Genomic DNA, 72089 nt, shown 5'->3' with positions numbered 1-72089 from the left:
AACTATTATTTTCCTTTATCTTTAGTCCCTATTACTTTGTCTTTAGTCCCTGTTCATTTGTCTTTAGTCCCCCCTTTTTTTCTTTAGTCCCTTTTTTCTTTTTTTAGTCCCTGTTCATTTGTCTTTAGTCCCCCCTTTTTTTAGTCCCTTTTTTTCTTTTTCTTTAGTCCCTGTTCAGGCACCATTCTGTGGGGCATTTACCCAACCACCCCCACAGTTCCCCAGAGTTTTCTTGAGTGCGAGCAGCAGGAAATATTAGATAGAAGGATTTATTGTGGAGAATATCACGGAGATAAACAGATAGAAAATAAAGGATAGCCTCGAGAGGGCCTGGAACCTATTCCAATGGGCCCCGACTGTCTCTGCCCCAGGGTTTTTATAGAGATGCCAAGGGGTGGAGCAAAAGACCTCCTCCCCCAGCGCAGCCAAGTGCAGACCATCTCAGACACCTGCACTCAGGCCTGTGGTCCTAATCATCCTCTATGTGGACCTGCTGGGTAAAGTCATGAGGAACCCGAGAATGGGCTCCCACAGGGAGTTGAAGATTAGTTAGTTATAGTTGAAGGTTAGTTAGTTATAGTTAAAGATTAATTAGGATAGAAAGTGAATTAGATACATTTTGGACTTAACAAAATAGGATAGATAATGAAATTATTTTCTCTGAATTTGTCAAATACAAATGGACTAGACATTGTTTAGATATTTATTACATATAGTCATTGTACTTTTGTATATAGTTTTTCTTTTGTTAGTTATAACCTTTTTCTTTTTTTCCTTTTTATTAAAATAGAAAAGGGGTTCTGTGGTGGTATTTTACTTGTACTGAAGTGCGATTTTAATTGTATGTTAATAAATAAAGTTGTCTGGGGGTCAGAGCTATTAGAGCCATAGCAAGTGCGTGGCGGCGGTGGCGCACGCCTTTAAGGACCTGGAGGGCGGTACATTCAGGCAGTGAAGAGGCTGTCACATGTTTGGGTTCACAACCAATGAGAAGGCAGAACAGGAAGACTTTAAAGACATACACACAGGAAGTAGGTCCCTTTCGGAGAGCTCTCTTGGCTGAAGAGGATCCCTGAATCAGGAAGGGTGAGGCTCTTAGCTCTGACCTCTTGGCTTTCTTCTCTGAATCGGCTCTGTGTTTCTTATTTAATAAGACGGTTGGGTACATCTACAGTCATGTCATCTTTAAATCCAAACTTTCCATTTTAATATTAATAATGTTCAAGTTTTCCACAGTAAAATAATTAAGTCTTCTCCAACAGCAATCTCTGAAGTCTCCAGAAAAAAAAGATGGGGCCCCACAACAATGAGAACTCTATCCAGTCCAAAATAATGCCATGACACTCACAAGCATTACTCAGTGATCAGCCTTGGACTAAAAACTCTTCAAGACAGTTCTAAGATGAGATGGTCCATCATATTACACTTCGAGCCAGAATCTCAAACAATCTTATCCATTTTGAGACTAGCGGCAGACTCTATGGCTAGCCCTATTGAGACCTAACAATCTGAGCTTTCTTACAAAACCCCACAGAGTATTGCCCCCTAAACAGCAGGAAATAATTATAAGAAAACGACAACCCCTCCCAAATGTTTCATTTTTCTCAGGGTTATGAATGGATGGTTGTACAGTTGGGGGTGAAACAACAAAATTTGTACTCAGTATTCTTTTTTTGAAAAGAAAAATGGGAATGGATAGGTATAGGATATTAAGGTAGATTATAGTATTTACTAGCAAACTAATTCAATAGAATATCAGGCATAGATAATTTGCACTGATATGGATTCTTATATATTGATACAAATGTAAACTATTTTTGTATTCCTATTTAAGATAATTTGTATATTGATATAGATATAAAACTATATTTGTTGTATTGTATACATATTCCTACTCCTGTTTGAAGTATTTTGTATATTGATACAAATGTAAAATTATACTTGCCATACTATATGTATGTTCTAGCTTTGCTTAGGATATTTTGTATATTGATATATATTTAGGATTATTGTCATATTGTATATTGCAATTGTGTATTTCCCGAATGCTAGGATTAAAGGCATGTGCCACCACCACCTGGTGCTTGTCATTTCTGTAGTTATGTATGGTGATATTTTATTTGTATTAAAATGTTATTTTTATGTTAATAAATAAAGTTTCCTGGGGGTCAGAGCTATTAGCAAGTCATAGGAAAGCAGGGCAGTGGTGGCGTATGCTTGTAATCCCAGTACTTGGTAGGCAGAGCTGGGTAAGTCTCTGTGTGTTCAGGGATACAGCCATTATTGGATACACATGCCTTTAATCTCAATACCAGTCATGGAAAACCTGGAGGCCTATACAGACAGGCCGTGACGAGGCGGTCATGTGGTTGGGTTTACAACCAATGAGAAGGCAGAACAGGAACTCTATATAAAGACTTTAACACAGGGGTAGCTCTGGTTTGGAGAGGTAGGACCACTGCAGGAGGAAGGGTAAGGTTTTAGCTCTGACCTCTTGGCTTTCTTCTTTGCATTGGTTCTGTGTTTCTTATTTAATAAGAAGGTTGGTTACATCTACATTTGGTGCCCAATGTGGGGCAAGAGTTTCCACCTAAAAACTGAGAAAAAAGATTCTAAAATGGAGCTAAAAACAGCTTCCTAATTGTCTCTCTCAAATGAGCGGCAGCTGCGGGTTTGAGCTACTGGTGGGTACCTAGCGTGTGCGCTCGACCTGCAGTATGGCGGGAATGAGGCCTCTGCAAGTGGCACATTAAGCTGCATGGTGGATTTAGCCTTTGCTAGTACAAAACAAAAAAAGAGGTTTCTGGGCTACACGCTGCTTGGATAAAAGCATAGACACACAATAGTTCCCAGAGCTGGCGGTGAATGTACCACCACCATGTTGGGAATCTGAGGTGGGTGGAGCCAGCAGCCACAAGTGCTGCAGTTTAAAGCAATAGATTCACAATAAGACAGATTCAGATGTAATAGTTTACAATGTGTGTAAAATATACGTAGGCTTGAAAGAGACCAAAAAGGTGATATATACAGTTATATAAACAAATACATAGTTTTAAAAAATAAAATCTTTAAAGAGACAGTAAAATTAATATAAAAAATAAGCCACGTGAAGATGAATATTACACAGAGAATCTGGATTGTGTTGTCTTTGGGATTTTTAACTGCAGAAAAACATTTGATCATAAAAGACGTTGAGTTAAACCAATATGTATATTTTAAAGATACCTTGATTTCAAAATTTGAATCTAATGATATGCTACTTTGGAAAGGAGACTCTGCTTTTGTTCCCACAGAAAGCCAAAGGCTATGGATTTGTTCCAGATTAAAATACATCAGGTTTGACCAGCCAAGACACCCTGAAAGTTCTCCGATGACACCATGGCCCAGATGATCCAACATCCAGAATGTTTTGAAGTTAACTGGCTCAGACAATACAGCCTCATGAACTATTCCATAATCCTAAAATTTTCTTTGTGTCCCCATGAGATATAGCGCTCCCCTCCAGCAAGAAGTAGTAAGAGAAGCTATGCCCAAATTCCCAAATTATATGTAATTTTACTTTGTTAAGGTTAAAACCTTCCTTTTTGGAAAAAAAAAGGGGGGGAAGTGCTGTGGGATGTTCTCTGTATGTCAAGTGTGTTGCTGATTGGTCAATAAATCACTGATTGGCCATTGGCTATTCAGGAAGTATAGGCGGGACAAGGAGGAGAATAAAGCTGGGAAGTGGAAGGCTGAGGAAGAGAGACACTGCCAGCCGCCATGATGACAAACAGCATGTGAAGATGCCGGTAAGCCATGAGCTACATGGCAAGGTATAGATTAATGGAAATGGATTAATTTAAGATATAAGAACAGTTAGCAAGAAGCCTGCCATGGCCATACAGTTTGTAACCAATATAAGTCTCTGTGTTTACTTGTTTGGGTCTGAGCGGCTATGGGACTGGCAGGTGAGAGAGATTTGTCCTAACTGTGGGCCAGGCAGGAAAACTCTAGCAACAGTTATGTTAGGTTCTTCAGACCGACAAAAACATATGTCAGATGGATAGGTAATCTTCAAACACTTCATAGACCTAGAGAATATGGCATTTAAATGTTTTGCTAACTTAGAATTCCATTGACGTGAGACATGGTTGCTTCTGGAAGCACCGATCTGATCCGGAGAGAATGTTGGGCTTCTGCAACATTTCCGTTTGATAGTTTGTCTTCCTCTTGGTACAAAATGGCCTACTGGGCTAAGAACTGCCCTTGCTTTGACTGCTGACAGTATGAATACTGTCCCTTCTGAAAGAGCAGGACACAAGGAAAAGTGACTATTTGAACTCTGCCAAGACAGGGTAAAATAGTCTTTCAAAAAACCTGCTTCTGAAAATGGTCTGACAGATACTCTAGGCCTGTAGCCAATTTGAATGCACCAATGGTACTTAAAAACTCAAGGTCTCCAGTCTTCCAGCTGTCTCTGTCTACTCTTGCAAGATTCCTGACAGTTGCTTGTGACCTCCCATTTCTCAGGTGTTATTATATTCCTTCTTAGGTCTTTAATGGGATTGACTAGCAGTTATAATTACAATCTTTTTGTATCTTAGCTAAAATTAGATTCAGGTTCTTCAGGATAGAACACCTTTTAGAATGAGCTCTGTAGCATGCTATTTACCTGTGCTCCAGACTCCTCTGGATTTTAGTATGTGTTTCTTGTTTGGTGTTGTTCTTGTTGGTTGTAGTTCTGTCTTGTCTAGGTAATTACCTCTTATTCCTCCTGGACAATATTTGATAATTGTTCCTATTGTATATAGTTTTATATTAGGTTAGAACTTTCTTACTTATACAAAAAGGGAGAAATGTAGTGGGTAGCTGTTCCAGCTTTGACCTCGAAGCACTGCCCCTAGTGTGGCAGCAAGTAACTGCCACACCTGCCTATGACCTGGCCCTAGGGTGTAGCCAAGAGGGACCACTTAAGACCCAAGATACATATGTGTTCGCTCTCTTAGCTCCTCATGGTCCTGGAGGTTGAATTTTCAAACCAAGTCAGAGTTCCCCAGAGAACTATGGTGGACTGTACCTCATCTCTTCTGGATCCTGTAATTCACCCCTTATTGGTTGTAAGTTTCCCCTGAAATAAACCTCTTTTAATTACCAGATAAACTATGTGGTATTGCCTCGTTAAATTTAGCAATAGTGAATGTCAATGTGTGGCTAGCTAATGGCTTAGATTTCTCTTCCAGACTTAAAGGAAACAAGCTTAGGTTGATTTCATTTCTTGGCTATTTTGAATGGTTCGGCAATAGACTTTGGAATGCAGTTATTGTTTCTGTATTTAGACTGCATTTCCTTCTGCTATATACCCAAAACCATCATTGATGTATCATGTGACAATTTTGTTTTTGGATCTTGGGGAACTTCCAAATTGTTTTGTAGTTGCCCTACTCACCCATCAACAGTTTGTAATGGCTCCCTTTACTCTGTCTTGGCCAACACTCATTTTGTCGTGTGTGTGTATGTGTGTGTGTGTGTGTGTGTGTGTGTGTGTGTGTGTGTGTGTGTGTGTGTGCTACATGTGCATATTACAGATGTGAGCACCTCAGTATGCATGCAGAGGCCAGAGAAAGACAGCAATGTCTCGTTCTATCACTCCTCACCTTGAGAAGGGGTCTTGCACTGAAACTACAACTAGGCTGTTGGCCAACAAGCCCCAGTGATCTTTCTGTCTCCAGTTCCCATAGCACTGGGAGTCACAGTATGTGCACAGACATGCCTGGATTTTTCACAAGTGTTTGAGTTTTGAACTAAACACTTAATGCTTGTGAACATGCTTCATGCTTCCTTATGGATACTGGAAGCTGAATCTAGATCCTCTGTAAGAGTAGCAAGTGCTCTTAATCACTGAACCATCTCTCCAGCCCCCACAAAATACTGTTTATAAAGCTCAATATAAATACATTTGTTTTATGAATAAGAAAAGGAAGATCAGGTATGATGTGCACACATTTAATCTCAGCACTCAGGAAGCAGAGATAGGCAGATCTCTGTGAGGTAGAGTGGCCACCCTAGTCTTCATAGTGAATTCCAGGATAGCCAGATAGCCAGGGTTACATAGAGACTCTATTTCAAGAGAAAGAAAGAAAGAGAGAAAGAAAGAAAGAAAAAGGAAGGAAGGAAGGAGAGAGAGAGAGAGAGAGAGAGAGAGAGAGAGAGAGAGAGAGAGAGGGAAATATTCAGACTCAGGCCTGGTACTGTAAACCTGATCAAAAGCCTGCATGTTTAGATCATAGGCCTGAGGGAGGAACCTACTACCTAAATGATATTCTGTCAAACTGGCTTCTATATATTTATTGTTTATACATATAGATTTGTGCTGTTCGCAACCTTGGTAAGAGATGTTTCTTTTTCCATTGAGTAGTAGTTGATTTAGAGACTCATTATTGATCAAATTCCTGAGAATAAGCAAACTTGAGTGTTCAGCTATACATGGGAAATCTATATCAACCCTCCCCTGACACAAGGTTCTGGCAATATTGTGGAAGAGGAGTGTGCTGGCTAGTTTTATGTTAACTTGACATAATCTAGAGTAACTAGATTTAAGAGAGCCTCAATTGAGAATAAGATTGGAATGTAGGCCTTCAGAGCATTTTCTGAATTAGTGATTGATGTGGGAGGGCCCAGCTCATTGTGGAAGTGGCCACCTCTCTGCTCCAAGGCAGGTAGTCCTGGGTTATATAAGAGATCAGGCAGATTAAGCCATGAGGAGCAAGCCAGTAAGCAGCACTATTTCATGACTTCTGCATCAGTTCCTGCCTCAGCTCCTGCCTTCAGGTTCCTGCCCTGTGTTGAGTTCCTGTCCTAACTTCCTTCAATGATGGATTATGATGTGGAAGCATAAGCCAAATAAATACTTTCCTTCCCAACTTGTTTTGGTCATGGTGTTTTATCCCAGCAATAGTGACCCTAACTAGGACAAGGAGAGAGAAAGAACATAGGAATCAGAGAATGGTTAACAGTGCTGTGAAATGCTGCTTTCAGGACACAGCATAGCCATTGTGCATATAAGCTCATAGCAGTTGTGGCTGCCTGTACAAGACCAAGCCAATAAATATTTTGGTATGAATGGAGGAAGGACTCTCAAGGCCCCCCCTACCAGCTGAGGACCCACTCTAGCTGTTGGCAATTGATGGCTGCTGCAGGAGTGAGAGTCACATTTCTTTGGGGTGCTGCCACTGGTAGGTTCTTCATCCTCCAGTGGATGACCCCCATACTCATGCATGCACAGGCAGTATCAGTTGGACTCAGTTGATTTTAAAATATAAATTAATTTAAAAAGGACATGAAGTTGGAAGGGAGATGTAATGGGGAACCTGGGGAAAGTTTGATGGGGAGTGAGAGGTGGATAAGATACATAGTATACATGTATGAAATTGTTGAAGAAGAAAATTATTTTTTTCAGTTTTTAAAATTTAAAGGTTTTCTGAATTTTTAAAAAAATCAAAATATAACTACATTATTTCCCCTTCCTTTTCCTCCCTCTCATGCCCCATGTACCACCCCCCACTTGATCCCTCTCAAATTCATGGTCTCTATGGTAGTTTGAATAGGAATGGCCCCCATAGGCTCATATATTTGAATGCTTAGTCACCAGGGAGTAGAACTCTTTGATAGAATTAGAGAAGGATTAGGAGGTGTGGCCTTGTTGGAGGAAATATGTCACCAGGGGTGGGCTTTGAGGTTTTGAAAGCCCATGCCAGGCTCAGTTCTCTCTCTGCTTGTCAATCAGGATGTAGCTCTCAGCCACTTTTCCAGCACCATGCCTGCCTACCACCATGTTCCCTGACATGATGATGGACTAGTTCTTTGAAACTGTAAGCAAGCCTCTAGTTAAATGCTTTCTTTTATAAGAGTTGCCTTGGTGAAGGTATTTCTTCATGGCAATGGAAGTGACTAAGTCTCCTTTTGTTTGAGACAGTCTCTTTTTCTTTAACAGTTATTATTACATATATGCACAAATGCATACATCTATAAATGCAGCCTCCAGAGTCCATTAATTGTTGCTTGTGTGTATATATTTTTAGGATTGACTACTTGGTATTCGATAACCAATTAGGGACTCATGCCTGACTGGTTCTCCCTCTCTCAGGAGTGGTTAGTTGCTCATAGTTCTTTGCCAGGAGGTAAGCTCCATGAGATTTCCCCCTTTCATGATGGCAAGTCTATTAGTGTTGTCATTGTTCAAGTCCTGTTTAGGCAGCCATATTGTTGAGGTAGCATGGGTGTAGCTTCCCCATCATTTCAAGGAGATACAGTTTCATAGGTTTCCTGGTCCTATGGCTCTTACAGTCTTTCCACTCTTCTGTGATGTTCCTTGAGCCTTGGGCATAGTAAATACAGAAGGAGAGGGGTGAGGGAACAAAAACTAATACTAAGGATGCTTGAAGAAGTCACATTATTTTTAGTTACCTAAATTACATGTAACACTGTGTGTGTGTGTGTGTGTGTGTGTGTGTGTGTGTGTGTGTATCCCCATCCAGTCCACCTATATGTGGCTTAAATGACATTGTACCATTTTGCTGCTGATGTTATCCCCACAAGCCATAGACTATGTAACAAAAACCCTAGTACTAAGCACAAAAACACTCCTCTCAAGTTGTTGATCAGGGAAGTCCAAGAGACTTCCCCAAACAATATAGGCTATTGCTGCTACTCTTTGTTACCACTCAGAAGTTGAAGGTTAAGTCCCTATTGTTGAAGACACCAAGCATGTTGGACATAGGATCAAGTTGGATCTGACCTGGAAGCCTCCTCCCTGAAGACTAGCTGTCATAGTACCAGAAGGTACTATACAAGCTGTCAAGGGAGGGGAGCAACCAATAGTCCCACCCAGCTGTGATGCCTATGAACCACAATGTCCTGCAAGGTGGTATATTCCTAAAGGTGCAATAGTGGCACTCATATCTTGGCAGGAATCAAGAACAGTCTAATGGAACTGGTAACCAACTCAATCAGGGGTTGTGCTCCTGAATGCCTGAAGCATCCAATTCAGAAAGAGCTGCACTCATATTTTGCTGTGGGCCTCAGGAATATATCATAAGAACTCAGCTGGTAATGGCAAAATGTAGATGAACAGTCTTATTAAATAAGAAACACAGAGCCAATTGCAGAGTTAAAAGCCCAAGAGGTCAGAGCCGAAGGTGAGAGCTGAGACTTAAAACCACCTTTCTTACCCTTAGCTATCACTGTGATACTTCCCCTCAGAAAGAGACCTACTTCCTGTGTGTCTGTCCTTATTATTGACTTTCTGTTCTGCCTTCTCATTGGTTGTAAACCCAACCACATGACCTCCTCGTCACTGCCTGTCTATACAGACCTCCAGGTCTTCTATGGTTGGTATTGAGATTAAAGGTGTGTGTCTCTATGCTGGATGTATCCTTGAACACACAGAGATCCACCTAGCTCTGCCTCCCAAGTGCTGAGATTAAAGGCATGCGCCACCACCGCCCAGCTTCTGCTATGTCTTGCTATTAGCTCTGACCCCCAGGCAACTTTATTTATTAACATACAAATAAAATCACATTTCAGTACAAAAAATATCACCATATTTCCCCTTTTCTATTTTAATAAAAAGAAAAAAGGAGAAAAGTTATAACTAATATAAGAAAAACTATATACAAAAGTACAATAACTATATACCATATATACAAGCAATAAATACCTAAACAATAGCTAGTTCATTTGCATTTGACAAATTCAGAGAAAATATTTCCATTATCTATCCTATTCTTGTAAGTCTAAAATGTACCTGATTTACTTTCTATCCTAACTTATATTACTAACAGAACTCTTATAACGTCTTTCAAATTTTTCAATCTTTCAAGGGTGCAGATCTTGCCTTTAACAGCCTGATTATTCTCTTGCATGCTGTATTCACATTCTCAAAAGCCAAAGATTTGATTATTATCTGGCTAGCTTCTGAATTCGGGACCATTCTCTTTACTGCTGAAGTCAGTCTTTGTAAGAAATCTGTGAAAGATTCTTTTGGGCCCTGTATAACCTTTGTATATGACTCAGTTTTCTTTCCTGTTTCCTCAACTCTGTACCATGCATTCAAGGCTGCCATTCGACATAGAACTAGGGTTTGGATATCATATAAACATTGTGTTTGTATTGCAGCATATTGGCCTTCTCCAATAAGCTGATCCTGGAAGACTTGTATTCCTTTACCCCTCCATTGTTTTTCTATGTTTTTAGCCTCATCCCTGAACCACATTTGTCACTGAAGCCTTTGACTGGGTTCAAGACCAGCCTGTGCCAGCTCCTGCTAGTCCTGTGGTATAATCCTACTATAAGTTGACCAGGAGTATAACATTTGATTTACATATGGGGAATGCATGCCATAAGATACTATTGCCCCCTTGTGTGAAAACAGGCTTTCTTTCTGTAACCTTATAATCCAATCCTGAAACAATTTCACTGTTAATTTCTTCTGTCTGAATCTGAATTTCTGTATAATTCATTTTAACAGGTTTAACAGGTTTTTCTACAGCTTTTATCCTGGCACTTAAATTGACTATCTTTTTAAATAGTAAAATAAATATAAGAAAAGTAATAATGTCCATAATCCCATCAACATTAATCTTCTCATATAGTTGTTCCATTTTCAGACTGCCTAAAATGTTATCAAAGACCAATTTTCTTCCAATGTACAAATAAAACCCATTTTTTTAAATGTGGAAAAAATTTTCTCTTTTAAATAGTGTTTTCCTTTAAAATATCTGATATCTTAATTGATATACCAAGTCTGCATAGATCAGTAGAAATCTGACAGAATTTCAAAACAGCTACCTAGTGTCCAAGGTGTGAATCCAGCGAGAGCAAGAGCGAGAGAGCGAGAGCAAGAGCGCGAGAGAGCAAGAGAGTGAGTGAGAGAGCAAGAGCAAGAGAGAAAGCAAGAGAGCGAGCAAGAAAGCGAGAGAGAGAGAGCCTGGGCTCTGGCTTCCTTAAGCTCTGACCACGTGCATTGTCATTTTAGCCAAAAGCAGCCTATCTGCAGTTGTGTGTAGCTACTGCAATTAGTGGTATCTCTGGCAGGCCTGAGTTATTTGTAGCATCAGCTTTAAGCAAGTAGCTCCAGCTGTGGGTAACCGCTTGTAGCTACGGTCAGTTGGGCCTTGGGCCTATGCCGAGCTAGGCCTGAGCTAGGAAGCCGGGCCTGCTGCCATGGGAAACCAGGCCCGCTGCCAAGCCAAGCAGTTTTTAATGAATTCTTGCCCTGTGGGTGCCAAATGTAGATGAACAGTCTTATTAAATAAGAAACACAGAGCCAATTGCAGAGTTAAAAATCCAAGAATGTCAGAGACGAAACATGGACCATGGAAAAGTACTAGCTAGGCCAGAGAACAAGCCCCTGCCCTAAACCAGATGCCCCCAAAGATAAAGAACAGGTCAGGTAGGTCAGGTAGCATAGCAACAGAACAATGGGCCCTGACCAGTGACCTTATCACCTAGCACAACATCCTGCAACCTCACAAATTGCACATCCTCCTTCACCTGCATGTCTCCCCTCAACTGCACCCCTTCCCTCCTTCCTGCCCCCTCCCCCTCCCATGCTATATAAGCCTTGCTGAGGAGAATAAAATTTGCAGCTTGATCAGAGCACTGTCTTGCTGTCTTCTTTCGTGTCTCCCAGTCCCTTTCATTCTCTCCCTCAGGTGGGTTGCCCCTGTTGAGACCCCACTGGCTGGGGCAACTGGCACCCATGGGGGCTTGACTCTTGCCTCATCGGGAGTTGAACTCCTTCTCCAGGAAAGTCCAGACGTCTGGTGGAGATATTTTTGCTGATTGTCCATTAAGACTGCCCGACTCGACGCCCTTTCTTGACGATCTGGAGGAGAGCGAGAAGGACAAGGTTAGTCTAAACTTAGACTTAACCATGGGACAGGGAAGTTCTTCCCATGATCTTTTCATTAAGGGCATTAAAGAGGCCCTCAAGACTCGAGGGATAAGGGTTTGTAAAAAAGACCTCAACAAATTCTTTAGTCACTTAGAGGACTGTTGTCCCTGGTTTCCCCAAGAAGGGACAATTGATAAAAAACGCTGGAAAAGGGTGGGCAACTGCCTTACTGACTACTACCGTGTCTTTGGCCCAGACAAAGTCCCTGTTGTAGCCTTTTCCTATTGGAACCTTGTTAATGATATCCTCAGGATCCAAAGGACCTCCCCCTCCCCTGACATCAAGCTGGTTATTTCTCAGGAACAAAAAGTCATGAAAGAACAGTCTCATCCCCCCTCTCACGCTGATTCACATCCTCCCCACTCCCTCCAACCCCCTTCGTGAGCACCCTCTATACAGGAGATTAAAAATATGGAAGAAGGAGCCCAATCACCCTCACCTCAGTCTATCTACCCCTCCCTCCAGGATCTTGACCCGGTCCCCCTTAACCCTGGTGATGAGGCCGGTCAAAAACAAAGAGGCCACCAAATATCATAATTCTGATTGGCCACCTCATGCATCCTTAGCCCCCTTAAGCCCCCTCTCACAAAAGCCACTCCCAACAAAGACACCATACAATCTTACTCAGCCCTCTCCTTATGATGCCCCTCCCATTGCCCCCTTTTGTGCCCCAGTCATTGAGGACCCTGCGGGTTCACTGCCAGCACTCCCAATGCCGACCCCCGATGATCCAGAAATCCCCCCTAATCTTGTAACAGAATTACAGCACCTACAGGACACACTTCAGGCCCACAGACAACACCTGGCCCTTCTAAAGGAACTATGCTCCCTTGATCAGGAGCTCTCTGATCTCGACCTGGGCAAAACCTCGGCCCTCCCCCACATTTCCCTCACTCAAAAAACCTTGGCCACAGCCAGTTTTGGCTTTTCCCATTACCCAAAGCCAGGCAAGTGGATCGGATCTGCCAAGTCTTCCTGAGATGGAGGAATTGCCTCCCCTTGAAGAGGAGGAGGGAGAGACCCTCCACGAGGAGGAGCCCCTGGTTACGGGCTCTGGGGCCGATCAGGGCCCCCCACCCGGTCAGTCTTACCAAAAACTTAGCTTTCGCTTTCTTGAGTGCCTTAAATCAGCCTGTGCTCAGTATGGCCCCACCACTCCCTTTACCCTTGCGTTGCTTGAAAACCAGAGCGAGGCCTGGCTTATGCCAAATGATTGGTATTTTTTGACTCGTGCTGCCCTGTCTGGGGGCGATTTTGTCCTGTGGAAAACTGATTTTTAAAAAAAACTGCTGTGAGATGGCCCAGCACAATACTGATGACCCTTCCTCAAAACATTGGACCATTAATAAACTACTTGGAAAAACTCCTTATGACAAAAACGAGGTCCAGGCCACCTTTCCACCCGGCTTATTGGCCCAGATTCAGGTCGCTGGCCTTCCAGCCTAGAAACGGCTTCCCCAAAAAGGTGCTGCTACCACCTCATTGGCCAAGGTGCATCAGGGACCAGAGGAGCCCTATAGCAATTTTATATCCCATCTCAATGATGCTGCTGAGCGCCTCCTGGGCTCAGAGGAAAGCGAAAGCACATTTGTTAAACACCTCGCCTTTGAAAATGCAAACCCAGCCTGTCAGGAGGTCCTCCGCCCCCACAGAGATAGAGCCCCCCTTTCTGAGTACATCTGCCTTTGTGCTGGAGTTGGCTCCACTCACGCCATAGGTTTGGCTGTCAGTGCAGCCCTAAAATCGGTGGGTGCCCAAGATTTGAGATCCCAACAAAGTTGCCTTTGCTTCTCCTGTAAACAACTGGGACATTTTGCGTGGGAATGCCTCAAGAGGACCCCTGCCCCCTCGGGGGGCATGACAGTGATGCCCCATCCTGGGGTCACCACTCCGCCACTACTAACCATCCCATGTCCTAGATGTGGCCGTGGCCTTCATTGGGCAAGGGAATGCAAATCTAAAACCAATGCTCATGGTTGCCCGCTCCCTCCCTGCCTGTCGGGAAACTTTCTTCGGGCCCTCCACTCTGGGGAATGCCCCATGGGACCTTGCAGGCCACTCCCCAACTGTCTGCTCCCTCCAATGGGCAACCCCAGGTAGCTTTCCTCTGATAACCCCGTTCAGTCCGCCCAGCCCCAAGGAGCTTCTCAGATTGGCTCATCGAAGGCTTATTGGATTCAGCCTATTTCCCACTCTCGACCCACACTTACCCTTAAGGTAGATGACAAAAAATTCCAGGGAATTCTGGATACTGGTGCTGACGCCACTGTGATCTCCCAAGACCACTGACCCGTCTCCTGGCCCCTCATCCCCTCCCTCACCGACCTCAAGGGCATAGGTCAATCCAACAATATCCTCCAATCCTCTAAAGTTCTGACCTGGTCAGATGAGGAGGGTAACCAGGGTACTGTCACCCCCTTTGTGGTCCCTGGGCTCCCTGTCAACCTTTGGGGCTGAGATATTCTCTCCCAAATGAAAGTCATCCTCTGTAGTCCAAATGAGGGGGTTACCCAACAAATGTTATGCATGGGCTTCATCCCAGGAAAAGGTCTCAGTAAACTTCAACAGGGCCAAACCTAGCCTGTCGCTCCTGCTAATAAGACAGACAGGCTTGGTCTTGGCTTTGAGGGTTTTTAATTGAAGCCACTGCTCCCCCTGTACACCATGCAGACAAAATCACTTGGCTTACCCATAAACCTGTGTGGGTAGACTAGTGGCCTCTGCCACAAGAGAAACTACAGGTGGCAGAGAATTTGGTACAGAAACAGCTTGCTGCCGCCAGTCATATTGAACCATCTAATTCCCCCTGGAATATGCCCATCTTTGTCATAAAGAAAAAAATCTGGGAAATGGAGACTCCTCCAAGACCTGCGAGCTGTTAATAAGGTTATGCAGCCCATGGGCGCCCTCCAACCAGGCATGCCCTCACCCATCGCCATCCCCCAGGCCTATCACAAAATGGTTATCAATTTAAAAGATTGCTTCTTTACCATCCCCCTACACCCCGATGATCGAGCTTACTTTGCCTTTACCCTCCCTCGGGTTAATTTTCAGGGTCCCATGCTCCGCTTTCATTGGCACATCTTACCCCAGGGAATGGCAAATAGCCCGACTCTCTGTCCCAGGCGGTCGATCCCATACGCCAAAAATGGCCTTCTGCTTCTATCTTACATTACATGGATGACCTTCTTTGGGCCACCCCTAGCTCCTCCATCCTAGAAGCAACCTTCCAAGATCTGTCACAGGCCCTTTGTGCTGCTGGCTTACAGCTCGCCCCTGATAAGATCCAGCGCTCTGTGCCCTTTAGTTATCTGGGCCTTGAATTGCATTCCAATAGAGTCTTAGTCCCGCGCATCCAGCTGTGCACAGATAACCTTACCACCCTTAATGATTTTCAAAACTTCTCGGGGACATTCAATGACTTCAACCATGCTTAAAACTCCCTACCGCTGATCTTCTACCCCTCTATGACATTCTTTGGGGCCCCAGTGAACCCACCTCCCCCAGTCAATTGACCCCGGCAACTGCCCATAAGGCCCTGTCACTAATCACCAGGGCCATTTCCTCCCAAGCCTCTTTTCAGATTGATTATTCTCTCCTGCTGGTTTTTCTTGTCTTATCTACTTCCCATGTACCCACTGGGGTCCTTTGGCAGAGTTTCCCTTCCACATTAAGGGCCCAAGATAAACTTACGGGTCCCTCTTATGGATTCATATGCCTGCCAGTCATACTAAGGTCATTCCCACCTATCCCCAACTTGTTTCTTCCCTAATCATTCATGGTTGCCAGACCTCGCACCAGTTCTTTGGTAAGGACCCCAATTCCATCCTAACCCCCTACACCCACGAACAAACTCAATTTTTGTTCCAGACACTGGATTGTTGGGGTGTTGCCTTCTCGGGGTTCCTGGGCCTTCTTGACAATCACCTCCCTGATGACCCAGTCCTTCATTTTGCATGCACTCATCCCTTTATCTTCCCAAAAGTCATTTCCCCCAGTCCCTTGCCTGAGGCCCCAACCGTCTTTACCAATGGGTCAGCCAATGGCACTGCAGCTTATGCTTTTCAAGGTCACTCGTTTCCTTTTCCTTCCACCTTTCATTCAGCTCAGCTGGTTGAACTCTTTGCTGTTCTGCAGGTTTTGCAGGATTTCCACTATTCCCCCCTTAACATTTACACTGATAGTGCGTACATCGCTCATTCAATTCCCCTTCTTGATACAGCCCCCTTCATTAAGCCCACCATCAATGCCACTCCCCTTTTTGCTCAAATTCAACAAAAACTTAGAGAACGCCCCCATCCTGTTTTCATTGGCCACATTCGTGCTCATGGGGAGCTTCCTGGCCCCCTCACAGAGGGAAACGCCCTGGCTGATACAGCCATTCGACAGGTTTTTCCAGTCCTACAAGAGCCCATCCTGTCGGCTTCTCGCGCCCACCGCCTCCACCATCTTAATGCCAAAACCCTTTGGTTAAAGTTCAAAATCACAAAAAAAGCTAGAGAGATAGTTAAACAAAGGCCTTCTTGTATAGTCTCCCATCCCGTCCCCCATGTTGGAGTTAACCCCTGTGGACTCCTGCCTAATATGATTTGGCAAATGGATGTCACACATGTTCCTGACTTCGGTAGACAAAAATATCTTCATGTTTCTGTTGACACATTCAGCGGATTTATTTTTGCCTCCCCTCATACTGGTGAGGCTGTCAAGGACGTTATTGTTCACCTCCTGGTCTGCTTCTCTACCTTGGGTATCCCAAAACACATAAAAACAGACAATGGCCCAGCATATACCAGTGGAGGACTTAAACGGTTCCTCCAACAATTTGAAATCTCTCACACTACTGGTATCCCTTACAACCCTCAAGGTCAGGGCATTGTAGAATGGGCCCACCAGACCTTAAAAACATGGCTCTCTCGATTAAAGATGTTGGAGCTTTCCTTCGTCTCCCCCTGAGACCACCTGAGCCATGCCCTTTGTTCTTAACTTCCTCACCCTGGATGGTGAAGGTCGATCAGCGGCTGACTACCATTGGCACCCCTCAGCAGATGCCAGCTGCCCTTTGGCCATGTGGCGAGACCCCCTTACAGGCTTTGGAATGGTCCAGATCCTGTACTTATCTGGGGCCATGGCTCCACTTGCATCCTTGACCAGGCACATGACGCCCCGCGCTGGCTCCCTGAGCACCTGGCCGGATCTGTAAATTTACCTAACATACCCAGGGAGTTGACTAGCCCCCTGAGGACCCTCCTTCTTCTCTTCCAGATGCTAAAGCTACCATCAAAGACCGAGACCCAAAAGAGATGGAGACCACCCACAAAGATGCCCAGCGTGAGTCAGCTGGCTGTCTGGGGTCTCATACTCCTCCTTCTGAGCCTCAGCTTCTCTAGCCTACCCCAAAACACCAATCACCACCAGCCCTTAAACCATACATGGCAGGTGCTGACGGGGCGACAAGATATTATCTGGCAAATTTCTCTAGACACCCATGCCCCCTGGTGGCCTGACCTTTATCCTGACCTTTGTAAAATGGCCTTTTTAACATCCCCCAATTGGCATGTTGATGATCAAGCCCTTACCAAAACAGCTCCCGAGCTTTTTGATTCTTATCACGACCCCAGTCCTCGACCCCCGGTGTGCAAATCAGGCCCAGAGAAAAAGACTTGCCACCCTCAGTTTTTATGTTTGCCCTGGTCATCATCGGCCTCGCAATCTTCTCCACAAATGTGGGGGAGCCAGAGATCTTTTTTGCAAGTCCTGGGGAGGTGAAACTACGGGCAATGCCTATTGGCACCCCTCTTCTTCTTGGGATTTTATTACTGTTACGAGTAATTATTCCATTGGGCATATTAATACTTATCATGGCACCCCTGATTGTTCCTCCTGGTGCCACCCCCTAAAAGTTACCTTCACCGAGGCCGGGAAGGCTCATTCGACCTGGGAAGCAGGCCTGACTTGGGGCCTTCACCTATTTCAAGAGGGAAGAGATACAGGCGTCACCTTTATCATCAAGCTTTTAAAGCAGCCTGTTAATTCCCCTAACCCTGTTGCCATTGGTCCCAACTCTCTTCTCAGCAACAATGATTTACATACAACCAATATATCTCAGACATCCATGGGTTTTTCTCCCACGTTCCCACCTCTCCCACCAACTACCAAAGATATAATTACCACCCTTATCACAAAAAACCTACCAGGTACTTAATACCTCCAAGCCTGATTTGGTTGACTCCTGCTGGCTTTGCTATCATTCTGCCTCTGTAGATGTATCCAACCTTCTTATTAAATAATAAACACAGAACCAATGCAAAGAAGAAAGCCAAGAGGTCAGAGCTAAGAGCTAAAACCTTACCCTTTCTCCTGCGGTGGTCCTACCTCTCCGAACCAGAGCTACCCCTGTGTTAAAGTCTTTATATAGCGTTCCTGTCCTGCCTTCTCATTGGTTGTAAACCCAACCACATGACCGCCTCCTCACAGCCTGTCTGTATAGGCCTCCAGGTTTTCCATGATTGGTATTAAGATTAAAAGCATGTGTATCCAATAATGGCTGTATCCCTGAACACACAGAGACTTACCCAGCTCTGCCTACCAAGTGCTGGAATTACAAGCGTAGGCTACCACTGCCCTGCTTTCCTATGGCGTGCTAATAGCTCTGACCCCCGGGCAACTTTATTTATTAACATACAAATAATATTTTAATACAAATAAAATATCACCATATGCCTCCCCATTTTATGAAGGAGTAGCTGTTGATTTAGATTTTTCCCTAACCACTGACCCACACAACTGTCGCTGGCAACAGCCACCCACATCTCGCCTTACACTCTCCCAAGTTATGGGCTCAGGCTATTGCCTTGTCACCCAAGGCACTACCATTCCCCCTGTTTATCAACCCCTTTGTAATATCACAGATAACCTAAATATCTCCCTTAAGTCTAGATATCTTCTCCCTGCCAATGATACTTGGTGGGCCTGTACTGATGGCCTAACACCATCCATTTCTCTTCATTTAAATAATCCCTCTGCCCCCTTATTCTGTATATTGGTTCAACTTATCCCTAGGCTAACCTATTATTCCCCAGATCAATTCTCGGGAAGATGGGAAGAGAAGACTCTGGCAGAGACAACTGCCCTCGCGCCCCCCCCCCCCCATCGCTTGAAAAGGGAACCCGTGACTGCGGTCACTCTGGCTGTCCTCCTGGGGGTTGGGGCTGCAGGGGCCGGTACAGGCATAGCTTCCCTGGTTTTATCTAATCAACATTATTCAGAGCTTAGAATTTCCACAGATGAGGATATAGCACAGCTTGAGCGAGGCATTTCCGCCCTTGAATCCTCCCTCGCCTCCCTTTCAGAGGTGGTCCTCCAAAACCGCCAAAGGCTCAACCTCCTCTTTTTACAGCAAGGAGGTCTCTGTGCCGCTCTTAAGGAAGAGTGCTACTTTTATACTGATCACACAGGAGTAGCAAGGGAGAGCATGGCCAAGGTCCGCGAAGGCTTAGAGAAGCGCAAAAAAGAAAGAGATCAAGAGCTAGGCTGGTTCCAAAATTGGTTCTCTGCATCTCCCTGGCTAACCACCCTCCTGCCGTCCCTTCTGGGACCCTTGGTTGGCCTCATTCTTGTCTTGACATTCGGCCCTTGGGACTTGTCTCGACTAACTCGATTTGTGCACAGTTAGCTGGCCGAACTTCAGGCAAAACAAATTCAGGTTCATTACCATCGCCTCGATCTCCATGATCATGGTCTCGATGAACCAGATAAAGACTCCATATCAGCACAGGCTCCTCTGCTCAGGGGAGGATGCACTGCTCCACCATCCTGGGTGCCTTGGATGACATGCTCTATTGCACGGCAGTTATGCAGACCCTATACTCTTTCCTCCCGAATTCAAACCCGTCCCCTGTAAAAAACTGCATCGTTCCAGCTTCCTTTGGGGCATGTGGGGACACCTACATGGACCGACAGTCAACAATGTAACTTATCAGGGATAAAGTCTCTGCCACCCCTCCCCCGTCACAGCAAAAACATTTGGGCCTCCTTTCTTTGTTTTGCTATATGTATAGAAGGGGGAGATGTCAGGAACCAAACATGGACCATGGAAAAGTACTAGCTAGGCCAGAGAACAAGCCCCTGCCCTAAACCAGATGCCCCCAAAGATAAAGAACAGGTCAGGTAGGTCAGGTAGCATAGCAACAGAACAATGGGCCCTGACCTTATCACTTAGCACAACATCCTGCAACATCATGCAACCTCACAAATTGCACATCCTCCTTCACTTGCACGTCTCCCCTCAACTGCACCCCTTCCCTCCTTCCTGCCCCCTCCCCCTCCCATGCTATATAAGCCTTGCTGAGAATAGAATTTGTAGCTTGATCAGAACACTGTCTTGCTGTCTTCTTTCATGTCTTCCCATCCCTTTCATTCTCTCCCACAGGTGGGTCACCCCCATTGAAACCCTGCTGGCCAGGGCACAAGAGGTCAGAGCCATAGCTGAGAGCTGAGACTTAAAACCACCTTTCTTACCCTTAGCTGTCACTGTCGTCCTTCCCCTCAGAAAGAGACCTACTTCCTGTGTGTCTGTCATTGTTATTGACTTTCTGTTCTGCCTTCTCATTGGTTGTAAACCCAACCACATGACCTCCTCTTCACTGCCTGTCTATACAGACCTCCAGGTCTTCTATGGTTGGTATTGAGATTAAAGGCGTGTGTCTCCATGCTGGCTGTATCCTTGAACACATAGAGATCTGCCTAGCTCTGCCTCCCAAGTTCTGGGATTAAAGGCATGCGCCACCAATGCCCAGCTTCTGCTATGTCTTGCTATTAGCTCTTACCCCCAGGCAACTTTATTTATTAACATACAAATAAATTCACATTTCAGTACAAATAAAAATATCACCATAGCAAAGTCACTACCTGGAGGGATCAAGGAATTCCTCCAGAGGAAGCAAAATTCCAAGCAGCTTTTGGTGTTATTTGGCTTGTTATATATCAGCTGTATTCTGTTATGAAAATCATGTGTGCCTTCATAGTTTTCCCAATTGAGTTTTCCCTAAGAAGGGTTAATAGTGTGGACTGATCACTCTTTGGACATACACATTCAAGGTATTTGGAGAACAGCCTCAGGAAAAGCTTTCTCTGGAATCAGATATCTCCCTTAGCCACTTTCAAGGACTAACAGTAATAACAGTACACATGCAAGTCTCCTGATTTAAGGTAAATTCCACAAGGAGACATGGCCTAGGTCAGGTGGATGTTAAGTAATAGCTTTACACAATTTAGCTCAGACCCTCCTTTCTTACAGTCTTACTAACTTTATAGACCTCTAACTCCTTACCTAACCACTTCTAGGAATATTTAGATAACCTTCTGCTCTAACAGCTATGCTCAGTCTGAACCCCAGTTCAAGCCTCCCTGTAATTATCATTATTGGCAGCATCCGTCCAGGTCCATCCCCAGATGGAGGGAAGTACTTTATCAGAGATACCTCTGTACTCTCTAAGAATAGACTTAAGCATCCAGGCTACCCATTTGAGAAGGCCTGGCGGATGTGCCAATTAAGATTAACTTCCTCCTTTCCCAAATCTTACCTCTAGCTTCAGATCTCCCTCTATCACCAGAGGCATCTAGCTGTACACAGGTTGCCTAGCGACCGAGCACTTTCCCCCACCTGCAAAAAAATGGCAGATAGTTTGGATAGGAGTCACAGGAGAAAAGGAGACAGTTTTATTTTCTCCCATTGACCTAGCAACTTATAGTCTTAACATTTTCTACCAATCACATTTAAGACTATAGTAGAGCACATAAGATCCCTCTTCTTAGATATTACCTGAATTTAGCCTTTAGTTAATTCATTTTCCTATTGGTCACTTCCCTTTGGGATTGCAAATGATAATTAACGGTTACTGCCCCATTTATGTGGTTCTTATCACCCTTCCTTTTGACCTTGGAAGCCTAGCTTTGCACTGCCAAGGGAATACTGCTTGTAAGTGTATATATACCAGGACTTCCAGGGCACAGGGACAGAGAAGAGAAAAGAGAATTGAAGAACTAGATGGGTAAGAACTTGAGAGGAACAAACTGAGATGGGGAAGAACTAGATTGAAGGGCTAGAAGAGAGTACTAGCGGAACAAGATGGAAAATGAGGAAGAGCCAGATGGGGAAGAACAAGATGAGAGAGAAAGGAGATGGGAGAGGAGCTGATATGATATGAACCAGATGGATGAGAACCTAGAAGGGGCAGAACTAAGATGAAGAAATTAAGATAGAACCTAGAGGGAACAACAGATAAATGTAGAGAAATTGGGCAAGAAAGGAGCTAAAAATGAGAGCAGAGTATAAGCTTGTAGAGAGAGAACTGACAGAATAATAAAGTGTATGGACTAAGGAATTTCATGTACATAGATTCATTTCTTTTCTTCAATGATTAATTATCAGCTGGTTGTAGATTCTTCCCGGACCCTGGGAGGGGACTATTGGAGGGGCTGGACCCCCACAGTCCCGATAGTATTTGCTCCTTCCTCACAGGTCAGCAGCCTAGCTAATCAGTCAGACAAAAGTAAATCATGCATTAAAGTAGTGGTTCTCAACCTTCCTAATGCTGTAACCCTTTAATACAGTTCCTCGTGTTTTGGTAACCCCCTAACCACAAAATTATTTTCATTGTTACTTCATAACTCTAATTTTGCTACTGAGCAGTGTCTTAGTTCCTAAGGCCATCAGACCCATAGGTTAAGAACCACTGCATTAAAACCACAAGTTTTCAATTCAGTTTCACTTACTTCACGTGTGTAACCTCTTTATCACATAACCATTCAAACCTCAAGATACTGTATCGTCCACAGCTAAAAGTCCAATGCCCTGTTAAGTATAGTGAAGCCGCACAGGCCAAGACTTACTTTCCTACAAAGACCTCTGGATGGTAGATACTGCTCAAGTGTCCAAAGTTTAGGTTACATCAGCTGTTTTAGTGGCAGTAGGGGGTGAAAGTGGAATCTTTCCCCCCTGAAATTGTTTTCCCTTAAGATTTACAAGGGTTAAATTATTTCAACCTGCTTGCTGTGGTAAGCTTTCCAAAGTCTTTGTACAGTCATAGGTCATAAACATGTTCATCAGAGATTTTATTTCATTCACATTTATTTGTGATGGTTTTATGTACCTTAGCCCGACCTCAAACTTCTGATCCTTCTGCCTTCACTTCCTGAGGGCTGAATTACATTTGCGTACCAGTACCCAGTTCATGTAGTATTGGAGAGGGAACTCTCCAATACTACAGCCCAAGAGATGAAAGTATCCAGTATCACATGGCTATTCTAAGCTCCAGTCAAATGTGGAATCCAGTTCCTGGCTCGCCCCCCGCCCCCTTTCCCTTCAATTACTTTGTGTGGTATCTGCTAAACCAGCACATTCTAATGAGGACTGATTCTCAGCACTCTGTTCTTTTACACAGTATCTTACATGTTCTGACCTCTAGGGTAATCTAACAAGGATGCCTTAGAATTTACCAAAAGAACTTTGATCTTGAACAAATGGGTTCTAATTTTTCCACTCAGCATAAATCACCCAAATTCTGTACAATTTGATAATAAATAAGTTTTCTTCAAGGATTCAGTCCCCGACAGGCTACCCATTCTCCAGTAGTTGGCCTTATAACCATGAACATACTGGTAACACTAAATGGATTCAGTCAGTGGATTTAAAAAAAATACACGACCTTTGGAGGGAAAAGTGATAGTGAGGCATAGAGGGAGTAGGAGGGAAGGGAATTAATGCAAAAAAAAACTCAAACTAATTCTGTTTTGCTTTCTTGAGTTCAGAGAGTAAGGCGCTTCCCACTAAGCCTGGGGGCTTGAGTTTGATCCCTGGGACACACCTTGGAAAAGAATCAACTTCAAAAAGTTGTACTTTGGCCTCCATATGCATACTGTGGCACACATGTATACATGTACACACACAATGAAATAAAAATGTATAAATAGCTTTTTTTACACTACAAAGGCCTGTGGCCTGCTTACTCCTCCACATTCAATGGCAGGGTGTGCTGATGCGTTCAAGGACATAAGTCAATGTTTAACATAGTGAATTTTATAATGAAATAGAATTTAATTATCTTCTTTTGTCTTACATTTCTATTAAAAAGTTTTTTCATACAATATATTCTGATCATGGTTTTCCTGCCCCATTCCCACCTCTTGCCCATCCACCCAACTTGCACCCTTTCTCTCTCTCTTTAGAAAGCACACAAACTTTCACTTTTGTTTTTTTAAGAACACAAAAGCCAGGATCACATCCATATTAAATCCCAACTTTCAGGAGGTAAGGCAAAAGGACTGCCATGAGTTTGAGGTGAGCCATTCCAAGTCAGCTTAGGTTAGTGTGAGACCCTGTCACACTGATAAACACGGGTAGAGATGGCAGTCAAGAGCACTTACTGCTGTGTATAAGACCTGGGTTTAGTTCCCGGCACCAATAAGGTGGCTCACAGCAACCTGTAACTCCTGTTTCAGGGAATTTGATTCCCTCTTCTGATCTCTTCAGATGTCTACACTTACATTGCAGGCACACATGTGCGCACACGTGCATGCATGTACATATGTACGTACACACACACACACACACACACACACACACACTCTAAAACAAACAAAATGATCATTTGCTTTGAGTGATAAATATCTCCTCCAGCCCCAACACATTATTTTTGCCATTTATGTCGAAATTTAAAAACGGAGCAAACATCTGTCAGACTAGCATTTTGCTTTTTCATAAGTGCAACTTTTTAATAAAAATTTACATCTAGATAAGATAAACAATCTTCAGATTTCTGAAACTTTAATAAGATTTTAAAAACATGACTTTAAACTGAAAAACATACACATTTTGCACACAAATATTGTAATATGAATCAACTCCAACTCCATTTGAAAACATGTGAATCAAATTACAGTTTTAGAAGTTAGTATTCACATTTAAGCAAGTTAGCGCCTTGCTGAATTCAGCCTTTGTAAAAAAGAGACTTAGTGCATATTTTAACGGTACATTGTGACTGTGTACCATTTGTTGGTTTTTCACCTTATTAAAGATTATGTTCTTGAAAGTTGGTAAATAACGGCTAACCTCCTATGACATATGGAATTTCCAATTGTAAGTTACATTTTGTAACAGAACACTTTCTATAGATTTCTTTCCTATCTTAAAATTTAAAAGCAATCATTGTAAGGATTGCGTCAACATCAATTTAGCAGAGGAAGATCAAACTTTATTGAAACTGCTTGCATACAAAATATATTGCACTATAACCAAACAAATGTCAACATAAAATCCAATCTGTTGTCGCTAATATGTACAGAGAATATTGCCCAAGAGCAGTTACATTACAAGGTCATTCTACCTTGGTTAATTATCTACAGTATTTTAAACTGAACAGCTTACAGATGATGTGTGCAAGGTACCAGTTCCTGTTTTCAAATACTATACATTTCCAGAATAAATAACTAGAAATCAACATTAATGTTTGGCAATACCTTTTAAAAGACCTTTTAATATTTGTGAAATCATGTGCAGTTTGTTACCATTTTATATGCTTATTTGTATGCAAGGAAAAGTAAATGAAAAATGAAAATTCAAAGAAATTCACATAGTACATCAGAGGCAGAACTTCGGTTTGTACGGCTCTGTACAGATTCAGTGGTACCCCTACTCAGAGTTATTTTTTAAGAAAAATATAACATCTCAGAGTGAAGGTCCTTCACATATTTTTCCTCAGTAAATTTCATTAAGAGAAAAAAACTTAAAAATAAGATTCAACACATCAAAAAAGAAAAAAAGTATTAACCAATCCTAGGTCTGCTTTTCAAAGTTACAAAAAATTTAACCTGCTCTCAATGTTTCTTAAGACAAAGTACCTCTACTTCTGAGAGTTTTTATGTGTTCATGAAAATGACCTTCATATCTCCCCAAAATAAGCTTTAACATAAAATATGAATGAAAAACAAAATTTGAGGAGGACAAAAGAAAAAGTCTCTAGTTGAAATTCGTCATCAGGCCAAAGAGCAGGCATATCCTACTAACTTTCGACCAGGAGATTTGCAAATAGCTGAAAACATTTTTAGCCTCTCCCAAATGAAAAGATAGTGATTTCTTCTCCTGTCTATACAGAAAAATTACACATCCTTCCCAATAACACTATTTGTCATACTTCAGTGCAACAAAACAAAAACAAAAAACAAGTCTTATTCTTTATACTGCCTAAGCTGATGTTTACGTAAAGAAAAAAATATGGAAAGCATGCATTCTTCTATAAAGTACTAATGTTTGACAGAGTTTGCTACATCTTTATCATTTAGTGTTTCCAACTTATCTTCCCTGAAATCTGCATCCAAATATAATATTCCTACCTGCCAAGATATAAAAAAGGCACAGATCATACAACTTTTTTTTTTTTTTGCTAATGAAAATGACATATGTCACATCACACACATTTCAGGGTCCACTAAAATACTGGAAAAGTGGACCAAAACATAAACTGACACAGGACATGAAATGGCACAGCATTTCATGGAGACTTTATATGAGACTGAAGACAGAGATCTAGTATGATTACCACAAATGTGATTTACTCAGAAAGACTGAAACGTACTGTTGAGTTATAGCCCAATGCAGGAGAATGGTCCTAGTTAATAAAGATCACTGCTTAGTATTTTTAAAAAATAAAAGTAAAATCCTGCCCTGAAGTGTTAAGTGTACTTAAAAGTTATACTTCAAATTTCAAGATCTTTTTGTGCAAATCTGGAAGATTGTTTTTTATGGCCAATATCAAAATAATTCTTTGCAGAATTTGTGTTCATTTCATGCTCTGTGCCATCTTGCCTACTACTTGTCTTTGGCCTAACAAAGTTTTCTAAAATGGGGTAAGAATTACGGAAATGGTAGAGGAAATATAACTTCGGAATTATGCAGTTTAGGGTACTCCATTCACGAGTGGTTGCTGCCCATCCATGCTGTCTGGCTTCTCTTTCTTCTGGTTACGATCTTTACCCGTGCGCAGCCGATTACCTTCACTGGAGGCATTCTGTAATGGTTTAGTATGGATAATCTTTTCATTATTGCAGTCAATTCTAATCTAAAACAAGTTATAGTTGTTTTTATATATATATAAAAACACACACACACACACACACACACACACACACACACACACACACACACACACACACCCCAGATCTTATGTGAATGGCCTGACAAGAAATGTTAAGCCTGAAATGTGAATTCCACATGTTAAAGGGGGAAATACAGGCAGATGGATCTCTGAGTTCTAGGCCAGCCAGAGTTACATAAGTGAGGCCCTATCTTAATAAAAGAGGGTATGGAGATGAAAATAGAACTGTAAGAAATGAAAACACAGTAAGCTCTTTATTGGTTTAGGTTTTTCAAACATTGTTCTTTAGCTGGAAAGCAGTGATCATCTCACTGTCAAATTTAAGAAAAAAAGTCTAACTTTGTATTCTCCTATTTTGTGGGAGCCCACAGTGACTCCAGCTTGTGGCTTAATTCCATCTTGACTTACAGTCAGAATATTCAAGTTTGTTTTTGCTCCTTAAGGCTGAATAACAGGATGATTGGCCAAAGGCACGGCTACTAGATGTTTTGAGAGTTAAGGAGGTGTTTTCACTTGTTTGTTCCTTGAACCATGGTAAGGACGTCTTTTGTCTCCCTTGCTTTGGGTATAAAAAGGCTATGAGAAATAAATTTGGGATTACTGCAGTATTCACTGAAAATTCTATTCTATCTCCCAATCCTATCTTCTATCTCTTGTCTCTTTCTTTCTTAATCCTTGCTCCCCTATTCAGGTACTGTTCAATAGATTGGCTGGTCCCTACACTATTTTATAGTCTTTAAAGCAAAATAAAATAGTGAGGCCATTTATAACATTACTATTATTGGCTAATAGAAGATACATACAGTATATGCAGAGTATACAGCATACCACATAAACACACACACACACACACACACACACACACACACACACACACACACACCACAACTCACAATAACATACTTCAAAAAGAATGGTTTATTCTCAACAACTGTGAAAACCAAGACAGAGACAAAATGTCTTATTGCAGCTTCATCAGAATGAGAACTCAACCAACTCATTCATGAGCTAAATTTAGTTCCCACCCTTACATCTATCATAAGTATCAGTAAGCTTTTCTATACCAAAATCTCCACCTGATTCTTTAGAAACCTCCTTTGTAGCTGCTTCAAAGTCTAAATAATGGGGGCTGGGAAGATGGCTCAGAGGTTAAGAGCCCCTGTTGTTCTTGCAGAGGATCTGGGTTCAGTTCCCAGTGCCCAATGGTGGCTCACAACTACCTGTAACTCCAGTTCCAGGGGATCCAATGCCTGATGCACCTATGTACTCATACACATAAAATAAATAATTTAATAAATAAAAAGACATTTAAAAATTCTAAGTAATGTTCTAGCATAAATTTTTGTCCTAGTTTTTATTAGTCTAATATCAACTGTAGAAAAATAGTAATGTTACTTTCTAGGAACTTGTACTTCAGTAAGAAGAGTCAAATGGCCTATAACTTGAATGCTGAAGAATAGAATGACAAGAGGAAATTTGAAAACAATGATTTGTAGAACTAGAATCCTAGGAAGGTATAAAGATTAATGTAATTTAAAAATAACATTCTAAGGGGCATAAACTAATTTAAGTGTTAATGCTGAACATTACTAGCCTTTTCTATTCTGGTCCTTCAGAAACTACCATTTAGCTAACACTCCCTTGATTTGGTATAAATTCTAAAGATTTTTGGTATAAAGATTTTGGTATAAAGATTTTTAGTTAAAATTAGCTAATAATGTGTATTGGTTTCTAGTCAGAAAGGAACTTGTACTACTTGGTTTAAAAATTTAGAGTTAACAATTACAGATAAAATGAAAGAGAACATGAATTCTGAGAATCAGATACCAAAGTCTGAATGAATATCAATCACTCCACCATATGCTAGCTAAGTGACTGTGGGCACTGAACTGCTGCTTCTGCTTACTTACCTATAAATTAGACAAAACTTCTTATCTCAGTAGATTACTGTAAGATTAGGTGAGATAAAATACACATGAAGCACTTAGTAAAGGTGCCTGGATGTGTTCAGGAAGTAAATTTGAAATTATTTAACAACTGGTTAAGCATTGACAAAGCTACTTGAGAAGGGATCCTCAGATTAGACTAGACTGTGCATGTAAACAAATAGCTGACCTATGGGTCAGGGAAACTAGCTAGACATCATTAGCCCTATCTTATCATGACTATGAGACAGATAAAGACAACATGCCATTCCTGCAGTTAAAGGGAGAAGGGACCTGACTTGGGTCACTTAGAACATTTCATTCAGAATATTTTTTTGAGAGGGTTGGAGAACCACCAACATGGTCTGAAAATTATAATGTGGCTGCCAAAGTGTTCATAAATATTTAAGACCACATGTTCTCCATGTTCTCTGGAGAAATCCTCATATTTATATATTTGTCACAAAGAACTAAGATTGTTCACAATTGCAATGTTGAAGAATAAATATCTAATATACTACAAATTTATCATTGTTAGACATGTTTGAAAATAAAGTAAAATAACCTCTCAACTCTCAAATGTCCACATTCAAACTACTTAGATGGAAAGAATCACCTAAGTTTTACCTGCAGGGATCCATCAGCTGTTCTTCCCTTCGTCTCTCTTGGATTACGTGGACGATTATCTGTTCGGGAATGATCGTCGTTTCCTGTATGAATATTTTTAGAATATCAACAGTTAGTGACTCTAAAACATTTGCTCAAAATTCTCTATTTTCAGATTCCCCATTTAGACCAACAATAGAAGCTAAAATGTAATGAAGAGTCTACCAATTCCAAGTATACAACAATTAATAATCTATTATAACAAGAAACAAAATATTCTGAAGGTATTATCTTATGAATCACGAGGTCAATCTGGGTTAACAATCAGATGCTGATTAGAAACCCAAATAGTATGAATTAGTTATTATTATTTATTCATAGCTTCCATAAATCACAAGAAGGTATCTATTCTGTTACTACACAAACAAAAAAGTAATCATTTGCTAAGATGATAAGCACAAGACAAGTTATACCACCAAGATCTTTTACTTAGCTTCAAACAGTTAACAGCTTACCTTTAATCTTTATTTCTCTTTAAAAAATATTACATCGTCATTAATTTGTTTTTAGGTGTGTATGTGTTGGGGTACATATACCACAGCTTACATGTAGAGGCCAGAGGATAAAATAGCAAGAGTCGTTTCACTCCTTTCACCTTGTGGGTCCTGGGGACTGAACTAGGGTTTCAGGCTTGGCAGCCAAGTACCTTTATCTACTGAGACATCTCACTGGCCCTTAACCTTTACTTCTCAGTTATGTAAAGCACTATACCTTTGAAGCCTCCTCCTCTTCCTCTTCCTCCTTGTCCTCTTCCTCCTCCTCCACGCCGTCGTCCGTCTCCTCTGCGCAGAAAGCTCTCCCTCTCTTCCTCTGTTGGAGCTAATGACCAATCACTGAGTTCGTCTCTGTGGTCAGATTCTGTTTCAGAAGCATTTGATGCTTCAGAATTAGTTCCTATCGAGAGTTAAAAGTTATATACCATTGTCTGACTTTAAAAAAGGTTAACAGAAGCTTCCAGAGATGAAGTTTCAGGGGTGATTCAATATTCTTCTCAATTTAGAAGCCTACCAAAGAATATACTCATCTTCTATACTTAAAAACAAGTTATTTTAAATTCAAAATGAAGGGCTTGCTATATCCGAAGTAATTTTTTTTTTTTTAAAGAAAAGGTGTTTTGTTAGCTACCTAAGTTCAGACCTGAATGTGCCATGTCTTTAAATAGCTGCAATCATGGAGGGGGAATTGTCTATAACAATGAAACACTTTGATAATCAAAACTTCAATAATGAGAGCTTTTAATATTAGGCACAGGGACAAAAGGATGTCATTTTGGCCAACTCTAAAAGAGGCCAATAAAGGCCACCATGGTATTTATGCCTCAGAGAAGGGTCTCTTGTGGGATTATCCCCAATGAAAGGGGATATGCATTCCTGATGCATGGCCCACAATCTTCCCTCCCACTCCCACTGGACTGACTGAACAAAGGATGACTATAAAACAACTCATTATGTCTGAGGGGTTAATGACATAGGGGATGGGAGTGGGGGAAAAGAGATCCACAGTGAGGTGGAAATTCATTGTTCAAAAGAACAAACTGTTGGGAGGAGGGTCAAGGGTTAGGTTCAAGGTTGGCCTTATGAGTAGGTGTCTCTCCCCACTCTGGAATATCAACTCTACTACCTCTCTCTCTTCCTCTGTTGGAGCTAATGACCAATTATAGCTTCACCATTATAGCGTCACTCCTGTGGATCTTGAAGGCTTTTCCATCTTAAAGAGTTCCCTTTTGAAATGCAAATATTTGTGAGATGGATTATACCTTATACCATCATTAGCAAGTTATATAGTAGATACACAGTCAAGCAAGAAAGACAGTAGGAACTCGTAGGTGGGCACTGGGTTCATTGAAAGTTACTGGGAGAAAAGAAAGAAGCACGGATAGAAGAGCTGGGAAGGCAAAGAGACACTTCGCCTACTTCTTGACTGTGCCTAGGGCTGACTTTTGCCATGCCACTCAAAATCACCTTATGAGCCACAGGATGCAGACCCCTGATTTACACAGTCCATCCAGCAAGTATGACCAGCACATGCCTGACAAAAAATGAGCCACAGTACACAAATGAAAAAAGTTTTGGCTGTACAATAATAAAATCAGGAGAGGTCTTAGGTCATCAACACACAAGGGCTTAAGCAGATTTATTCTCAATCAGAATATGGACAGAATTCACAAATGCCCTGTGAACTATGTGTGTCATTAGCAGGCTTTTAATCTACATGTCTCTTGAAACACAATTTGACCCACTGTGAGTTGGAAACCATGTAGTGAGAAATTGTTATAATGGAGTTCTAATGAATAGTAGAGATTAGCAGCTATTAAGTCTAGGAACAGATAAAGTTACTGAGGAAAATGCTTAGTTTGTACCTGAAGTATATCCAGGACCGCGTCTGCCGTGCCCCCTATTTCTGTAAGGTCTACTACCTCGACCCATTCCTTGACCATCATCAGTCACATAGCCTTTTTCCTTATCTGTACGATTTGGTGGTGGTCTAGAACTAGCTCCAATTTGTCGCAACTGCTCATCAATTTGTAATCTCTCCAAACGCAACTGGTCTACTTCCTATTTAAAATATACAAGATAACAGTAAAGATAATTTGACATTTTACTTAGTAATACCTTTCTCCTTTTCACCAGATAAAAAAGTATACTGGAAATATTTCAATTTCAGTTCTAAATTTATAGTAAACACTGTTAACACAGAATTATCAGGAAATTGAATGGTCTTAAAAAGAAAGATTACTATTGATATACTTACTGATGGCAAGACTTAGAGATATAACAAAAACACTCATTTTAAAGTTATACTGAATAAATTTCAGGTTGAGTGATTTGGCACTACTATTCAATTAGTCTATGGATAAGGCAGAGATGTGTTAGTTTGGGGACTTTTTGATGTAAGATTGACTAACTAACAACAATATTAAAAAGTATGAAAATACAGATAAATGACATACATTTAAGGTTTAATCAACTAACCTTTAAAATCACATTATAAATGAGCTAAATGAAATTATTTTTTCAGTTAATATTTTAATTTACAAAGTATTATGCTTGGGGTATTTTTTAAAGAACATGTATTATTTTTGGATATAATTATTCAGTTAAGGACCACTTATTTTGAGTGAATTAAAAATGCTAATATTCCTTTATATGAAGGGTGAAAACCCTAGGTCTCACATCAAAACACCTAGATCTTACCTCATGTCTCTTAAAATACTAAAACTCTGCTTAAACTAATATAACAAACAATATAAACTGAGTTGAACAAAATAAATCAACTCCAAAATCCACTGATAGACCCTTATACACAGGTGTGTAATAACTTGGGTTCTGTCAAATCCAAATGAAACTTCATTTTAACCCTTGCCTTTCTAATTTACCCATGAGCATCTCACTTATTAGCTACAAGGAATAAGATCTGTAACTACAGCAAATATTCAATGTATCAGTCAAGACGAGGTCATAAAAACTAAGTTGTCAAAATCTTGGTTCTGACATCTGGGCAAGAAAAGGTCAGACTGAGAAAGAATCCACAGTGAATTTTACTTGTTCTCTAAACCAGAATCTATAATAAACTTGGTAGGAAAAAAGAAAGACTATAGCTGAATGAGTGGCTTCCTCTCAAAGCATATTTCTAGCTCATGGAATGTGTTATCTAGATATTGCATAACAGAATGGATTCCAGGGTTATTCTACTTAGGCAAAGCAGTCAGTTTTGGTGAGATGCCAGACCCAACCAAAAGATGATTTGGTGATAGAAAGAATGGCAACGGGACAGCTGCCAATAATCAGACAAGATATTCAATAGAAAAAAATAAATCAAAATATCTAAGAAAGAGCATTAATTGAAAAAACAAGGGACATGATACAATGCAGCCCTTTCTATCTAGGTCATAATAATTATTTTAGCTAAGATTATAAAGGAAAACACATACAACAGATTGCACATAAAACACACTGTCCAACAAAAAATAAGTAAGCAAATCAAAGTGGCATCCTACCCATGCAAACCTTGCTGGATGAAACCTTCCCACTTTTACTTATTAACTGACCACTAAGAATGAACGAAATGACCAGGTACTGCACCTTTTTTCCTTTCACTCTTACTTAATAGCAGACTCATTCACATTTTATTCTTTAAGTCAGCAAACACATCTTAAGATAGTATCATAAATAAAATAGAAGTTAGGTTATTTTGTAGACTTTTTTAGAAGACCTATATAATAATTCTGGTTATGTATTTTTTTCAGAAATAAGATTATTATAAAAATGAGAACACTTAAGATTTCATTTCATTAAATTTTATGACATTTGTGCCAAAGGGAATTTGAAAATGCATTTAGTGTAGGCCAGTGACTTGCCTAAAGTCACATAGCTAGTTCACAGCTGTATTGCCAATCCCGTGCTCTTTCCATTAATAGCCTCCGGGTTCCTACTTCCCAGCTTGCAAGCTAAAGGAGGCATAACAGTAACAATAATCAGATGAGCATATACAAGACATTTAGTTTATACTTTGATTAACATAATAGAGAAAAGTATGAAGAGTAAACATTTAAACAGAGGACTTTATGAAATGCTAGGATTTCCTTAATATATGATATAAGGACAAGGGCAAGTGCTATAGACACAAAATTTAGATTGGAAAACATCCACAAAAGCTAGAAGGTTTAACTATATTAAAAGGATGGATACACACACACACACACACACACACACACACACACACACAATTTAGGTGTATATATATATATATATATATATATATATATATATATATATAGTCTAAGGGTTTAACAGAAGAATAATAATAAATATAGGAAAATATTAAGAACTGTGATATTAGCCCTAAGATTTACAAAGAAAAAATTTATAAAAAAAAATCAAGAAATGAACTAAAACAATGTATTTATTATTTTTTCAAGGTCATACATTGTTATACATAGCTTAGAAAGATCATAGTTTTGGAAAGATTTACTATAAAGCTTTTAATAATTTAGCACAAGAAGATTAGAAGTTAAAAGTCATCCTGTTCTCACCTTTAAATAGTTCAAGTGATAATCCAAAAGAACAGTGGCATTAGCGATGCTGTCTTTTGTTCCCACAAAAACAAATGGTACCATACCCTGAAAAAGAAATTGTAATAGTGAACCTAAAGAACTAGTGATGGTCAATCTTAAAAAAACAAAACAAAACAAAACACACATACATCCACACACACACACACACACCTAATGACTAAAATCCCTAGCATAGGCTCTGGTAAGCAATATGCACACAAATATCTGTTTAAAATAGAAATCGATATGTAAAACCAAGTTTCACATCTGAATAAGAGCAGATCAATATAGTGCTTCCTTAAATACCAGATTGTTTCAAAAGACTACCATTAATGTTGGCAAAATAACAAATACATAACTAAAAATTATATATAAGCTTTACTAGGAGATATGTATTGTAAATGAGATGAATATTTATGCTTTAATTCATTTACTACAAGTTATATCCAAATCAAATTCAGTTTAAAATCAGATACCAGGGATACAAATGTAAAAAACAAACTCAATTTTGCTAACCAAATCAATAGAATTCAAATCATGAACAAAAATTAGAATTAAAATACACACCAAGTAACCTGTATAAGAACAAAAATCAAGCCAAAATCATAAGCATAATATTTAATAAATCCATATAAATTTCAAAAATATATTATGAAAAATCTTATAAAGTTCAATCATGAGAAAAACTCTGATCTTCTATGTATATCACTTTAATAGAGGATAATTTTAAAGGTACAATCTAAATATTTATACTTCTCATTAGCATAAAAGAAGAAAAAAAAACCCAAACCATTCCATATCACAACCAGTAGGGAAGCCTAGCTACAGGTGTACAAAGAGGGGACAATTAAGACACATTCTAAGTTGAGAACAGTTAAATTATTTTGTTACTGAAGAAATATACATGGTTATTGGTATTCACATATGACTAATGAAAAGTATTACAGTTATAAGTGTTTGGCAAAGCTAAAATGTATAGGAGGCCAAGAAGCTGTCCCTTGAGCAAAGTGTCACTCTTTTCTAAAGAATATTTTCTTGGTACATTGGATATTGTTGGGATGCTTACATTAATATACAGTAGGTTCAAGATAGGAAGGGAAGGACACAGAATTTTCTTTATCCCTGTATATGAATGATACTGTTGATGAAGAACAAATCTGAACCATCAGAAAACACTGCTTGTAGGCTGATTATCAACTAGTAGGCAAGGCACTGCCTCCTAGAAGCAATGACTATCTGAACTATCAAGTGCCATTGAAAACATGTAAGGATTTTCTCTTCTGTACTATGATATATAAAAATCATACCCTACCCCCAAAAAATATATTATTCTTTTTCTCACTAGCACAGTCACAAAGGCATTAACTGTATTATTTCCAAGTGCCAAATAGCAAGTGATGGAATACTACATGCTTTCCAAGTATTCACCAAAATAGGCTTTAAATTTTGTGTTGCAGATTTAATTAGGCTGAATTTGAAAAACATCACTTAAAACTATTTTCTCTTACAACATGGTACAAACTGATGGAGTACACAGGGACTACTCTAATTTAAGTGCCTCATGAGAAGATCTGAATAAATTGAAAAAATAGAATATCAATACTAGGACAAAGTGGTTCTCTGTTCTAAGATGAGAAGTGGGATGCACAGCAGAAAGGAATATCTATTCAATCCACTTGTAGTTATAGTTCTCTGTATAAAATGGCATTTTTGCTTTTAGTCTCTTCTAAGTCATACCATCCTTATTATAAGCAATTCTCAAAGGGCAGGTAAGGGACCCTGACCTCAAGGAGCTTACAATGTGGTTGGGGAGACCAACAAGAAAACATCTAATAACATTATGCTCTGGCTGAGCACACAGGAGCATGGAGCAGGTGGGAGACATGTGGTAAGTAGACAAGGAAAGCTTCACACACAATAGGGTCAAGAAAGAACAGCCCCAGTAGAATGAACCCACAATCAGATTTCTAGTATACACATCTAGAAGCAGCAAAGAGTATGTTAAATTTTAGAGAATTCCAAGACCTTCAGTATAGCTCAAACTTCCCTAAAAGACACAGGGGGAAGACTGGTGGGAAACGACACTGGACATTTAAGGGAAGACCTTCTAAGTGGAATGAAGTTGTTTGAGATTTAGACCAGGGCCGTGGATCCAAATACCCACAAACACTCCTCCACCAGCCCCCAACCATGAGGCTCATTTGTAGGCTTTCTTAACAAGGGGAATAAACATTAAAATATCAACTTAAAATGTATTTTTCAAGGAATGGTTTCCTACCTGCCAAGCCTTGGGTTCAGGTTTCTGGGGTTCCCCTGCTACAACTGATGAAACCACTAACACCTAAAGCAGTATAAGGAATGCAAGTGATGTGATTAACTATAATGAACGATACACAGAAGCCTGAACGCAGGACTTTCACTGCAGGACTTCTAAATGCATTTCTAAATAGTTAGGTTAGTTCAAATAGTGAAAACTAGTTTCTAAAATATGGCTTTAAGAAGTAACTAGCATATCTAATAGAAGGTATACTTTGACTTACAACACCTGCAAAATTTAAGGAGCTATAGAATGGAAAAAAAGTCCACCCTCAACAGAAAAAAGTGACCCCATTAGGTTTACAGCTTAAGGTTTGTCACTGTGAATAAATCAAAAAATATGCATTACTTTGGTTTGTAATCTCATATGGTATTAATCATATGTGAAAACATAAAATATGAGTAGCCTATAAATCTAACCAGAGAAAACAGCCCAAATACCAAATGTGGCATCTGAGCCAAAGATATTTAGTGTGGTTAGAGGTGACAAATTAATTCTTACCCTCTGGACTTTTGTACTGTTAGGTTGAGAAAAATGGGTGCTGTTTTCCTTTGTATCTAAATGTTTCTTTTCTTCAGAGGAATTAGGTCCAACCCTTGAATTATTGGAAGGTAGGGAATTTGGTGGCATAATTTCCTTGATAAAAACATAAAACACAAAAGATAAAAAAGTACCAATTTTAAGATTATTTAGTTTCATTACTCTGTCAATGACTTCTTTTTGTTAAGCACAGTCATTTAATTATTTATAAAGATATCTTATAATTCTACATATTAGGAACAAACAAAATGTTTAAAGTTCACCTTTTCCTGTTAAGGATGATGTTTAAGAATGCAAAATACTATAAAGTGTTTTGACACATAAAATTACAGGAGGGAAAAATTATGCAATTAAAAACCAAATCAGGGGCTAGAGGAGATGGCTTAGAAGAGCATGGACTTTGGTTTCCAGCACCCATGTCAGACAGCTCACAACTGCCTACAACTCCAGCTTGAGGGGGTCTATTCTCTTATGGTTTCTCTTTCTCTCTCTCTGAGGGGACCCCAATCTGTCTTATGTTCTATCTTCATTCTTTCTTGTGCTCTATCTTCATCATCTCTTGTGCTCTCTCTCTCTGACTCACACACACACACACACACACACACACACACACACACACACACACACACACTCTTTAATGGATAAAAATAAATCTTAAAAAACACTAAATGGATTTAACTTCAATTAAAATAAACTTTTGCAAAAGCACTAGTTAACGTGAAAATTATGACCCTGTGTATAGATTGTGTCTTTTTTTTTGAGGACTTTTGAATTTTTATTGTTTGACTATTCCATGCATTGATATGATACATTTAAGTCACTGTTACCCATTCTCCTATTTTGCATTCCACTCCTGCACCAACAGAAACTGTTTTCTCAAGAAGTCACCTCCTGACATTGTCTTCTTTTTATATGTTGGTCCACTGAGTTTAGTTAAGAGCTACCTGCCTGAGCACAGGAAGGAGGTTATTCGATGGAGCAAGGACAATCTTTCTGTAGCTATAGCACTGAAGGAAAGGACAGACTCTCAAAAATGACCACTAATTGCCAATAGTCCTTCTGAAGGGGTGCATTTTACATCAATTATTTTTATTTCTTTTTCTTTGAGATGTAGACATTCATTTCATTTTTGTAAAATATATTTAAGATGTTTAGCTGAAGCAACATAGATAAAGCAGACAGTGAATTGGCAGGAAAGTAAAAGTAGTTTTAGATAGATGATAAACTGCACTCTTTTAAAATTTAAAGGTAAAGTGTATAGTATCATGAGAGTACAATTGCATCAATGGTCATGTTCTCCCTTCCCACACTCTATAAATACTTCAAAGGTTACTACCAATAAGCACATATCCATGTAGATAAGAATGATGGTTATAAAAGTCAAATATAAGGATGCTGGGGAAAGTGATCTTATGTGCAGAAAAAGCACACACAGAATGAACACACTTATTACACAACCCTCAAACAAAAGCATTTATAAAGGTTTTCTACACATATTATTTAATTGTCATTAATGGCTGACCTAGTGATACATGTTTATAATAGCAAACTCATGACCACCCATTGTAAGATTTCAAAATAAGACAAATATAGGTTAAAATGACTAATGTCCAGCATTAGAAAACATATAGTCACTGGGTAGAAGTGGTACACGCCTTTATTCCCAGCACTTGTGAGGGAGAGACAGGTGGTTCTCTGTGACTTCAAGGCCATCCTGGCCTACAGAGTGAGTCCCACGATTGCCAGAGCTACACAGAGAAACTCTGTCTTGAAAAACCAAAAAACCAAACCAAAATAGATTAAGTAAGTCTATTGCCCATAGTATCAAGCATGTCATAATCAGAATATTTTTATTCATGCTCAGCAGGCCCAAACAGCATCACAAAAAGGACAAAAAAAATATATGGGTATAATACAGGGGCTTCTACATTAGTAAGTCAAATAAAACAACAGAAAATTCACTCTCTTTAGACAAAGCAGAAACATAAGCACTATTACATACCTCTTCTTGTGGGACATTTTTCTCATTTTCAGCCTCAATTCTCACCCTCACAACTCCTGACTTGTCCACAATTTCTTGAATCAGTTTTCCATTTTTTCCTATTACTTTGCCTAAGAAATAAATAATTCATGCTTGGCTTAAAGAAAACATCACTCAAATCCTGCAAGCACACTCCACTATAAACTCTTATACATTCATATATACATACTGGATTATAAGATTCAAAACAGAAGCTTTTTAAGATGATAGTTTAATTATAAATTAGTCCTTTTGATTAGGTTATTATTTAAAGTCCTTTGGTCAGGTACTACAGTTGATTAATACTCGTGAATTGATTGAGTCATTTTGAAATTTTAAAGGTAATTCAAAGAGAACCTTTTATTTCACATAAGAGTGTATACTTTTGCTGGGCGGTGGTGGCACATGCCTTTAATCCCAGCACTCGGAGGCAGAGCCAGTCAGATCTCTGTGAGTTTGAGGCCAGCCTGTTCTACAAAGCTACACAGAGAAATCCTGTCTCGAAAAAACAAAACAAAACAAAAAGAGTGTATACTTTAAACTTGCTGGTACTGTGCTATTTACCATTAGGTAAAGCTCTACAAAAGGGATTAAGAAAAAGAAAGGTAATAAATGTATTTGCTCATTTGACAATGTCAATTCTTATCTAGCTCTGATTCACATTTCCTCATTTATACATATGAACTATTTTTTTTAGAATTGTATATGGCACATTTGCAAACAATGTTCTTAAGTTGCAAATGATATTCTTAAGTTTCAAAGGAGCTTAGGAAGCTATCTAAGTACCAAAAAGGAATAAAAATTCTTCAGGTCAATGTTACTAACAGAATATTATTTCTATGCATTAGTGACAATTTGGAGCAGCATATTCATAGGTAAAGCATACTTTCAGATAACTCAAAACTCCGATGAAAATGCTTAGAAGTACTCTTCAGAAACATCTGTTGAAACTCAGAAGTGGAATCAAGTACTAGTAATAAATAGCACTTGATTGTTTGCCTCATTTTGTAAAATTCAATTATATACAAAACTGGGACATGATCACTTTCATAGCCACCATCAGACATCATGTAAAGTAAGAATTTACAAATTAAGCACTAGTAATTTTAGAAACCCGTGTATGAGGTATACCAGATTATAAGGGCTCAGCCATGAAACTTAAAGCACTTATATAAACCATGACGGAAGTGCTACTATATGCTTGTTCTACCTCCTAACCTGAGGCAAAATTGGTGAAAAGTGAAGTCAAAAGTTGCTTTCAGCTAGTCTAAATAAGAATCTAGTAAAAGATCTTGCAGAAGGGTTCATGGATCTTATAATCAGAGCCACAGTTTTGAGATTCTTTTTTTTATTTTATAATTTAATTTAATTTTACATATCAGCCATGGATTCCCTTGTTCTCCACGCTCCCGCCCCAGTTTTGACATTCTTGCTGTATGGCTTCTTTACTCCTCCGTCATGAGCTCTTTTGTCTGGTCAGTGGTTAGAGAACAGAATTCATGCTACTAAATCAGGATTCCTAATTTAAAATCTGTTATTACTTCTGCTTCACTCTTGTTCAATTGAATACCATGTATGTACAGAAAACCTACCTCGAGTCTTCCCAGTTTGTTTGTCCTGTATAATCTTTATATATTCATGAATGTTGATTTTAATAAAAATGTAAATTAGCATAAAGAAAACTGGGATTTTAGCATGTTTCTATTAAGATAGAATATCTTGACTACCCTAAGGACTGATGACTAAACAAACTCACTGTAAAAGTGTATAAAGAACAAGCAAATTTTTAAGGAAGATAAATTGGTATACCTACTGAAGAGGGCTTGTGAAAAACAGTAATAAATCAGAAGGCGAGACTCTAGAAAATTCATGTAATACTGATTACAACACCTCCCTCAACTCCTGCCTAGCAAACCTCAGGGAAAATGCTTTCTGAAGAAGTCCAGAATTCCCCAGTGTTATGGCATGCCTCTGCAAAACAGAATTCTCTTATTTACTGAAAGTATAACTACAACAAGAGAACTCAATTAGACTGATTCACTGCAACAGGCTTTCTGGTGAAAATAACTTCAAATATCCTCTTCATTCAATGCAAGACTACAGATATAATCTCTCTTTCCTTTTTGGTAACAGTCTAATCCTATATTGTAGTTACTTCCAAAGGAAAAATTCACTATAATTCTGTTTTAATGAAATGGAGTAGTTAAAAAAAAAAACATAGTTTCCTACTTTGCCTAGAACTGTGCTGGGTACTATGCATACCCACACGTCAATTAAGCTGCTAGACCATTACCACATTCATATATGTAATAAGTGAAGATAAAGGACTCAACTCTCAAGAGCTAAATCAGATATCCAAAGTCACATAGCTACCAAATACATCTAAGCATTTCACCTACCATAGCATCATCAAAATAAACTTTAATGGACACCCATGGTTCTAACATAATCACTTCATCCTGTGCTATGCATGTAACTTCTATACAACTGGTATATATGCTACCATGGTAACACTACATTCACATCCATATACCTGTGAGCTACTAATTTTGCTAGTATTTGTACTTTACCTTAAAGCTGTTTTTTTTTAATGGGAAAAAAATACCATGACTCTTAGACATTTTTTGGAGTTAAGGTCTTGCTATGTGTACCCCCATGCTGTCCTTGAATTTGTGATCCTTCTGTCTCCTGAATGCTAGGCTACTACCAGTACTTTTAAAATGACACTGGAATGCCGGGGTGGTGGTGGTGGTGGTGGTGGTGGTGGTGGTGGTGGTGGTGGTGGTGGTGGTGGTGGTGGTAGTGGTGCACACCTTTAATCCCAGCACTCAGGAGGCAGAGGCAGGCAATTTCTGTGAGTTTCAGGCCAGCCTGGTTTATAGAGCGAGGTCTAGGATAGTTAGATCTGTGTTACACAGAGAAATTCTGTCTTGAAAAAAACAAACATATATATGTGTATGCGTGTGCGTGTGTGAAACATTGGAAAATTATTACGATTCTATTTTGACAAAATGCAGCCTATAAATCTTTTAAACTATGTACATAAAATTCATAGGAAGTTTGTTCATTTTAAACTCCTACAAGAGATTGAGGCGACACGCCCCAATCTCATTTATAAATTCAATGAATTCAAAACACATTTTGGGTTTTTTGTTATTGTTGGTTTTATATAGAGCTATACCTGGTTTTGGTATGTATGTTCTACCAAACAGCAAAATTATTTAGAAATGCCAGTGAAGAGTTCCTATGCTAACATCCATCACACTGATGATGAGGAAACAATATTAACCATTTAAAAGGAGGAGTTACCACCACTAACTCCACAAAATCCCAAGGATATTTGGAGTTAATTTACCTTTCCAACTTAATAGATCTAAGTAAGCCACATCCAGATACTGAATTCAGAGATAACTGACACGAATGCTATCATTTTATCAAATACCACCAAACTATAAAGGTCTCAATTCTTATTCATTCTGAAAAAAAAAATTAATGCTATGATAAAAAATATGCTATGAGAAGGCTAGGTAAAATTTATCCTTTCATTTATAGATATGAACTAGCAAAGTATTTCTTTTATATCTTCTGAAAATAGAATCTTTGAGTATATATTTTCTATACACTATAGGAACAGGTTACATTCCAAAGACTGTTCCAATTAGATTACACTTTTCAGTGATGGAAAGAGATTTAACTGGTACAGAAGTTGTGTACAAAATTTTATTTTTGTGGTTATCAATAGTTACTTTTGACTTACCTACTAAGTTACGTGGAACTTGTATGACATCTTCAGCAAATTCCAGAAAGCTTCTAGCCTTTTTCACTGCATCTTGATCCTAATAAAGAGGGGTGAATGGGCGTAATATCAAGATAAAAAATTTTGCTATTTGAAATACTGTTTGTTTGCTTTTGGGGGGCAACTGGATTATATAGTGAAATATTTACCTCTCCATAAATATGAAATGTGCAGGTATCCTCATCTAAATCAATAGCAGTGACCCCAGGTACTTTTCTAGCTTGCTGAATATTAGCACCATGAGTACCAATAGCTAGACCCATCAGATCTTCTCTTACGATAAACTGTTCATGAAATCTTGAGGCAAGCTGCCTTGAACTCTGAAGAGAAATATACAACTGATGAACATGCTTTATCAATTATGAAGACAATTTCATTTAAGTCAGCCATGTAAATTATCTTGACCCTATATATAAGGGTCCTATAAATTGCTTTATTTGAAAACTAATTTTAAAATCACACATAAGTTCTTTTTAAAACTAATTCTAAAATCACACATAAGTTCTTTTTAGGCTACTGAAGGTCTATGCCATTTAAATGTTTTTTTTCTTAACAGGAAAGAACTTGTTGACAGTTTTTCAAGGTTACTTTTGAAAACCTATTTGCAAGGCTGCCTTTGTTATTCAATAATATCCACAATGTAATAATTAAGAAGCAGACAAAATAATCCCAATTAAAAAACAGCTCACTTGGTCTGACAGACTCAATGCAATTTAAGTAACAAAATTAAAAATACCATCTTTAAGGAAAAAATAATTCACTGCACTTTTATTATGGATATATTAGTACTTTTTCTAGAGATGGTGTCATGTTCATAATGCATCATCAGATATGAGGGATCTAAACATTTTGCTGAAATGTGGCATTAAAACAATACACTCCCCACACCCAAGGAAAGCAATTCTAAAACTTTCTGGTTTATCAGTTAAGTGAACACTTACAGAATACAGAATTCTCAAATTTGTTTCATATATGTGCTCAGAGTCTGTAAGACAGTGATCTGGATCCACAAGCTTGATGAACTCTTTAAAATATTCAGTGATGACAAAACTAAGTTCCAATGATAGCCCACACATGTGGATAATTACTGTCTTTAAGTAGCATATCAAAATTGAATGTTTAGTTCTAGCATGCCATTAATGACAACCAAACAGATTAGTGGCTCATGTTGAAAAATGGGTATTTCTTATAAGGATATATGAACCCCTTTAATATTAGTAATGAATAAAATAGGCATGCACACTAGTTTATAATTATTCAACACACCTGATAATTTGAATGAATGAATATATCTAATGTAAGCAATTTTAAAAGAAGAATAGTTATTTTTAAAGATAACACTAGTAAAATGTACAAAATCTAGGATTTTTCAAGAAGTCACATTTTTGGATCTTGATTCATTAGCCTGGTTCATTCTTCCCACTGATAATTTATGGATACACATAAACCAAAGGTATGGCAAAGAGCATTCAAGAAGAATTAGATGCTTAAGAAGAGGTGTATGAGTACATTTTCATAATACTCACAATGAAATTAAGAAGGCTACTGTGGCCTAAAAGTTATGAGAAAAATCACTAAACAAACCACAAAATTGTGAACATGGGGGAAATCAAAAAAGAATGAGCAAAAAAAAAAAAAAAAAAAAAAAAACCGATCAGACCTCAGTGGTCATTTGGAAAACAAAAGTAAATTTTTCCTTTCCTGTTAAGAGTTCATCAATCACACATCAAATTGGAAAGGCAATTTTCACATCCTTGACTACCTTTTCTCTTAAACTGCAATTTGAAACTTCCCCTTTCTTTTGCTACATCAACTGATGATTCCCCCTAACGAAATGAATAATGATGAGGGTGTCTTCAATTTGACAGCAATCTATTTGCGTTGGCACATTAAAATAAAATCCATTTAGTTTCTATAGTCATGGATGGAAGTACTAGATAGTTATCAATGAAAATAAATGTATGGTGATGGCAATTATTGGAGGATTAATAAAAGTAGATAAAATGCACCTTAACAGACGAAATAGTAAGTTAGGGAAATAGCCTCTGGCAGGAATCTGAAGACAGGAGTTTTAAAGAGTGACAACCAATTAGAATGAAGAAGTTCTATACCCTTTTAAACAGAGATAAACATACATAATGAAAGGAATAAGATTAGATATTTAAACACTCTCTAGTACTTTAATGATAACATGTTATATAGAAGTATTGTCTCACTTTATAGCAGCTTTGACAAACTTTTGGTAAAAATGAATTGTCCCAAAATTACCTTAAAATACATGGCTGTTGTGTAATTTCAAAACAACAGGCATGAAAACTTTAGTATGATTATACTTTGTATAATTTAATTTTCTAAACTAGAGGGAAATAGGAAATAAACAAGCTGCCCATATTTGAACTTGAGAAACATGTAGTTATTTCTGGACAGCTTTACCAGCAGTGCTAGGGAAATGAACATACCTCCAGTTGCTTACTGGCTTCTTCATTTCTCAGTATGAGAGACAGCTTAGTGCGCAGACTTCGAAAGTGCATGTCAATCAACATGTGTGCTCGCTTTGAGGTGACTTCATTGATGGACTGAGTGATTTAAAGTTAACAACACTGTTACCAAAGCAAATGCCCCAAATGGAATAAACCAAACTGTACCATTCAAAACACTCACCAAAATGACCAGCTGATAATTTTCTGGATCATATGTTACAGAGAAGGCACCAACTGCCTTCTTAAAATCCTTATGTGCTGATTCTTTGGCACACCTAGAAATAAAAAAAAAATATTCATCATTAACATAATAATCACCAATCTCTAGCACAAATATATACAGATAGAATTATACTAAGAATCAAAGATTTATACTAAATTTCTTTTATTATAAAATGCTTGATTTACAAGTTACGTTCTTTTATATACATCTTTGAAATAGTCAAAGCAAACACTTGATAAAATAAAGGGTAAAAAGCAGCTAATTAAAAAATTTTTAAATGTTTTTTGAGAATTTTATACATGGCACTGTATCTATATCACCTCCATCTCCTGAGTCTCCCTAGCTAATTTTAAAACATTTATTTACTCATGTGTTTCTGTATGTGCACATGCATAATGTGTGTGAGCATATATATATATATATATGTGTGGGCACATGTGGTCCATGGCATGCATGTGGAGGTAAAGTGACAACTTATTAGTTAGTTCTCTACTTCCACTATGAGAAACCCAGGGATCAAACTCAGGTTGTCAGGTGTGGCAGCAAGTATACCTACAGAGTCATCTCACGAGCCCTAGCTTTTCATCCCCCTACCCCTTTTGAGATATGGTCTTATCAAGTTATCCTAGGTTAGCCTTAAACTCAATTATGTAACTGAAGCTGGCCCTTACCTCCTAAGTGTTGAGATTACAAGCATGTACCACCACACCTGGTGAAACAGTTATGCTCTTAAGGAATAGCTGTTAGGGTTAGATTGCTGAAGAAGGCACATTTAGGGAAATCACTGTCTTCTGTATAATTCCTGATTTTGTTTACAAATAAGCCAATATTTTTCATGGGCCAAACTGAAACTTATGCAGATAAGCTACAGGGTGTTGTGGAATATTATTTTAGGATGTGCTGCATTCTTTTATGTTGCATTTGTTTAACTCCGTGAAGCTGTGTTATTTTGCCTGTCTAAAACACTTGATTGTTTTAATAAAGAGCTGAACAGCCAATAGCAAGGCAGGAGAAAGGATAGGCAGGGTTGGCAGGCAAAGAGAATAAATAGAAGAAGAAATCTGGGGGGAGAAGATTGGGGAACCAGAGAAAAAGGAGAAGAGGATGCAGGGGGCCAGCCACCCAGCCAAACATGGAATAAGAAGTAAAGAAAAGATACACAGAAACAGAGAAAGGTAAAGCCCAGAGGCAAAAGGTAGATGGGATAATTTAAGTTACGAAAAGCTGGCTAAAACACCAGGCCAAGCTCCAGGAGTCCAGTCGAAGAGAGAGAAGAGGGATTCTATGAGTAAGGGCATCAAGATCATGATGGGGAAACCTACAGAGACAACCAAATCAAACTAGTGGGAACTCATAAACTTTAGACAAACAGCTGTGGAGCCTGCATGGGACTGAACTAGGCCCTCTGAATATGGGAGACAGTTTTGTAGCTTGATCTGCTTAAGGGGCGCCTTGGGAGTAGGATCAGGATCCATCCCTGGTGCATGGGTGGGCTTTTTGGAGCCCAATAACTATAATGGGACACCTTGCACAGCCTTGAGGCAGGGGGAGGGGCTTGGACCTGCCTCTACTAAATGTACCAGGCTCTTCTGACTCTCCATGGGAGGCCTTACCTTCTTGTAGGAGGGAGTGCGGGTGGGTTGGTGAGGGGGAAAGCTGGAGGGGCGGGAGGAGGGAGATCTTTGATTGGTATATAAAATGAATAAAACATTTAAAAAAATAAATAAAAGCTGGCTAGAAACAAGCCAAGCTAAGGCTGGGCAATTATAAGAAAGAATAAGTCTCCGTGTATATTTACTTGAGAGCTGGGAGGTGGGTCCCCCAAAGAGTAAGGAGTAAAAAACAACCAACTACAACAGGGTATCTGAATGTCTCTTGCTCTTTTTTCTTTTAAAGAAAAGTAGTTAAGTATGTTGAAAGAGAGCAGGAAATATATAACAATGACTTGCATATATCATTTCTAGAATTAAAAAGAGGATTTCTATGTATTCTGAACAATAATATGACGTTTGTCTAGGGTGGAAGTCCACATCAGACTTACTGTACCTTTAAAAAAATCAATCTCTTATCTGAAGTGTTTAACATCAGTCTAAATAAAAGATTATAGACAGGACTTTTCCAAGCCTCTTGGGCTTTAATTTAGTATGTATTTTTCTGAAAATATTTTATCTAATAGGGAAAACATCAAGAGAAAACTTTGTAGTCTTGAATTTTGATAGAATTATCATTTTGTCATTTTCAAAATCTTAAAAGATTATGAAAAAATTGGTTTAGAGAACTTGATGTATATATACACTTTAGCCATATATAAGGTAAGCTTAAACAAATACAAGACTTGCTTGATTATACAACTAGGAGAAAACAATTTTTTCCTTCTGTACTGCAACCACACTACTTTTGACGAAGTTCACTGAATTTAAAATTAACACTCTGAATTACTAACTTGAATGCATACACATGTACACATTTGTATACATGTACATTTTTAAAAATACATACTCTTGCATGTTCCCAACATTTTTTCATATAGCATGTTTTGTATATCAACTTACATTTGTCGTAAATCTTCTGGCACCTCCAGTTTGATCTTATGAAAAGTATCTTTTGTAGCAGGTTTGTTGGGATTAACAGATCGTAGACGCTCAATTGTGACAATTTCATTATATGTAGCATCACATGCTGCATATTCTATCACATAAAACTGAGAGAAATAAACAAAGTCATTCTTAGCTATATTTTTAAAAGAACAGAAAAATATAATACCTTTTCCTATTTTTTTGAAACAGGTACTCATAATAGCCCAGGCTAACCTAGTACTTACTATGCAGCCAAGGATGACCTTGAACCCCCATTCCTCCTGACTTAGCTACTTGAGTGCTAGGATTAAGGGCATGGATCACCATGACCAGCTCCTATTATCATTTTGAAATAGAAATTCTCAGAGGGGGAACTTTAGTCAATGGAAACACATAGTATCTAGTAAACCTATAATAAAGACATTTTCATAAAATGACTTAAAATCAGGTAGTAAATAAAAATAGATATCCAAATAAAAATGTAGTACCTGGGTTTAGAAAATGTAAAGAGTATGAACAAATATGCATTTTCCTACCTCACCCTTTATCATCCTCACTTTAGCTAACCACCAACAGCAAGGCTCTTTTTCATTTGCTCTGGAATAAACCTACACAAAAATTACAAAACAGAATATGTATGATTAACATAATTCAGAACCAGCATACATCAGACATTGAGGAAATCTTCTCACTTATCTTGAAAACATATGCCACATGTCTTCAACCAAACTGTACCTATATACTGACCTAGACAAAGATATGTAATTGGAAACAACCTGAGAACTCACTGTTAAAAGCACTTTGCTTCCCTCTTTGCTCTATGTTAGTAATACTTAGTACTTCAACATGGACACTTGAGAAAAGCTGACATCCATAATATAGATTTTTTCTGTAGGTACTTAATGAGCTACAAAATTGTATCTGAAATCATTTAAACATCATTTTGTTTTATTCAATGAGTAGAACTAATCTGAAGTTACAGATACAACTACCTGTTCACTAAGTTCACTTTTCACTCAGCCCACTAGGGTCCTGGCCTCTATCTTTCTTGAAGGATACTCTGCTTTTCCAACTCCTTTTCTCCATAAAAAGGACAGATCTATGCTGGCAATCTTCTGAATACCACTTTTCTGGCTCTCACACAAAATTATAATAATTATCTCTTGCGAAACCACTCCAAAGTTCAGTTGCAATGTGTAGCATGGAATCTTTTGTGAAGACACTAGCATATAAGTGTTAATAGAATTTAAGTGTCGTGACCTGCTGTGCCATCTCACTAGCTCCTCAGATAAGTTTTATGAGGCATCTCATTGTAACTTTCACATCATACAACTAAGTCAAAACAAAACAAAACAAAACAAAATGGTTTTCTTTACTCCTCCAAAACCTTTACATAGAAACATACAAAAAAAAATAAAAACCAAAAAAATGAACAAACTGACCCTTGCTTTTACACAGCCTGCAGCCCACAGGGACGTTGACAGAAGAGGGTTTTTGAAAAAGAACAAATACATTTATTTACTTGGTGATGTAAGTGTATGGGTGCACATGTGGAGGTCAGAGGACAACCCTCAGGTGCCTATTTTCTTCTACCATGTAAGTTCTGGGGATCTAACTCAGATCATCAGCCTTGGTGGCAAGTACCCTTATCTGCTAAGCCATATCAGCAGCCTAAAGACCTGTAGGTTTAGATAACATCTCTATTTATAACTAAGATCTCTTGCAAAGCCAAGTCCAGGAGACACTAAGTACATTTTCAGGCAAATAAATGTTATTCTATTTTCTCATTTAAATTGTAGAGAGAACATAGGTTTGGACATTCAGAGACCTTCTCCAACTAGACTCTGAAATCATACTGCTGCCCCTGCATTATCTTCCATTTCGTTTTCTCTTCCTTCATTTGATTTTTCACTTGTTATGACATTAGTTATTCCAGCTAGAATGTAATCTTATAAAAGGCAGGAGACTGCCCTGTTTTGATGTGCCTCTGATATCCAGAGCAGAAAAGTAGCATTTAAGGACCTAACTTCATTTTGATTATTTCTAACAAGTATTTATTTATTTGCTTTCTTCATACTACAAATACAAATGAAATTGCAAAAAAAATATGTCATTATGCTAAGTCCTGCAGAAGAAAAACAACAGCTCAAAATGAGGCCTGTGAAACAGGAGGCAAGAGACCACAAAAACTGTAAGAGTGTAAGTACAAAGTATAATACAAAACCAATTTTCAATGAGTAGAGAATCACAAATTCAATGATTTTGATCAAGTCTCAACAGCACCTTTTATTCTAAGAGCTCAATGGTAGATGAACAGGTAGTTCACAGTATGCCCCATAAAAGGACATTTGGGCTATAAATGTGATCTAAAAGATACAGGTTTGAGAAGTATATATCAGAAAGATTCACCACTACCAAAATAAATTTTAGGTTACTAATCTATTAAATAGACTTTTGTTTATTTGTTTTTTGAGACAGGGTCTCTCTCTGTAAGTTGGCTGTCATAGAACTCACTCACTATATAGACCTGGTGGGCCTCGAACTCATAGAAGTCCATCTGCCTCTGTCTCCTGAGTGCTGGTATTAAAGGCATGTGCCACCACACCTGGCTCTAGAATTATTTCTTAAATTTGTTTTTGGAGGTAAGGATCACAAGTACATAGAAATGGCCTCTAACTTGCTATATAGCTGACAACAAACTATGAACTCCTGATCCTCCAGCCTCCACCTCCTAAGTGCCAGTACTATAGACATAAATCATCATCATGCCTTGTTAGAATTATTACTTTCCTTTGTAAAACTATTTTTACAAATTTATTTTGTTTAAAAAGTGGACAGTAACAAGTGAAAAAAGTATTACCTAAACAAAGATTTAGAGATGGAGGCAAGAGTATACTAATGAGTAAAGGAATTTGGGACAGTGACATGATAATCTCTGAGACTGTTGCTGAAATAGTCCAATATAAGCACCATATAACATTTCAAATTCTAACTAAAAGGGATACTCAAAAGAATATACCCATTTCAATTCTAACACTCAAGGTAGTTTAAAGCAAGGTATATTCTAAAAGCCCAAGCAAATTAAATAAACATATGCCTTTAGTCCTTAGTTATTTCATGGCTGGGGGAACTCACCTCAACTTCATCACTTTCATTTATATCTTTATTATAACCTACAGGTGGTGGGAATCTCACATCATGGAATGGAATCTGTCTGTCCGGCTGCCAGCTGCAAATAAACAAAGTATCATCATTTGACATGCTTCTGGTATTTAATGGAAACAGTGTCCATGCTGCAATCAACTTTGGTTAAATGTGACTCTTTCTTGTTTTAAAGAAGCAAATGCCTTCAAATGGCCAGTTTTTGCTGAGTGGTGCATAATAGCATTGTACAGACATTTTAACAAAGTCTACATGCAGCATAGCAGCCTGTGCTTCCACACAGAATTTCTCTAAACAGCAGATCAAAACTATTATTCAAAAGTATTTTCATCTAATAATTTCAACTCTAAGACTTTTAAAATCTAAGTCCACAACAGAAATTCCTTTGATGCTTAAATTAGTATTGGTAATTGTTAGTAATATCATCAACACAGTTCTACTTGCAAAATAATTACAACCACATTCCATAACCACAGAAACTGTCCTCTACTTCCCAAGCAAAATGGCAGTCAGCATATTAGCAATTCTCAACTCACTTTTCACCCTTTAAATTTTAGATCCCACGAGGTGGTCTATTCTTGCCATGGGTAGCTGGATGCTGATCGGTATGATGTATAAACATGGACAGGGTTGGTGGGGGGGATCTCCTAAACCACAGAAACCCAATGGAGACAGCCTACAGGAGTTCAATTAAATTGTCTACATTTCTTAATCTAAAATAATACTGAATAGTTTTAAGATACCAATAATTTTTTTTGCTTTTACTTGCAAAGACAGAAAATACTAAGTAACAAATTTTATAAAGACACTGGATGATTCAATCACTAGAGCAGTCACCTTTTTTCATATGCAAACACCGAGATCTGTTCTGTGTAAAACACCTATTTTTTTAGATTAATTGAAAACTGTCTCTGCTTTTATATATATATATATGCCTGTATGTCTGTGCATATGTATGCACAAAGGCCAGAAGAAGAGTATCAGATCCCCCGGAACTAGAGTTTCAGGTGCTAGGAACTGAATTCCAGTCCTCTGTAAGAGCAGCAAACATCCTTAACTGCTGAGTAACCTTTCAGACCCATTAAATGCCTATATTTTGATACAGGACATTTTAGTAAAACACTATTGAGGAATACTAATTTGTCTTTTTTTTTCTTTCTGTTTATAAAAAAGAATTATTATATAAGAGGACAAATAAGTCAGAATTTGTGTAAATCTGTTAAATGATGTGCTGTGGGATAAAGCTCTTGTACACTGGTTTAATAAAACACTGATTGGCAGGAAGTATAGGCGGGGTGAGCAGACTACAAGAATTCTGGGAAGAGGAAGGGCAGAGTCAGGAGTCACCAGCCAGACACAGAGGAAGCAAGATGTCAAGGCAGAACTGAGAAAAGGTACCAAGCCACGTTGCTAAATACAGATAAGAATTATGGGTTAATTTAATTATAAGAGCTAGTCAGTAATAAGCCTGAGCTAATGACCAAGCAGTTATAATTAATATTAAGTTTCTGAGTGATTATTTCATAAGTGGGCCACGGGACTATGGAGGTCTGGCAGGTCTCGAGAAAACATACAACTACAATGATGAAATTACTCTTCTCTGTGACTTATGAATATATCAGAAAACATTTAATTAAAACAGAACATCCTTTTTATACCTATTGATAACTAGTGACTTTTAACATGTTACAAATTGATTGGTAAATTTCACCTGTAAGGCATAGAATGCGAAATATAAATTTCTTGGTTCCAAAGAAGTGACAATGACTTTAATTCTTTTTTTTTTTTTTTTTTTTTTTGGTTTTTCGAGACAGGGTTTCTCTGTGTAGTTTTGTGCCTTTTCCTGGAACTCACTTGGTAGCCCAGGCTGGCCTCGAACTCACAGAGATCCGCCTGGCTCTGCCTCCCGAGTGCTGGGATTAAAGGCGTGCGCCACCACTGCCCGGCGACTTTAATTCTTTACATACACAGATAGAGATTCAAATCTACTGTTCAAAGGCATTAAATATGGAAGGTTAAAAACTAAGCAACCTAAACAAGATATTCTTCCTCAATGAAAGGATCTTATTCTATAAAATACTGAATGTGTTTTCTTTCATATATTCTTGATGAATCTTTCTCTTCCTTCACCCCCTTCTTTAGATGGAAAGCCAAAAAAAAGAAACACATGAAGAATAACAAGGAGTCTGATTAATAGTTTATGGTCCACAGGAGAAACTAAGAGTAGTAAATCAAAATGCTCATTTTGGAAAACAGTGTTTCACTAGTGAAGAAAATAAGCAGATAAAAGTATAATCACAATGAGGCTGGAAGTATGACTTAGCTGTTAAGAGTGCTTGTTGAAGACCTGAGTTGATTCTCAGCACCCTTGTTGGGCAACTTACAACCACCTCTAACTCCAGTTCCAGAGGGGATATGATATTTGTAGCCTACATCAACATCTGCACTCATACTGAACACATTCACACATAGATATACATACATGCACAAAATTAAAGACAAAAATAATAAAGAGTTTAATTACTAAAAGATTATTCCCCAAATTATCAATGATTCCTTCAGTAGAGGTATGTTACTATAGTTGTCTATTGTGTAATGATGGATACTTAAGAAAGTAAAAAGGCAATTATGGAAGTTTTGTCTTTAGGCATTCAGAGAAAGGTATTCTATTATTTAAACTTGTATTGTAGACTAGCATTTTTATTAGTCTAGAGCATGGAACATGGTTTATTATTCTCAATCCTTTCATCTATGTCCTTCTAAATGTGTATCAGGCATCAAAGGTTATTACTTTGTCCTATTCCTTGCTAAAAGTATCTGTGCTTACAGTCTAATTTCAGATTTTTCTAGACAGTGAATTGCAGGTCTGCTCTTAATACTTTAGAAGCAAGGCATCTGTGTTTACTGCTCAGTATCTCTGTGTCACAGACTGCATTTTGGGAGATTTCCTAAGATATAATTTATAAACCACATAATTCACCAATTTAAATGTACAATTCAATAGTTTATAGTATGTTCTCAGATAAATACAATTATTGTTAGTGAATTGTAGAATATTTTTATCACCACAATAGAAAGTCTTTACTTTAGTTACAGCCTCTCTCCCACCTCCTAATAAGTTCTAAGCAATCACTATACTACTTTATTATCTACAGATTTTCAGCCTGCTTTGGATATACTATTAATTATCATGGTATGGAAAAGCTAAATGTTACTCTCTATAGTTAGCAAAATCCTAGCATCAGCACCAAATATATATTTACTTTAGTGTTGCAATTGACTACTACTAAAAAAAGACCTTTATTAGCACTCAAATTTAGTGAATAGATTTTTTCCAATAAAATGATAGCATCTATACTATTGACTTTTTCACACAGCCCATATACCTAGATCTTCAAGTATTGTTTTATGATCTAGAAACAGAAAGCAATAAAGATTACCTGTCATTATTATGAAAAATAAAAATAACCTAATGTAGAAACATAATTTCTGGCAAAACAAACTATATAATTAAAAAATACTGTAAAACTTCAACCATTTTTTGTTGTAAATATCCACAAATTCCTACATTTTCAACTTTCAATAAAATTACCAATATTCCAGCTATTTAAGTTCTCAGCTAATAGTAGAGAAGAATGTGCCTTTTTTCCACAATCAAATGAACATAAGGAAGGATAAACATTATACATTAAGGAGCTCTGAAGTCATTTGGAGGGCCTTCCATTGATTTAATACTGAGTTCTTTGGAAACTTCTTGTTTGGTAATAGGAAAAACACTCAAACCAGACTTCATTTTTAAGAAAATGAGAAAAAAAAATGAATGGGTATAAAATATTCAAAGTCTTCAACATTATGATTATATAGTGAGAAACTTACTTGTTTTCAAATGCAACTGTTATAGAATCTTCATGAACATCTTTTACAAATGCCTGGAAGAAAAATACAACAAATTAACTAAATTTTAAGCTTGGAGACCATTTAAGTTAAATTTTAGAGATATTTAAGAATAAAATGAGTCCCAGGTAGTGGTGGCACATGCCTTTAATTCCAGCACTCAGGAAGCAGAGGCAGGCGGATCTCTGATTTCTGAGTTCCAGGCCAGCCTGGTCTACAGAGCAAGTTTCAGGACAGCCAGAGCTACACAGAGAAACTCTGTCTTGAAAAGCAAAAAAACAAAACAAAACAAAAACAAACAAACAAAAACAACACAAAACAAAACAAAAAATTGGAATAAAATGGATCTTTGATTGAAAAATCAGTTTCTGGTAGTCACTTATTTACCGTAACTATTTTGCCAGATACTATATATTAGGTTTTAGGAATATAGATAGTTACAACACTAAATAAGAAAAATTGCCTTAGAGTTTAGCATCTTAAAGAGATAGCTACACTGGGCATTACAATTCAGTGTTGAGTATGAAGTTAGAGGTACATTTAAGGCTGTATTTTTAAAAATTAAGAAACTTGTTCTAGAACCACTTGCCTAGTAGTAAAGATAAGCTTTAACTTCTCCATAAGTGCTCTATTGTCATTTTCCCCTTTTCACTTATTTATCTTCTATTTGCTTTTTGGGTTTCAAATCAGACTGAAAGTACAACTAAGTTAAATTCAGTATATGGACTATTATCTTGGAAATACTTAGAATGCGCTCAATGAACATCTATTAAATGGACTGGTGCCTAAGATATTCCTCTCCAAGTCTGGGTACAAGATCTCTTTATTGGCAGTGCTGTTACTTTGATAAGGGAGTTATACTACAAAGGTGAGGTTTCTACTGACCCTTAAGTATAAGGAAGAATTAGTCAAAGACAGTGAAGAATGGAGAAGCAAGAATGAAATTGTACATAACGAAAAGCAGCTTGAGACTGGAAATAAGTTATCAATAAGAAAGCTGAGACAATGAATAATAGGATTTTTAACCCATGATGTATATGTATGAGGGTAGGATAGATATCTACAAGGCAAGCAATAAATGTTCATTTGAGAAGACAGCAGCACTAAGGAACCCTGCTCACATTGGGTGACAGACAAAGTTAATTCCCCAGGATTCATTTCACCAATATGGCCTTGGCGGCACACCTTGGTGATTCACCTGCTTTTATGGAAATTTCAACCCAAACTGCAAAAGAAATATTGGAAGCCAAGCAAGCAATATGTATATGAGGGATAAAATCCCTATGGGGAGCCCCTGAATAATATGAAGCCAAAAATACAATGGAGACTCCAGACAGTTGGAAATTAAAGGAACATGGAATATGAGTCCAAAAGCTGCAGGAAACAAGCACAACAATATATAAGGACACACACACACACACACACACACACACACACACACACACACACACACACACACACACACTTATATACATACATATATTACATATGTAGATGAATTTCTAAAATGGTCTTATTAAATAAAAAACACGGAGCCAGATATAGGGGTGAAAGCCTGAGAGAGAGAGATCAGGGAAATAGGGAAAGCCACAGCTAACCTTATCTCACCAACTTGGCAGCTTCCAAATGCGAGTTACTTCCTGTCTACCCATGCCTATATGCCTTGCTGTTCTGCCATCTGATTTGCTTTCTCTGTCCAGCTACATCACTTCTTCTTCCTGCCCAGCTGTGTCACTTCCTGTCTGTCTGTACAGACCTCCAGACCTCCATGGTTAACTAGTGTTGGAATTTAAGGCATGTGCCACCATACCTGGCTCTGTTTCCAGTGTGGTCTTGAACTCACAAAGATCCAGACAGATTACTGCCTGCCAAGTGATAGGATTAAAGGCGTGTGCTACCATTGCCTGACTTCTTAGTTTACTTATAATGGCTGTTCCTATTCCTCTGATCTCCAGGCAAGCTTTATTCATTAAAGCACAAATAAAATATCACCATATATACCCAAATAGTTACAGGTTTAAATGATGAGGAACCCAAATTTTCTTCCCACCCATCTGAACTTGCTTATTTCCCAGATTTATTTAAATTACTAAAATTTCTATAGAACTTTTTAACAACTCTAGTTCAGTACTACTCATCATACTTTAGAATGTACCCTGTTTCATAAGCAAGCATGCTTTTAGTATGTAAGAGATTGTTTGTTTGCCCTATTTAACAACAAAGGCGTCTGATTTTGAATTAAGAATAAAATTATGGAGAAGGGGAAGGATACCCATTTCATGCCCAGTCATCCTTTGTCCTCATACAATAGCTAATACCAAGTTAATAATATTATTTCTGGGGGAGATCATTAGATTCCAAACTAAAACCAAGACTTCCATTATCTTTCGTTTACTAAGGAAAGGTAATTGCTTCCTCATCCTTGTTGAAAGTTGTATGATGTTTGTTTGTACACCTTGGCAACAGCACAACAACACTAGTTCTTTACAGGGCATTATATACAGAAAATGTTAAACTCTTTAGACAACAAACTGAAGTTTGGTACAGCTGGGTGAAGAATTGTCCTTTGCAAAGCAAAGTCTTTGCCTAAAACTGTGCTGTCTGTGGCAACCAGAAGTAATCTGTGGCTATTTACATTAAAACTGATTACAATTAAATTAAGTCAACCATTCACTTGCCACATTTTTGAGTGTTCAAGAGCTATGGATAGCTCATTGGCTATTGTAGCAAATCCTACTTATTTAATACATTTACAAGTGTTAAAAGTTTTCAAACCAACCATAAAAGCACTCTTTAAAAGTCAGCCTTCGTCTTACGACTATATGACTGTATTCTTTTTTCTCCTTACTTGCCTAAGTTATTATCCAGTTTAATCATATGCATTCAGTACATTTGCCCATTTCCTAAAAATGAAGCATTCTCTCAAAGGAGAGCTGTAAATGGTATAACTAAAAAGGAGAGAAAGGAAAAAAAAGAAATGTTTTCACAGTCCTTGAATTAATTCCAGATGAAGTGTCAGAAATAGTTTGAGTAATCATCGTATCCCAACAGGGCCACTGCCTCTGAGTTAATGAGGCTTATCTATGTATGGATATTGGCATGATTGTTTCAAAATCAGTCATTTTTAGTCACTGTTTGTATATTAACTGAATATAGAAGGCATATAATACCTTCTGGTTGCTGCATTACTAAGTAGATAAAGGAATCTCACCAGTGAACTCTGGCCTGCACACATACTTAGGACAATACATCCTGTCAGTTCTAAGGTCTTTTAGCAAACCTTCCCTCCACAAGTTTCATATATTCCTATGTGTTTTCATTATATTTCTTAAAACGATGCTTTTTATCTCTGCCTCTCAACTCATTCACTAGGTTCCTCTAGAGAGCTATCAACTCACCTACCAACTTGGATAACTTCATTTTGCTATGATTCTTTGCTACCATGCTAAGTTGGTGTTTGTAAAAACTGCAGGCTGATAAGATCTCTGTGATATATTCAAAGGAAGATTGGATGAATGCCCAAAGAGTGCTTCACTGCATCTGACAGTTAGGGCTATTACTGGGATCAGAGAACTTAAGAGGTTGAGTTTTGTTGTGAATTAAACACAGGCTCAAAATCTTGGTTGGCTCTATCATATAATGGCTGCACGATCTGGGAATCTGAGATTCCTCATTTGTAAAATAAGGACACAGAGTAGCCTCTTAAAGTTGTAATGAAATTATTCACATATGTAATTTTCATAAAAGATAAAAAACATAAATGCCTTTGTACTTCAGAATGCTAAATTCTCCCCCTGTACTTGAAAAAAAAAAGGCTTTAATGGGTCTATCAAACCAGAAGCTCTTATGGGCATGACTAAAGATTGATGTTCTCAAGGAAAGACAAGTGGAAAGGGATATTCTCAAGGAAATGTTCCCCTATGAAGCATCTACTCCAACAGGAATCAGCGCTAGCTGCCGCAGACCAATCAAAGGGGCTGCAGGCCGGCCGCTAGAGCTCAGTGATTTCCAGATGGAAGAGTTGTTGTTCTCATCGAAATATGTCCCCAAGTATGCCCCCTTGGCAGATGTCAAGACGGAAAAGACGAAGAAGGGACGCTCCATTCCCATGTGGATAAAAATGTTGCTGTTTGTTGTTGTAGCAGTTTTTTTGTTTTTGGTCTATCAAGCTATGGAAACCAACCAAGGAAATCCCTTCTCTAATTTTCTTCAAGATGCTAAAATATCCAACTGAAGAAGGCACTTCGGCACATTCACCTTGATCTCCTGTTTTTAATAACTAGAAAAACATTTGTGTACACTGTTGACTGAAGAACTACATTGTGATTTCACCTCAGTAAAGTTACTGTGCATTGAAAACAAGACGCATACATGGACCTCATTTCAATATTTTGGACTTTGGAGAGCACACTGTGCCATATGAATAATTTTTTTAGCTCTGGAACTTTTTTGTAGGCTTTATTTTTTTAATGTGGACATCTTATTTCACTTTTGGGGAAAATGCATTGTTTTGTGTATTTGAAAAAAAAGGCAAAACATGGTGATGTAATGTGAAGCTACACATTAAATACTTGGAATTCTTACAGAAAAGATTTATGACTTATTCTCTACTGAGTAAAAATGTTACAAATGTGAATGAAGTTCAGTAAGAGAGGGTCAGGCATTTGTGCTTCCTGTAATGCTGTGGTATGTTGTTCATGGAAGGTACAGCAGTAAGCTCTTCTGGAACCTCTGCTATGATGGTATTGCTGGTGAAGCCTATCATGCTACTTCCGGAAATACTTCTCACATCATATCATGAAAGTCCTACTTCATTAAAACCATTTCAGTACACTTGGTTTTCCACAGGGATCTCTTAGGGCAACACAGATACCTGTTTCAGGCTACTGTTAGCTAGCTATGAGACTGTCATTGGAATCTTGTACTTTTTATTTATAGCAAAGCATTTATCTTGTCAATCCAGCTTATTAAAAATATTCTTTAGGTAAATAAGTGTGCAGGGGTGTTTGTTTAGACAATAGAAACTAAACACTGGTCCTCTGTTTCATTTGGATTCATGTTTCAATGTCTTCTATTACCAAAAAAATTTTTTTTTGCCAGGGATTTTTTGTTTTGGGTTGAGGAAGGGTGTTTATGGGGTTTTTGTTTGTCTTAACCGTATAATTCCTGATGTAATATGATTTAAAAGTATAACATTTGCTTTTAAATCACATACGCAGTAGCGAATGCTTAATTTGTAATTTCAAATAAGGTGGGCATTATGATTTTATGTACTCTTGAAATGATTAACAATATCCTTATGGTTGTCTTATTTTTTTAGCTGAAATTTACCTCATGTATGGCTTAGATAAAGTTGCAGTAGATTTAAATTTTAGTAGAATCAAGTAAAACATAAAAATTTTAAACAGTCTTTTAAGTTGCAATTTTACAGTCACTGACTGTAAAGCACACTAAAAATGTAAATTATTTTTAATAACATCCAAAATGTAAAGATAATTTTAATTTTTAAAAAGGAAGAAGCTGAAAAAGAGTATTTAGACCAGCACACAATTTTCTATTATTGTATTTAGCTTTTAGATATTTCGTAGACATTTTAAGCAAACTTTTGCCGTTAAGACCAGAACATGAAGGTCTGGTCTTTCAGGGCATGTGAGAAACTGACTTGGATCTGAAGTGCTTGCCTCTCTGAGTAAAAGTGTCTCTTTTGAGATGAGCCACAGGGGGGCCATGTTTTACTCAAACTTTTCCACTCTTAACATAATAGCCATCTGTTCCTTTGTTCTCAGACATTGCTTCTCATGTTGCTTTCAGTCTTTTGTTTATAATTAAAAATCATGAGAAGCCCCATTTAATGTTTAAAAATGTGGGGAGATAAATCAGACTTAACATATGTAATGTCAGTCAAATAGGAAAAGTGTGGTCCAATATAGCAAAAGTAGGACCCAGTAAAACATGCCCCCCCCCTTTTTTTTTATGTGTACTTGGTCTTTTGTCTGTGTCTGTTTTATTCCACTAGAGTCAATGTGGTCTTGATGTAAATGCAAAGCATTTATTAATTATTAGCTGTAGACTTTACTATATAATTCAATAATAAAGTAATTAACCTCTAAAAAAAAAAAAAGATTGATGTTCTCCACACGATGTCAGGCACTTAATAGTGCTAATGTTTTCCTTAGGAGAGATGAGATTTAGCCACTCATAATTATGATAGGATCCACTGACTGCTATTTGGAAAAGTAAACTAAAGTCATAAAGGTCAAATAGAGGCTTAAAGATAAGATAGAAAAAGAAAGGGATATTTCCACAAAGTTACTAAATATATATGGCTACTTTGACTCTGGGAAGAGAAAAAAAAATTACAAAAGACTTTAGGGTTTGGAGAAAAAAAGTGATTAAAAAAAAAGCAGTGACCAAACACACTAAGGTTGTTCACCAGGGGAAAAACAGAAAGTTTAAGTCATCATAGCCAGAATTATCTAATTCAAACACTGCTTTATTAAACTGAAGCACAAAAGACAGAAAGTTCAGTGCTATTTGGGTAAACTTTTATTCTCCCTGACTCCTTCAATACATCTTAGGTTTTAAGATGTGTGAAGAAGTCATACTAGGGGTTAGAAAAATGGCTCCACAAAGAGCACTAGCTGCTCTTCCAGAGGATCCTGGTTCAATTCCCAGCACCTACCAAAACACCCATACATATAAAATAATGTAACTTAAAAAGATAACAAACTATCTTAAAAACGGGGAAGAACTGGTCAAAAGAGGTCATTTTACAAGCTTGTAGTACTCTAACCACCACTTAAATGTTACATTATCAGTAGAGACCTATAACAGAATGTGTAACACAGAGAAAGCTTAATAGTATTTTAAAACATCCCTCCTAGAGACGGTACAGGGGCATATAAAATATATGATTCAAACTCAAGCCTTCATATATACATTGAGTTTTTATTCCCTCCCTTTACATGTAGGCACTAGCAATGTAAAGGAACGAACAATAAAGCTTAACAACAGTTCTTCCACAAATTCTAAGGAAAATATGATTCACTCTGACCAAAGACAACCTAAGCACAAAGAAAACCGTATCCACTGACTTGTTTTCCTGAAGTTTATATGCTGTTCATATAAGTTACATACTTTTCGAGTTTAGTGAGTTTCTTGAGTAAGTAAAAAAAAAAAAAAAACAAAAAACAAAAAACAAATGTCACAGCAGGGTCAAAGACTTGTAACTTCATCTTTCCTTAATAAGAATTTATAGGAAAAAGTTCACGATATCTCAAACTAGAATGATTAATAAAAAAGAAAACTGATATATAAACTGGAGATTTATGACATCTTTGTGTCCACAGTTAAAATTCATTGTAGAGCAACTGTAGTTATGAGATGCTAAGGCAATGTCATAATAACAACTATGAGCAAAGATAATGAAATTGAAAAGTGGCCAGGAAATAGAATACATGTAACTTCTTCAAGCTATATTTCATCATTTCATTGTCAAAAGTCTGATTTCAAATCCCAGATCCAAAACTTTCAGCACCCTGACAAGCATTAGTAATTATCTCATCTCCCTATATATCTACATCCTAATGTAAACGAGAACAGTGGGAGAAAGTTAATGGAGGCAAAGCAGTGCTTAGGACTCCACACCTGGTAACTATTACCATAACCATGACCACAATCATCTCCTAGAGTGGGCCAGAATCTGAACTCCCAAGTACTACACTGTTAGATTTTGCACATAATTAAAAGGTTGAGGTTATCAGAATATGTGAGTATGGAAATGGAAAATGCATATTTCCAAGGTGGGGTGTTGCTTTCACAAAGACACTAAATCTTAAAAAGGTATGTAGATGTGGGAGGATAAAATGTGGTAATTTATATCATTCATTTTTTTCAACATTTAAATTAACATCCCTACTCAAAGTTTGCTGCTTTCAGAGCAAACCATGAATGTGAGTTTATTTGCATTTTATGCAGGCTTATAAATTTCTAAAGCTTGTGAAAGTTCATTTGTGATATAACATTGATTGCTACCAGTCAATGTATCTAAAAATGACATGCTGGGCACTAATGACTTCAAGAAAACCTTTTTTTTTTTTTTTTTTTTTTTTTAAGATAGGTTCTCATTATGTATCCCTGGCTGGCATGGAACTTAAGAGATCCCTCAGTCTCTGCCTCCTAGGTGCTGGGATTACAGGTGTGAGCCCCCATGCTTGGCATTAAAAACATCTTGACTGTACTGTACATTGTATATTAATTAACTACTACCTATGGTAACAATACTCTGTTAATGGGAGTCTTTTCTCAGATGCCAAGCTTAAAATTAAGATGCTTAAGTATAATATGACAATATATTTATGAATTTGCATAATTACACATAATATTGAATTAGTATTAGCCATTATAATTTGAAATAAAAAGTTTTGTATCGGGCTAGAGAGATGACTCAGCAGTTAAAGAGGACTGGCTGCTCTTGCAGAGGAGCTGGGTTCAATTCCCAGGACCCACATGGCAGCGACAAACATCTGTAACTCCAGATCTGGGGGATCTAACACCTTCACACCAATGCACATAAAATAAAGTTAAATAAATTATTTAAAAAAAATTTGTATCATGTCTCCCACACGATTTACTAATTTTCAGACTAGAATATAAAACCTAGAAATCTTTGTATATAGAGTTCTTCCATATCTGAATGGCACCTATTCTACATCTAAAGTGAAGTTAATTCATTATCATTCTCAGCACACCAAAACTGCAATACACAAAAAAATTACATAGGGGCAGGTGTTCCTAGAATAAAGATATATTGCAATGTATTGCAACATTACTGGTTTAAGCAATGCTTTGTAAAGATCATATGAGATACAAATCAAAGTGTCTTCATATTTTAAATAACATGCCTGAAGGGCTCAAAAACTGGTACATGTCACCAACTTTTTCTAGGTTAAAGAAATATCAAAGCTTAAAGTAGAGGCTCTGGTGATTACTAAATCTAACTTTCAACTTTAAAAAATAAACACCAAAAAAAGGGCCTGGTCTTGAGATGGCTCAGCAGGTAAATGCTTGCAGACCTGAGTTCTATCCCCAGTAGCCACATGGTGGAGAGACAACCAACCTCTCTAAGTTTCCCTCTGACCTCTGCAAGTGTGACATGGGATACACACAGGCACCCACCCACCCAACCACAGTCACAAATAAATCTAAAAGTTTAAAAAATTAAACACCAAAAGAAAAAAATTGAACTGGTTGGCCCTTAGTACGTCAGAAGTATGATTTGTGAATTTCAGATCCTGGCTGTAGTGATCTTTCAAAGAATCAAATCATTCCTAGCATATGTTCTACAAAGTTATTCTGCAAACTTAATGTGCTCAGGGTATGTGCAACTATCCTTCAGAATACAGTAGTTCTGGTAAGCAAATCAAAGAATGAATTCAATTACACTGAATTTGATTTGTTTGGCTTTAAAATTTTATTTCTATCAATTTCATGAACAAAGTTCCCAATTTTTCTATAATGGGCTTTATTTCTCATCTTTGTCATCTATTTCACTAGAAAGCAACTTAGTATGCCCACTTTACTTTTTCTGGTTACAGTCAACAGTCTAAGTGATGTAAAATTTAAACCTATTTCAGTACAGTCAATATTCTTCCCTTAATATAGACCAGTTGAAATGATTTTTTAAAAAACAAGTTTAAACACAATAGCAATTCATCAACATATATTTCCCCTCAAGGAATAAAAGGATAATCCATAATCCATTCCTTTTTGTTCACCTTCAAATTAAGATGTCGCTGAAAAACAAAGTCAAGAAAAAAAATAAGGGGATTAATAGCAAAAACAGAGTACTTAAAAAAATATTCCAGTCAGTTTGTAAGCAAAATTACTGGAGCCAATAAATCCTTCAAGAGTAGGATGGGCTACTTGTCCTCGATGGCAAGCCAACTTCATTAAAAGCCACTAACAGTGGACTCAACTCTAAGCTGGTATTAGAGATGAACAAAAATACTACTTAACTATTATCCCTTGCTCATCTGTGTCTCAGTGCCCCAACTCTAGCAACTAAAACCATCACTCTAGAATCTAGAAATCTAATGCAAACTAACCAAAACTAACTGGAACAATTTTTCATTATAGCAAATTGAAAATAAATGCACTGGTAAAATTAATTACATAAATGCTGTGTGTGTTATTTATGTCTCCTTCTACACTACAACAAAAGGGTATTTTCTTGCTATAAATCAGTATTTTACAAGTGTACCTCCTTCATGAAATATATTTACCTCTAAATGTCTTCATAAACTTGATAAAAGCATAACTTATTAAAGTCACTTTCCTGAGTCTAGCCAAGTATGTCCCATTTGAAATGTCAAAGTTATTCCACAATAAACTTAAAACTGTTGGATAATGGTAATAGCTATTTTCCATGTTTCTTCCTTCCATTACTAAAATATTCTAGTGAGGTAGGGCCTTACAGAGGTTATAAACATTCAAGAAAGGAAAATTTACAATATTGCTAGATCTACGTTTATGCAGTATCAACAATCGCACCACAGCTACATATAAATATTTTAAGGTTCCTTCCAAAGCATACGATGTTATCTGATATTCAATGGTATAAAAACTCTCAGTAATTCCATTAATGCCTATTTAAAACCCCAACTATATAGTCCCCTACAACATCGCAAAAGTCAAAGCGAACATACTCGTTTCTGCACTTCAGAGAACAGAACAAATACTCCAGTCTTGGTAAAATTCACTAGCAATCATACAGTCCCAGTTAATTTCCCTAAGTTCTATCGCATATACTCTGGTCCTTGAGAACTTAAACACAGAGAAAATTTTTAAATGAGCAGACTTGTTAATATTTTTAAAGCTGGGACATGGGTATCCCTGAATTTCTCCCACTTAGAAAGAGGTTAGGAGGCCGTGGATATTCCCTTTGGCCAGAATCTTTAATGGCTCTCTCGGTTGTTATGGTCTTCCAGAAACTTTTAGGTCTAAAAACCTCCTTCGAAATTCACAAAGAGAGGCCACTAAAAATCAGTTGCCATTGTGATTCCGGGCTGACTACTACTTCTTCCTCAATCAGAACTGGGGAGCTCTCCAAAGTCTGGATTGCGGACCAAAACCCAGGAGCCCAAGACTCCCAACCGCCGCCCAGGCGAGGCAGGAGACAGCCAGGCTAAGGCGCCCGGCTCCTCACGGCTTCCCGCGTGTCAGGCCCGGAACCCACTGAGAGGATTATTTGGGAAAGCAGGGATAAACCACTGCCACCTCACGCGGCACCGGTCCTAGGGCCGAATACCCGGGCCTCGAATTCCTGATTCGCTGAGTTCAGTCGGCGAATGGCCCTCAGCTCCCCGCGCTCCCTCGCGTGCCGCCGAGCGGGCGCCGGGCCTGAGGCGGGAGTCAGAGCGCGGAGGATAGCTACAGGCCCCGAGTCTGCCGCTTCCCTCACAACCCACTGCCCGCCGCGCCCGCCGGGCCTGCCGCACCCGCGGGGCCTGCCCGCCGCCGCACGGGACACAAGGGAGGGAAGAAGGCCGAGGACCGGGCCTGTCCGGTAGCCGATTACCTTGTAGAAAGCGCCATTGGAGCCCCGCACTTCCACCACCAGCTCCTCCATCTTCTCGGTCCTCGCGCCGGGAGCCCGCCTCCGAGAGGTGGGCTGCAGGCGCTCGAGGCCCAGCCGCTGCCGCCGCCGCCGCGTTACCGCTCGCCCCCCGGCAGCGGCGCCGCCGTCACTGCCACCGCCCGCGCTCGCCGTCCGTTGGCTTCACAGCCCGCCCTCTCAGGCGCGGCCCCTCACCGGAAGTGAAACCGAAACGCTGCCTAGCGCCTGACTGACTGAGGCTGAAGGCTCTGCCGGCGCCTCGTGTAAACAGTCAAACCACGTCACGTGTCCCGCGACGCCCCGCCCCACAGTGGGCTCGGCCCCCTCCGCTCCGCCCTCGCCTCCCGGACGCCGAGAACGCGCATGCGCCCTTCTGGGAACCTGCCCAGGGTAACGGGGCAGATTTTATGGCGCGCTTGGTGGAAGGCGGGAAAGCACAGAGGGTAGTGATAGGTCGTGCTGCCTTTGGTCAGCTGGCTGGGAATAGAGACGTTTTCTGTAGAGGATGAAACGAGGGCGTGGGAACAGGCATGCAGAAAATGGGGTCCGAGAGGGCTGGAGGGGCTTTGGGTAGATTTTTCTCCACAACAGCTTTGACCGGATTGATCTGGAGGTCGGAGCGGGAGTGGCATTCAAGAAAAGCGATAAATTCCATTGCAGAACACTTTGATCTTTGATCTAGACAAGTGGTAACCACATTGACCCTGACTTCTGGGACCCATACAAACAGAAAGCAAAGTAAACCACTATACTACCAAGCGATTTGAGGAAGTATTGTACATCCCGTATTTGAGGGGCAATGGGGTGGTCAGGACTTGAAGAAATGTTACCTTTTTCTCAGTGCTGGACCACACACTTGACTTTCATACTTTTACTTGGTATTAGAAATAAAGGAGAGAATGTGTTAAACACTTGTTAATTTCGTTAAGGTTTGCTTCTACCTCTTCTATGTGCGCTCTGTACCAAAGGTAAAGCAATCCTGGAACCTACCTCTTTGTGCCCTTTCCATGCAGCTCTCTTCCTTTGCCTTCTTTTTTTTTTTTTTTTTTATTTTGCAATACAATTCAGTTCTACATATCAGCCACGCATTCCCTTGTTCTCCCCCCTCCCGTGCCCTCCCCCCCCCCCCCCCCCCCCCCCCCCCCCCCCCCCCCCCCCCCCCCCCGCCATTCCCATCTCCTCCAGGGCAAAGCCTTCCCCACAGACTGAGTTCAACCTGGTAGACTCAGTCCAGGTAGGTCCAGTCCCCTCCTCCCAGGCCGAGCCAAGCAATCCTGCATAGGCCCCAGGTTTCAAACAGCCAACTCATGCAATGAGCACAGGACCTGGTCCCACTGCCTGGATGCCTTCTATACCAGAACCAAGCCTAACTTTTTTTCTTCTGGCCTCTGTACTGGACTTGTATCCAGCCTGACCCATGTTCCCTTAATCTAGAAGGCTTGCCTCCAACTGAGAAGTTCATTTAATGCCTAACAAGTGCCAAGTACTGTTTTAAGTGCCAGTGAGTCACGATGAGGCAAAAAAGAAAAAGTCATTGAAATTGGAATCTACAGGACTAGATGAATAAAATTTAACTTCCCAAAACTGTAAATGAGGGGCTGGAGAGATGGCTCCAGTGGTTAAAGCGTTTGCCATGCAAACACAAAATTCTGAATTTTTTAAGCCCTAGAATCCCTATAAAGCTGGGTTTAGCAGTGTCTGTATATATTCAAAGTAACCACTCACACAGAATTGAATCTCAGGAAATTTACAGATCAGGGTGCCTTAAACAGCTGCAACCAACAAAAAGAGAGTCCCTATCACTAGGTAAAAGGCAAGGATTGGCACTGGAGGTTCTCCCCTGGCTTCCACACATGTGCTGTGGCATATGTGTGTGCCCATACTCATACACACGAATGCACACACACACATCAAGAAAAAAATGTAAATGTGGAATTACAACTATGATGGTCTTATAACGTGTGGATGTACCTTTTTATAGTTGGATATGAACCTGTCTGTGGTGTGGGATAGGTAACCACAGAAGCAAGATGGAGTGTGACAGGGAAGACTTATTTGTAAAGGTTCACTTGGAGGAAAAAGGGTGAATTGCCCCAGGCTATGTATTAGTACTAGAATGAAAGGCATGTTGGGCTTCCAGTTCCCAGCCTGCCCCAGCCAGAACAATGTTAATGCTGTTGGAACTCCAGCTTTAAGGCAGTGGATCAAGGGCCACATTCCTTGAGGCTACAGCATACAAAAATGATCCATTGAACTAGGGTCTTTGGAGTATCCACAATATATTAAGAACCCAGGAGGGCTGAAAACAAATCTTGTCATAGGTTAGATGGGAGCATAACTTTAGTTTTAACTCCAGTATAGTAAAAGGGGATATATTGATTGCAAAGATTATATCTTCCAAGTGTAACATATGCAGTTTGCCCAGGGCTTTCATACATGTCAGTACGTCACAAATGTTTGTTTCATGACTTCATGTCACTAGTTTCATGACTTCATGTCACTGTACATACTTTTTTCCTCTTAAAGTTACTAGGTAGAGTTCAAGTGTTTAGTTATTTCACTTCAATTGAAAATATTTGAGTGAACTTTTCATTCAATTCTCAGCATTCTCTCATTAGTTCTTACTTTACTCATATTATTGTGTGTGTTATCTGTTTTCATCTTTCTCATTCACCTCTCTCATTCCTCTAGAAACCAATTGTAATGTCTGATATATCATTAATAATTTAAAATAGTGTTTTAAAGGACAGATTCTCTTGTAGGGCAGACTGGCCAGAACTCAGTACATAGTAGGGACTATTCTTAAATTCCCTATCCTTCTTTCTCCACTTCTAGAGTACTGGGATAAGAGGCATGTGTCACCAAGCCTGCCACAAAATAGATAGTATTTGTGTATAGCTTTTACGTTTACAGAGATGTTACTAGACTATAAACCAGTTTCCCACTGTTAGCATTAAAATTTTATTTTAAAAATTTCTTTTAGCTGGGCGGTGGTGGTGCACACCTTTAATCCCAGTACTCGGGTGGCAGAGCCAGGCAGATCTCTGTGAGTTCAAGGCCAGCCTGGACTACCAAGTGAGTTCCAGGAAAGGTGCAAAGCTACACAGAGAAACCCAGTCTCAAAAAACCAATAAATAAATAAATAAATAAATAGATAGATAGATAGATAGATAGATAGATAGATAAATAAATAAATAAAAATAAAAATTTCTTTTGAGACAGGGTCTCACTATTTAGCCTTGGCTGTCCTTGAATTCACAGTAATCTGTTTGATCCTGCCACCCCAGTGCTGGGAAAAAAGCCACGTGCCACCATTTCCAGGGTCATGAAAACTCTTGCCATTGTCTTCACACACCTTGGAAAGAATTTTGTGTGTGTGCTCTTACAGACTTTTGTACATACTTCCTGTTTCTTTTTTGCAATGGCTATACATCAGACACTGAATGCTTAATATTTTACTGCCATGTATGATACACTAGAATTATTTATTTACATTTATTTTCTTCACTGGACTGTTTGTTAGTACTCTCTAGGCAGGAAAATGTCTTCTTTGCCCTTGTACTCTAGGTAGACTAAAAATGTTTGTTGTTTTTTCTCACTACTTGGATATGCTGTGGCTTTGTCTTTTCTCTTTTATTTTATTTTTTTTTAATTTCTGAGGTGGAATTTTACTCTACAGCTTACACGGGGGAGGGAGGTGTCTTTCCTTCTTGATGTGAAGTCTCACTCAGTCTCACTCTGACACCTTGATTTTGAAATTCCCCCTTGTAAGACAGTTTAGCCCTAATTATGATTCTTCTCTTCCAAGTATCTTTCCTCTCTGGTCCTGATTTTGACACAGATTTCTCTCAGACGTAATCCCATACCAAATCCTTTCAGAGTCCAGAATCTACTTCTGACCAAATGCACATTATCCAAGTTTCCATTCTTTCACCTGGTTTCCTGTAGCCACTCTTGTCTTCTTTTTGTCAATTCCCCAAACAAAACAATACCCCTGCTTACATGTCATATTTGTCACACTGCCATTCAAAACATGCCAATGGGCCCCTGGTAAAATTTCTTTGCTAAAATCTAAAGTCATTATTTATTCAAGTCTCAATATTCTACATATTCTGGTATCTTTTATCTCTTCTGCCTTACATTCTAAGTTTCACAATCACTCCATCTACCTATGACACTTTTTCTGGTGTCTTGAAAAATACCAGGCAAGTTGTTAGTCATTTTTTCACTAGAATGTAAACTTAAAAAGAAAAAAATTCTTTTATTTATTGCTTCTGTCACCAATGTCTGTAACATAGTAAATGATTTCTAAATATTTATTCAATGAATGAACAATCGAATGAATGAATACATACTGAAGACTCAGCATGAATTAAATCTGCTTCCACACCTATACTTCAGAATTTCTGGCCCCACTTTGGCCCCTACCTTCCATTAAATAACTGTCTGTTTTTATGCCTTTTTTATTCCTCAATCCCAGGTGAAATGTCTTCTGTCTTTTCCAAATCTAGAAATCTTATGTGCCCTTCAAGACACTGCTAAAGTCTGACTTCTTTCATGCCATTTTCTCTGAACATGTCACCTCGCTTTGACCTCTCCTTTGAAACAGATATTCAAAAAATATAATGCAATGATTTAGATTTACGGAAAATTGAGCAGATAGTTCAGAGTCCTACTCTTCTCATGCCCTGTCCTTGCATAATGAGCTTTATTATTAATATCATCCATTATTATGAGAG

At 38.6% G+C, this 72089-nt stretch overlaps 2 protein-coding genes across 10 annotated transcripts; one reads left to right on the top strand and one right to left on the bottom strand.

Annotated features, from left to right (window-relative positions):
- Positions 1-24671: 24671 nt before the first annotated feature.
- On the bottom strand, positions 24672-67611 carry Fmr1 (fragile X messenger ribonucleoprotein 1). 9 transcript variants are annotated; one of them, XM_052740314.1, is made up of 17 exons: positions 67312-67610; positions 55716-55768; positions 51813-51906; positions 49214-49285; positions 48654-48802; positions 46060-46153; positions 45858-45974; positions 43548-43718; positions 43360-43438; positions 39585-39694; positions 37544-37678; positions 37004-37066; positions 34705-34791; positions 32032-32227; positions 30384-30566; positions 29634-29716; positions 24672-26994 (listed from the first exon to the last, which is right to left on the bottom strand). In XM_052740314.1, the coding sequence occupies exons 1-17, from the start codon at positions 67360-67362 to the stop codon at positions 26884-26886; spliced, it is 1848 nt and encodes a 615-aa protein (XP_052596274.1). In that variant the 5' UTR covers positions 67363-67610; the 3' UTR covers positions 24672-26883. The 9 variants fall into 9 exon arrangements, with proteins under 9 accessions (XP_052596274.1, XP_052596283.1, XP_052596295.1 ...); XM_052740323.1 differs by having other exon boundaries at positions 30384-30530; XM_052740335.1 differs by having other exon boundaries at positions 30384-30491.
- Positions 59616-60644, top strand: LOC128111892 (lamina-associated polypeptide 2, isoforms beta/delta/epsilon/gamma-like). Its single transcript, XM_052740395.1, has one exon. It carries the CDS (start codon positions 59644-59646, stop codon positions 59965-59967), a length of 324 nt encoding a protein of 107 aa, XP_052596355.1. The 5' UTR covers positions 59616-59643; the 3' UTR covers positions 59968-60644.
- Positions 67612-72089: the final 4478 nt, after the last annotated feature.

This window comes from Peromyscus californicus, unplaced genomic scaffold (genome assembly GCF_007827085.1).
Source record: "Peromyscus californicus insignis strain IS unplaced genomic scaffold, ASM782708v3 Scaffold_10__1_contigs__length_136768540, whole genome shotgun sequence".
Classification (NCBI taxonomy): Eukaryota; Metazoa; Chordata; class Mammalia; order Rodentia; family Cricetidae; genus Peromyscus; species Peromyscus californicus.
Note: the sequence above shows the minus strand (reverse complement) of the source record. Positions and strands in the feature narration are given on the sequence as shown.

What these genes read in the sequence shown, in the direction of transcription:
- Fmr1 (XM_052740314.1), bottom strand. Translation starts at nt 67,362, where the DNA reads ATGGAGGAGCTGGTGGTGGAAGTGCGGGGCTCCAATGGCGCTTTCTAC. An exon ending in CCAGAAGATTTACGACAAAT is followed by an intron (nt 46,154 to 48,653) that starts GTAAGTTGATAT and finishes TTTTATTTCTAG; the next exon opens with GTGTGCCAAAGAATCAGCAC. An exon ending in CTGAACCCAAGGCTTGGCAG is followed by an intron (nt 34,792 to 37,003) that starts GTAGGAAACCAT and finishes TTTCTTTTTCAG; the next exon opens with GGTATGGTACCATTTGTTTT.
- LOC128111892 (XM_052740395.1), top strand. Translation starts at nt 59,644, where the DNA reads ATGTTCCCCTATGAAGCATCTACTCCAACAGGAATCAGCGCTAGCTGC.